The sequence below is a fragment of the Emys orbicularis genome, chromosome 20 (genome assembly GCF_028017835.1).
Source record: "Emys orbicularis isolate rEmyOrb1 chromosome 20, rEmyOrb1.hap1, whole genome shotgun sequence".
NCBI lineage: Eukaryota > Metazoa > Chordata > Testudines > Emydidae > Emys > Emys orbicularis.
Genome location: NC_088702.1, coordinates 654101 through 706519, shown reverse-complemented (window position 1 = coordinate 706519; position 52419 = coordinate 654101). Strand labels below are relative to the sequence as shown.

The following is a 52419-nucleotide window of genomic DNA, read 5'->3' as shown; positions in this document are numbered from 1 at the left end:
TGCACAAAGGGGCCATTCATGCCCCCGCGCTCAGCGCCGGGCGCCTGGGGCTGGCTGGCAGCGGGAGGTGACTGAGCCGCCCGGTACCTGCTCTGCTCCTTGGGGGGTGGGAAGGTGCCTGCTCCAGCTCCCTGCCCCCCTTGGCTCCTGCCTGGTGCGGGGGGCTGGGGGTGTCTCCAGTGGGGGCTGCCTTGGACTCCTGTGGGCCGGGGCTGGGCTGGCTCAGGGGGAGAGTGGGGTTGGGGCAGGGCATTTACAACCAAGCACCCAGGGTCTCCTGTCACCAGGGACCTGGCGATTCCTGGCCCAGAGCCCAGCACGGGAGCACCAGCCTCAGGTAACGCTGGGGGGCAGGGAAGGTGGGGCTGGCCCCCCAGGTAAAGGGGCAAGGGGGGAGTGAGGTAGGGAGGTGCAGCCCCCTGGGGGAGGCATAGGGCGTGGGTGGGGGCTGGGAAGGTGACCCGTGGCACCTCCATTGGGTCCTTGCTCCATCCTCATTGCCCCAGACCCTGACGCGCAGCAGGGGTGCTGGCTGGTCCCAGGGTACAGCAGCCTCTGACACCCAGTCCCCAGGGGCAGCGCTCCCTTGACCGCTGTGGCCGGTGCCAGGCTGGGTGCCATGCGGGTGTGGGTGGGGCTGGCTGATAACGGCAGAGTCGGGGGCGCTGGGGCCAAGGCAAACCAGGCCCTTTGAGTCCAGCAGGGCCCCGCCTGGGGGGCGTGCTGCCCCCCCCCCCCCAGCCTGGCGAGCTGGCAGGAGGAGAAGAGCAGAGCCAGCCTGGGACCTGCCCCCCTGCAGGGGGAGGGGGCAGCGGAGTCCCATGGCAAACCCTGGTTAGCCTCTGGGTACGGAGGGGCTGGAACCGGGGGGCTGCATCCCTGGCTTGAAGTGGTTCCCAGCGTATCCAGGGTTGGTTTGGTTCAGTGGGTCTCAGCATCCCTGCCTGGGTGTGTCCGTGCGTATGGCCACTCGTCTGTCTCTGCGCATGAGCATATATGTTGTCACGCAGATGAGCATGCGTGTGATTGCGTGTCCCTGCACAGGACCACTGCTCTCCCTCACCCAACCCCTCCAGTGACCCCCAGGCCTGGCACAGGTGGGAGATGTCCCCTCTGCATAAGAGCTGGCACCCGGGGGTGCTGGGTAAGTGGCTCCCCCAACCCAGAGGGGCTCGGCCCAGCTGGGCTTGAGGGAATGCACCAGGTGGCTCCTTGGGGCCCTGGTGCTGGCAGTGCCCATGGCAGAGGTGCCCAGGTGCTGACTCGCAGCTGTATGGCCGCTGTACCTGGCACCCCTGGCTGGGTCCCATGGGGAATCCCCAACTCCCCAGCCAGCCACCCCCGCGCTGAACCCACTCCGTCTGGGCGGGTCGGTCGGGCTCTGGGGGGATCCTGCTCCTCCCTGCCCTCTGGGCAGCAGCATCCCTTCAGGCCCCAGCTTTTCCCCACTTTCCTGCTAGCACAGGGCCCCCTGCTGCCCGGGGACCTAGGAGTAAGTCGCTCACCCTGGCCAGGGCTCCCTGCCCCCTGGGTGGGTGGGGGCAGGGACGGGAAGGCAGGGAGCGGATCTTTGCCCTGCCAGTGTGTGTGGGGCTGGCACAGGGCGGGAGGGGGGAGCTGTCACCACATCTCCCCTTCAGAGTGGCTTGGGCAGGAGGGGGACTGGGCCAGGCCCTACACACCTGGGCCCTGCTGTTGGCACCGGCTTGGTTCAACCTGTTTAAACTCCTCCCTTGAATGCAGATGAGGCCTGGAGGGGCCCTGGACCCCCAGTGCAGGCCCCCATTCCCACCTGCAGCTCTAGGGGCTCCCAGACAGCTGCCTTGGCCAGCCCCACAGCTCTGACACCCTCCCCTGTGCAGGGCCAGGGCATTCGAGGGACAGCAGCTCCTGGGGGTATGGGGGGGGGGGGGGAGGGAGGAAACAGATTCCCTAGTTTGCAAAGGCCTCTGTTGGGAAGCTCAATCCAACCCCAGCGTGTCAGCCCCCCCAGTGCTCCTGCCCTGCCCCCTACGGCACTCCCTGCTGGGAGAGGTGATGGCTGGGGGGGTCCTGTGGATAATGTGTCCCCTGACACTGTTCCCTAGTACAGTGTTTTTCAACCTTTTTTTGGGCAAAGGCACACTTGTTTCATGAAAAAAATCACGAGGCACACCACCATTAGAAAATGTTTAAAAATTTAACTCTGTGCCTATATTGACTATATATAAAGTAATTCTCTTGAATAGGAATCAAATAAACACAAAGAAAGTATTTTATAATTACTTTATTATGAAATAGTAAGTAAACAGAAATATGAAAAATTATAAAATACTTTATTCAGTGCGCAACCTGGGCCTGTTTGGCTGAACACAAAGCTGATATTCTGAGCTATTTATAGTCCTTAACATCAGTGGTGGGATTCAAAAATTTTAGTAACCAGTTCCGACATTCAAGCATGGTTTAATATTTTTTTCCCACGGCACACCAGGCAACATCTCGCGGCACACTAGTGTGCCGCGGAACAGTGGTTGAAAAACACTGCCCTAGTAACACCGTAGCCTTGTGTGAGGAATCTCACATGGCCCCGCTGGCTGACACAGACCTGGCAGGATGCTGGGCCCCCTGCAGCCCCCTCCACGGGCTGACAGACCCTGGTGGGATGTTGGGCCGGGGCTGAGAGCAGCAGCTGGGGGAAGAGGAATCCGGTCCCAGGATCCCAGCTCCAGCGGCTGGAAATTCACAATGTGAGACTACAAAGCCATTGCTACCTCCAACCAGCGCCTGCCAGGAGGGCAGGGCCTGGCTGGGTGTTGGGGCGGCGCTGGCCTGATCCTAGGGACAGCTGGTATCTTGGGCACAGGGGTGCCCATCTGCTGTCACGGTGCTGCCCCGTGGGAGGTGCTCTCTGGAGCCTGCCACCCCATAGCTCCCCACACACAGCAGCTGCCCCAGTGGGGCCGGCCCAGGCTTGTCTGGGGCGTGGGGAGGAGACGCAAACCTGCCAGACAGGTCCTGCGGGTGGATGCTCCAGCCAGCAGCGCTGCGTAGGGTGAATGGAGTTTATCTCTGGCTCAGCTGGGGAGCGTGGTGTTTACTCACGCCTGGCTACACGGCCACCCTGATGGCCCTGAGCCTCCTGGCCTGGCTCGGCAGCGCAGCCGGCACAGGCCCTGTGGCCTGTAAAAACCTGCACCCAGCCAGCCGGTGCTGCGTCAGGCCTGGCGCGTTTGCCAGCCCTAAAGTACAAGGCCTTTGTTGTCTGCGCCTTTACGTACTAGCCTAACCCAATTCCCCATTAGGGGTCTCTGCATCTCGGGGCTGGCCAGGCCTGGAACCTCACAAACTTCTTTTCCACCCCTGGCTCCTCCAGCGAGCAGGTGCTGAGCGCTGCTGGGGCCTAGGCGTGGGGGGCGCACCCCATAGCTGCTATTGGACTGGGGGTGCTGCTGCCCCTGTTGCTCCAGTGGGTATGGACCGGGCAGGCCCTTCATCCCTGCCCAGAAGCGCCCGCCTCCCCACAGGCGGGATAACCCTGCTGCTCCCTGCCCCGTGTCGGGGGGAGCCCTGCCACTGGGAGCTCAGTTATAGTGGGGGCTGCCCAGTGCCCAGCGGGGGAGCAGCCTGTTGAGGGGCGGGAAGAGCCGTTTTCCCCCGGGAGCGGAGTCAAAGGAGCAGGTTCCACAAAGCCAGGCTGGGCATGCAGCCCTCTGTCCGTCCACGGGCCAGACTGCGAGCTGCTGACGTAACCAGGGGGGTCATTTCACAAAGGAGAGGCAAGCGCTCTTCTCCCTGCTGCTGGCCCCTCGGCCTCCGCCATTCTCTGCTTCCCGCCCGTCCCACTCTCCTCCTGGCTGGCATGGGGCTCCCCTTCCCTATCCCCACCTGGCCCGCGGTGGAGAGGCCTCCCAGGGGGAAAAGCCTGCGATTTGCAGTTTGTGTGTGTGTGTGGGGGGGATTGCCTTGGTGCTGGGGAGTGGGGGGAGCTGAGTTACAGGCCCTGGGGGGAGTAGCAGCTCCACTTGCAAAATCCCTTTTGCAACATGCCTGGAACTTGGCTCCTTTCCCCAGCCTGGCCTGGCCCAGGGCCCCCCAGCCCTGGGGCAGCCCCACGCGCGCTGCAGGACTCGGGACGCCAGAGCAGGTTGCAGCCGTAGGGCCCTGCTGGGCTCCGTGGCCCCCAGGAATTCAGTGGCACAGCACCCCCTGTATGGGTGTGAGCTGGGTATGGACCGGGCAGGCCCTTCCAGACCAGGGGCTGCCCAGGGATGCCAACGAGTCACTTCCCTGAATGGTGCGCGCCCTGGGAGTGGCCCGGGGGGGCCCTGAGGAGCTCGGAGCCCCCATGTCACCATGCACACGTGCCCTAACCTCGCTCTCATGGGGAGGGGCAGCCCCTGTCTGGAACCCGCCTTACCCAGAGAGCTTGAGGGAAGAGCTGGGGGGTGGGGGGCCTTGGGAAGCTGGTCCCAGGTTCCTCTCTGGTTGGGAGGGGGAGGGGAAGGAGCCACAGACCCACCCGGGCTGGGACCCTGCTGCCCTGTAACCCTGGGTGGGGGATGAGGAATGTTTTGCACAAGGGCCCTGCTGGTACCAGGCTGGCAGCAAGGCCTGTAGGGCAGCTCGGGCACCAAGCCACCAGTCAGCCAGTTACATCTCTGGCACGTCAAGGAGACTGCCCCCCCGCCCCGGGCCCGCCCCATGCCTCCCGGGGCCCGCCCCCTGCGCAGGCTCCCGTGTAGTGCCAGCCCCGGATCTCATCTACCTGCCTGGCTGCACGGAGCACGCAGCAGCCATGGCCTTTGCTCCCTAATTAGGTGCTGGGACAGCCCCCGCGCCACGCCCCCCTATGTCCCCCAGACCCAGTTACCTCACCGCTGGCAGTGGCCAGCTCACACCTGGGCACTCTGCTCTACCTGATAAGCTATAAATAGCCTGCAAAGCGCAGGCCCGGGCCCCTTGGCCACCGCCCACTGTGTGCGCCACACGTCGTGTTTATGTCTCGCACTATTTACACCTTGCATGCTCACCTTTGTCCTGCACACGTCGCCTAGCGTGTGAAGGGAGAGTCATGTGAAGAGAGCGTCATGCCCGAGCGGGCATTGCCCTGCCCTGGCACTGACCTCACCCTCACCCCCACCCAGCCGGGCTGGGCCCCCCAGCGCAGCAGTGACCCCAAACCAGCCCTGTCCCGCTCATGTGCTTTGCCCAGCGCTGCTTCTGCCCTGGCAGCACCGGGGAGGGGCACCTCCCCCCTGCCAGCACCCAGACTGCTGGCCTCTGGATTTGTGGGGGGGAGCTCACCGCGCACCCCAAACCTCTCCTGTATTGGAAAGCCAGGGGCTGCCCATATCATCACCCCCTTGATCCGCCTGCTATGGGGCACGAGCCTCGCCATGAGGCCCTGAGCCCCCACCCCATATGGCCATCCCCACTTCACTTGGGGCTTTGTCCCCCCCACCCCCAGCCCTGAATCCTACCCCCCCTACCCCCACAGAGCAAATGACGAGGCCCATGGATCCCCAGCTCCCCCCGCCCCCCCCAGCAAGCGTGCATGGCGTGATGTCCTTGGAGTGAAATCACAGCCATAAATCCTAGTTATCACCAGGCTACTGCTGGCCATGGGGGAAGGTCGCCCCAGCGCAATCGGGGGAGGGGCTGCTGGGAACCTGCCGGGCTCTGCCTGGCCTCAGCTCACCCGTTGTTTGTGCCAGCGCTGGCCGTGCTGGGGGGGCCTGGCTGTGCCTCGTCCCAGGCATGAGGTGTCCAGGTGCATTCAGGCGGGAAGGGGCCCATCCTGGCTTGGTGTGTCTGGCTCTTTCCCGGGGCAGAGGCCCAGGGAGCTGGGCAAAGGCTGGTGTGACGGGGTCGTCTCACAACTCCCTTTGCCCACCGCTTCGATTCCTGCCGGTCTCACCACCAGGACATCAGGGCTCTGTCAGTGGTTCAGGGGAGGGGGGCACCTGGGCGTCAGGACTCCTGGGTTCTATGCCTTATTGTGACCCTGACTCTCTGTGTGATCCTGGCCCCACTTTGTGCCTCAGTTTCCCCTGTTAGCTGTACAGTGGGGCTAACCCCTCCGTTGCCCTGGGGGGGTGTAGGGTTAAAGCACTTTGCGCTCCATGCGGGCCACCCCGAAGGTCATTATTGGGAGATTACAAATGCATGCAAGCAGGGGCAGACCAAGTCAAGCCAGCACCAGCTTGGTGGGAGCTGGAGTCCTGCTAATGCAGTGATTAAAAGTTATGGTCTGACTTCAGGGCTGGCTGTGAATAGGGAAGATGAAAGAGGCCATGGTGAGGAAGGTGTGTCAGGACCCGCTGCCCTAGGGAGCCCGGTGACAGCCACAGTGCCAAGACTCAGAGGTGAAGTTGTCTTACCAGGAGCTTCCAGCGGCTCCAGGGACCAATCCCAGCATGGCTGCCGCCAGCTCCAGGCCGCCTGTGCCATGTGGGGCATGCAACATTACCCACAATCAATGGCTCATTATGTAATAAACAAGGGGAAAGTTGTTTTGCAAACGTGGCTGAGTTATCAGCTCACAACACTCCGGCGAAGCATCGCTCGGCAAGGCTTAACAAGAATGGATCGGTGTTCGGGGCAGATGCAAGGCGATAGCGCGCAGCCATGCGCCTGTCAGGCAGCTACGGAGACATGGCTCTGGCCTGGATGCGGGAATGGCTCCCCCAAGGGCCCCAGCGCTGCAAAGCCCCAGCCCCAGGCCGAGCAATCTCCCTTTGGCAAAGGGATTCTACTGGGAAGGCATTGCACAATATCAAACAAATGGAGAGCAAATAGGAGGGGGGTGGGGGAGCTGGCATGTTTGTGGCTGGAGAGAATAGACATGGCTGATAAGGGGGGAAAGGAGGTGGGTGCCTGTTATCCAGCCGCCTGCCTATCAGAATCTCGGCTCTGTCCCCTGCACCTTATCAGCTGCTCCCCAAGCCCCATTTATCCAGATGTTTTTGATGTCCCCAAAACACATCAGATAAAGCAGGTTCTCTGGGAGGTGTGGAGGGACAGCAGGAAGGCAGGCATTGCCTGCAGGCCAACTGGCCGCTCCCCAGGATCCCTTCACCCACCACTGAAATGCAGCCGCCTCCGGGCCAGGGAGGGGTAGCAGTTCTAAGGCCACCCGCTTAGCCAAACCACTGGCAAAACTCCCACTGGCTTCAGTGGGGCCAGAGTTGGGCCTTAATCGGTGCCCAGCACCAGGCCAGGACTGTTTGGCCAGGAAGTGAGGAGCCCTGTATCCTTGCAGTGAAGAGCTGGGGCTCAGCTGGGAGCCTGGCGCTCACCCCTGACCGAGTGGCTGGCAGGCTGCCCGCAGTGCTGGGCTTGTGCTCGCTCGGGCACTGGGGAGCCGTGTGTGGGCACCCAGCGCAGGACACAAACCTACCCCCAGAGATCAGACCCAGCTCCCGCGGCCGTGTTCCCAGGTGCCTGGTTTGTGTTACTGTGTGAGCTGCTGTGTGTCAGGGTGTGTGTGGGTGTGTGTTGCCTTGTGCTGTACTGTGTGTTATCGTGGTATTGCTGTTTGTGTGTGTCACTCTCTGGGTTGTTTTGCCATAAGTGTCTCTGTGTGTTGTCCTTTTGCTATCTCCCTGTTGTCTAGTGTGGTGCTGTTCTTTAGGTGTGTGTGTGACTCGGTGCATTATCATTGTGTTGTGTGTTCTGTGGCTGTGTGTGTGTTGTTATGTTGCTCCATATTGTGACTGTATTGCTCCATGTGCTATTGTGTTACTCTGTGTTGATTTTGGTTTGCTCTGTATGGGTGTATTGCTCTGTGTTGCTGTTGTGCTGCTTTGTGTGTTGCTCTGAGTGTACTGCCCCATGTGGTGGTGGTGTGTTGCTATAAGTGTTCTCCTTCATGTGTTGGTGTGTGGTTCTGTGTGGTGGTGGTGTTGTCCTACTGCCCAGGGGTTGCTCTGTGGTGTTGTTGTGTTTCTTTGTGTAGCATTGTGCTGCTCTGACTACACACCCCATGTGTTGAACCGCCCCGTGTTGTTGTGTCTCTGCGCTGGGGGCGGGCCGGCTCCTCCCGCCCAGGGCGGTCCCGGTACATAAGGCGGAGCGCTGGGGCGCCCTGCCCGGCACACAACGAGCCACTGACCGGCCCCATGGCGCTGCGCTGGGCGCCCCTGGTCGGGCTGTGCTGCTGGCTGGCGGCCGCGGACCGGCACCCGGTCTTCTGGAACAGTTCCAACCCCAAGTGAGTGCGGGGGCTCCGCATCCCGCCGGCTCCGGGACCCCCGAGCCCCCCCACCAGCCCAGCCCCCCGGGCCCCCCTACCAGCCCGGGCCCCAGCGGCCGGCCCCGGGCCCCCCTACCAGCCCGGGCCCCAGCGGCCGGCCCCGGGCCCCCCTACCAGCCCGGGCCCCAGCGGCCGGCCCCGGGCCCCCCTACCAGCCCGGGCCCCAGCGGCCGGCCCCGGGCCCCCCTACCAGCCCGGGCCCCAGCGGCCGGGCCCCCCGAGCCCCCCCACCAGCCCAGCCCCCCGAGCCCCGTTACCAGCCCGGGCCCCAGCGGCCGGGCCCGGGCCCCCCTACCAGCCCGGGCCCCAGCGGCCGGCCCCGGGCCCCCTACCAGCCCGGGCCCCAGCGCGCCCAGACCCGGGGCGCTCGGGAAGGAGCCAAGCGAAACTGGCCTGGGAATCTGGGCTGGGAACAACCCGAGGGTGCCCGGCTACGCCCGAGCCGCGCTCCGGTCACGCGTGGGGGGATCTCGGCTCAGGCTCCGGCGGGTGCCGGGCTCTGGGACCGGCCGCGCTGCCTGGGGGCGGGTCCCCGGGGGTGGCGGGGTCTCCCCCGCGCCCCACGGCGGAGTTTGTAAACGCGCGGGGGGCGGCCCCCGCCCTGCCCCGCTGGGAGCCCCGAGGTGCCCGGGAGCCGCCGCTGCAGCCTGCGCCCCCGAGACAGGCTGGGAGGCGAACGGGGAGCCCGGGCGGGGAGGTCCGGCCTTTGTTCGCGGGCTCGCCAGCAGCGCCCGGTAACGAGCCTTCGCGGCTCCCTGGGGCTGATCGGGGGGAGCCGAGTAAAGCCCCCCCGGAGCGGCCAGCCCCGGCCCTGGCAAATGTTTAACCCGGGCCGGAGCCGCTGGCCGGGCTGAAGTTCACCCGCCGCGGGGTGTTTGTGCCAAGCGCTGGGGCTGGGGGGGGGCAGCTGGCCCTTCCTTTCCCAGGACCCAGCTCCCTGCTCGACACGGGCCTCTTCCTTCCCGGGGCTGGCGCGGGGCCAGGGGAAGGCGCCAGGGGCACGGGGAAGCGCGTGCACCGGCAGGAAGCCTGTTGACAAACACGTCGGTGGGGCAGCTGCAGGAGGCAGGATGTGGGGCTGGTCCTGGCCAGGCTGTGCGGAATCTGCCCCCTCAGTCCGCTCCAGGTGTGGGGCTGATGGGGGAGGCAGGTCCCAGCAGGTTTGGGACCCTCTGTCTGTGCCTTGGGGCAGGGCATAGGCAGGGTCACTACCCACACAGGCACATGATTGGGGGGTTCACCTGTCACATGCCCCCCATGTATCCCCCTGGAGGCCCCCCCCCCCCCCCCGTGGGAGCTGTCTTCTGTGCAAAGAAACAAAGACCTGGCTGCAACTGGGGTCCAACCACTGCAGGCTCTGTCCCCCAGGACCTACCCCCAGAGCTGGTACTGCTGCCTGGCCAGACCTCTGCCCCCCTCACCCCCCTTGGGCTGGCTCAGGGCACTGGGTGACTGGGCCACACTCCTGCATTCTTCGCCTTTCTGCCTGAGGTCCCCAATGCCCTCCCTGCCGTGCAGGGGGCTGAGCTTTCCAAGGGGCCTGGTGCCACGCACTTGCCCTCAGCCTGGGTCAGATGGTGCCCAGTGCTGGTGCCCCCCTCCCAATGCAGATGGGAGGGAAGCTCCTGGCTCTGATGGGCTGGTGAGCAGGGGAGGCCCAGACTCCGCCAGTGGAATTACCAGTTGGAGAAGCGCCTGGTGGATGCCATCTCCAAAACTCCCCGGCAGGGAGGGGCCGATGCCCCGTAATGCACCTGGCCCTCCCCCAGTGCCGGAGCTCTCCGCCTGGGCACTGGAGCCTTACACAGAGGGGCCTCCCCAGCTGTGTGGGGCAGGGGGGGCTCTTGGTCTTGAACCACTCAGCTGCCAGCCCCAGCTTGGCTCGGGGTGGGAGGTCGGCCGGCTCACTGGCCCCAGGAGTGGCTGGGGCAGAGAAGCTGCTACCCACCCCGCCCCAGCTGTTGTGCTGCTTGCTGCGGCCTGCCCCAGAGATGACTGCAATTCTGGGGGGGTCTGAGGTACCTGGACTGCAGGGGGCTGGAGCAGGGTCAGGGGCTAGCTGGTTTGGGAGGTGGGAGCTGCTGGGGGCCCCCTCCTCTGGTGGCCTCTCGGGGAGCAGAAGCCAGTTCCCCGGTGGTGTCTCCATGTCCAGGTGGCTGAGGTGCCTGCAGCGGGAGGGGGCAGCGCCTGTTTGCCCGGATGGGGAGAGGAGCCCTAATTAGGTGATGAGATGGGGGAGCGGCATGGAGCGGAGACTGGCCGTCTGCCCTGGCTAATGGGGCAGCTGTGACAGCTGCTCACACTCCTGGCTCCCAGGGGAAGAGCAACAGGACACCAAGGGGGGGCAGTTACTCCCCTCCCTCCCCCTGGGGTCTCTCCCTCCTCCACAACCCCCAGCCCCCCAGGCAGCCTCTCCACTGAGCAGAGACAGTGGGTCTGTGAGGTCATGGGGCAAGTCTGGGGTGGGCCCAGTGCCCACCTGGGGGAGAGATGGGCCTGCCTGGGGGACAGGGAGATCCCAGGGCAGCATTAGGCTCTTTCTGCTCTGAGGCTCCTGGCCTGGCACCATGGGGAGGAGTGGGGCTTGGGGGTCTCGGCCCCATGCTGGGCACTGGAGGTTTTAACAGGTTATCGAACCAGGGCAGATTATTTTCCCATCTGTTTCTCACCTTGTAAAATGCCCCAGATGGTGTTTAGGGGAAATAAGTGTGTGTGTGTGGGGGGGGGGGGGGGCGGGATATAGTGCTGGGAAATCAACCCCCAATCCAGTGGCTGCTCTGTTACCCCCACCCCCGCAATCTGCACTGGCCCCTCTGCGTCTGGGGCATCCGCCCCTTCCCTCCCCCCTCCCTGGACATCTGCCCCCCATGGTGCGGGCTGGCTGGGAGCAGAGGGCTGCATTCTCACCCTGCATGTGTCTGACCGCTCTGACCCCTGGGGGCTGACCACTGACCGCGCCTCCTCCTGGCCCCAGGTTCCTGGCGGACGACTACACCGTGGAGGTCCGGCTCAACGACTACCTGGACATCATCTGCCCGCACTACGAGGAGGGCAGCGTGACGCCCCGCGCCATGGAGCGCTACACCCTCTACCTGGTGGAGTATGAGGAGTACGTCGCCTGCAAACCCCACTCCAAGGAGCAGATCCGCTGGGAGTGCAACAAGCCGGCCGCCCTGCACGGCCCCGAGCGGTTCTCGGAGAAGTTCCAGCGCTTCACACCCTTCACCCTGGGGAAGGAGTTCAAGGAGGGACACAGCTACTACTACATCTGTGAGTGCCCAGGGTGTGGGGACTGGCTGGGGGGTTTGGGGCCTGGCTGGGGCTATGGGTGGGTGCGCTGGGGCTGGGGGGTCGGGTGGGGCCTGGTCGGGGCTATGGTGGGGCGCACAGGCGCTGGGGGGCCTGGCCAAGGCTGTGGTGGAGGATGGAGACCAAGTAGGAGGGGGAGTGCACAGGTTTGTGGGAGGCGGGTAATGACGTGGGGGTGACATGGTTGCTAAGGTGTTGCGTGCCCCCCGCCCCCACAAGGGTCTGCTCTCTGGCCCCTGCTCTGATTGGCCCGGGGGAGACCCTGACTCCATGGGCCTCTCCCGGCAGTGGGAGAAACAGCCCCTGTGGGTGTGGAGAGCGCAGCTCTGACCCACCTGTCTCTTGTTTCCAGCTAAGCCAATTCACCACCATGGCGACGGCTGCCTGAAGCTGAAGGTGACTGTGGCTGGCAAAGCCAGTGAGTATCTCTGGGGTCTTGGTCCCTCCCTGCTGGGCACGGAGCCCTCCCAGCAGCCCGGCTGCACCGCCATGTCCTGCCCGCCCTCCAGGTGTCCAGGGAAGGGCACTGACCCTGGCTCCCCACGGCTCTGGGGGAGGGGCAGAGCCCTGCGCGGGTACAAAACGTGTATCCGCATCCGATCTGCCAACCTGGTCCGTGGCTAGAGAGCGGCTCCCCGCGGATTTGCAGGGCTCTGCGGATAGCAGGGAATGGGATTGACTCAGGCTGCAGAGCAGAGAGGAGGTGAGGCCAGACCCGGGGTATGGGCTGGCTGCTGGGGCAGGCGGTCGGTAACTGACCTCGGCGCTGCCCTTCACCTGCTTGTCTCTGCGTTTGCTTTGCAGCTGGGACGCCGCCCGTCCACACCCCGATGCGGAAGGGGGGGATCCAGGCAGGTACGTGACTGGCTCTGACCAACAGACCCTAGTGGCCTGGTGTGGTCTCTGCCATATGAGGGGCTGTGGGGAGCAGCAGGGAGCTGGGCGAGGGCGTTCCCCATGGAGCTGTGGGTCTGGCCATCTCAGTCCAGATTCCTGAGATCCCCTCCCACTAGAGTACAGGCAAGAGCCTGCTCCAGGGCCTAGGTCTGAAATGCCAGGGCTGGGGGGCTGCAGCTGCAGGCCAGGCAGAAGGGATGTTGGCAGAGCCCTGCCCTGGAGCAATGTGGGATTGGGGCTCAGGACGAAGAGCAGCCACAAACTGTGGGAGGGAGGTGGCACAGCATGTGCCTGGCCAGGTTGCTGCGGCCATTGGCTTGCGGCTCACGCGTGACCCCAGCTGCTGGGTGTCAGCCACTGGCTGCGTCTCAGGCCCCGGACACCCATGTCCGAGAGCTCACGTGGCTCCTGCTTTCTCTCCTCTCGCAGACGACGCGGACGTGCAGGTCCTGAGGAGTGTGGGCCAGAACTCAGCACTGCGGAGCAGCAGCCCTGTCACCTTGCTCAGCCTCCTGCTGCCCCTGCTGGTGCCGCAAGGCCTGTGAGGTGGGAGCCTGGCTGAGCGGCACGGACTGAACCGCTGGATGGCTACTGCTGCTGGGAACAGACCCTGTGGCCCAAGAGGTGCAGGCCCCCGGCTGGGCTGTTGCAAACACTCACGTGAGCAGCTCTCGTGTGTGCAGCCCCAGCTGGGTCTCAGCCAGGCGTGCATTGGCAGCCTAAGGACTTATTATGGGTCGAATGGCCCAAGTGGTCAGTATTACGGGTCGAACGACCCAAAGCCACCACAGCCCTGCGGGAGCGGTCGCTTCTCCTTACTGCCAAAGAACAGACCACCAGCACTTTCAACCACTTGCTTTGAGAGCGGACGACAGTGGCTGCGGCCCTGGCTGGATGGGCAGTGGCACTGGACTAGGACGGGGTGGGGTGCTGGCACCTCTGGCTGGCTGAGCCAGCCCCCATGGAGTGCGCAGGATGGACAGGCCTTGCGGGCTGGTGGCGTGGAAGTGTCCTGCAGGCAGAGGCACCTGTGCTGCCCATGCAAACAGCTCATGGACGGGCTGTGTCAGTTGGGCTGAGTGCAACCCAGGGACTCTGGGTCTGCCAGGGCCATGGTACCACCTTGCTGGGGCAGGACCTCCTGGAACAATATTCCTTCTGGTGCAGGACCCTGGAGTCAGTGATGTGGGTGCCGGGATTTCATACGGTGACACTTAGAAAATAATGTGTAGACATGTCTGGAGCAGGTGCCCCCTCCCCAAATTCTGACCTCCCATGGCAATTCTGCTGATTGCACATTGGCCAGGGGCCTGGGACTGTCTGGCCTGAAGCAGGGAGCTGGGCTGCAGGTTGACCCAAAGGAGACAAACGTCCTCACAAGCGCCTGAGGATGGACTGAGCTGGCAGCCCCAAACCCGTGACATCCCGTTCCCTCTACCCACCCCAGCCTGGCCTCTCCAGAAACACCGAGAGCAAGAGTTCCTTTGGCACAAACTCCCAGCCCCATTCCTGTCTGCCTCGGCTCAGTGCCACAACCTCTCTTCCTCCTCTCCTGGCCCCACCCAGGACTCCCTGTCCTCTGTGTAAAGCAGCCACCTGTGCTGGAAACAGGGTGGGGCAGAGGCTGAGCGTAGCTGCTGCCTGGCTGGAGTTCCCACCACCGGCAGAGCTCTAGACGCGCTGTACGACCCTGTCTCCACAGCCTGTGTGCGCCTCAGTGCCTGGAGGGGGCAGGGGGCTCGTTCACCCACACACCTGCCGGGCCCTGCACGGAGGAGTGTATATAACATGTCTTGATTTGTAAAGCTTCCTTTTTACCACTGGAATTTTTATACAAATGGTCTTGAATAAATATGTTCGGATACAGCCAGACTGCTGCTGCTGCTGGGGGGTGGGGGGAAGGCGCCAACTGCACTCATCCAACAGCCCTGGCAGGGCAATACCGTAGCCCCTCTGGGACTCCCCCAACCTAGGGACGAGGAAGGCTCCAGCATCTCCTCCTCCTCAGCTTCCAGCTCAGATCCAGCCCCTCCCCCTCCCCCAATGAAGGGGCAGTGCCCAGGCCCCAGCTCGATCCCCCTGGCTAGAGCCACAGAGAAGGTGATGGGCAGAGAGAGCTACCCCTGGTCCAACCTGCCCTGCCCAGGGCTGCCCTCTCCCATCAACCAGAGCCTCCTGTGGGTTCAAGACCCTGCCAGGGCAGCCTGTCCCCTTCCCAGCCTCTCCACTCCTGCGGAAATGGCTGGTCCTGCTGGCCACGTGCGTTGGGCCTCTGGGGGGAGGTGGGTTGAGCAGGGGTCTCTTGGCTACCAGGCTGTTGTAATTAGTTAATTAACTGGCTGGGGTTTGCGGAGGGCTTTGGAGTGGAAATGTGTGCCTGACGCTATCAGTTATTTGTATCTAGAGACACGTGCTCCCGAGCAGGGCGGCAGCGGGGGAAGAGGGGACGGGAGTGACTCTGAAGGGGTGGGCTGAGTTGGGCCATGAATGACCCTGATCACTCACTGCGCCCCCACTGAGCTGTGCTGCGTTTCCAGCCTCTGCGACAAACATCGCTGGCAGCGAGGAACGAAAATCAAACCAAGACTCATCCAGGGCCACGCAGCGTCTCTCTGATTCCCGTTCCCCGGAGCGGCCTGGCCGAAGGCAGCCGTGCTCGGCTCCTCTCCCCTTCCCCAGCCTTGGGCTGGGCTGGCGACTCCTGCCCTGCCTTCAAAACCCTGCTCCATGGGGCAGCTCTCAGGCCAACTCCACCGTTGTGTGCCAGTGCCAGGACTGTCCTGGGAGCAGAGCTGTGAGCACCTCAGCCATGAATGTATTTATCCCTCCCCCAGCTGTGCTGTTACCCCATTGCAGAGATGGGAACGGAGAGCGCCTGTGGCAGAGCAGGGACTGAACTCGGGTATCTGATACCCTAAGCGCTGGGCTATCTGTCCCCTCCAGGGTCCCTCCTAGCCAGGCGCTTGGATGGGTCCCACCTGACGCTGCACCATTATGCAATCAACTGCTCCATATGGAGACCCAGAGTCTGCAGCAGAGCCAATACCGAGCCCATCTACCTGGCTGTCGACACAAAACCATCCCTTCACACTCTCAGGCAGCAAACCCCTCGCCCCACTCAGCTGGGGAACTCCAGGAACCCTGGTTCCAAACCAAGCCATCTGTTGATGGCCTGTGGCTGGCTGCTGGTCCGACCGGTGCAGGCTGCAGTGAGTCAGGTGAGAGACTGGCACATCCGGAGCCTAATTACCACCCGCTGGAGACAGGCAGAGATGCAACATCCGGGCAGATGTGCAGGCATCACCCCAAGCCCAGCTGATGCCCAGAGCTGGAGCTGACGCACAGCCGCTCACCCTGCCCAAGTCACAGGATGCTCACCAGTGTCCCGGGCAAGGAGGGACACAGTCCGCAAGCACCTGCACCGTCCAGGCACGGCAGCCCAGCTCCTCTCTGCCCACCTAGGATTGGGAAGGGAACCCTCCAGCGGCCTAGGCCGGAGTCTGAGCAGCCTTCGCGAGCCCCTGGGCTGGCCTCCTGCAGCAACTAGCCCCCTTCCCGCCGAGGCAGCCCCAGGAGGTGGAGTTAGGCTGGAACAGCCTCAACCGAGCCCTGGGGGCTGGGCACAGAGCGAGCAGGAAATGCTTTGGAATTCCCTGCCCCCATCTCTGCCATCTGGTTAACGCGCTGGCCCTGCCACAGCCCTGCTGTTCCACTCCAACAACCAACTCCACCTCCTTGGGCAGGGGGAGACAACAAGCTACTGCCCCTGGTCATTCGGTGACGTCACCGCTCCATGCCGGGGAAGCCGCTGTGACGCCATCACGGAACGAATGGGGCACAGGGGGGCAGCCAGGCCCACGCAGAGCAGCAGCAGCCAGTGGGACTGGGAGACTGGGCAACAGCCGGGCAGGAGCCATTGATCAGCACCCCTGGCAGCGGGGGCCAGGGAATGTGCAGTAGTGACACCAGGCTCCCAACTTCCATGCAGGGAACCCATCTAGCTACGTTTGTGGCTCTGGGTCTAGCCGCTTTGCAGACAGGGCTGCGGCTCCCAGCCCGGGAGGAAGGTGAGTCAGGCTCCACCTCCCCCACTTTACAGACCGGCTGGGAAACTTGGGAAAGGGGCAGTGAGTCACCCAAGGCTGCACAGGGAGCCGCAGATAGGAACTGAACCCAGGAGTCCTGGCTCTCTGGCAGCAATTAAACATGGCCTGAGCCATCGGTGCCCCCTGTCCTAGGGACATCATCCTCTCTCTGGGCCAGCCTGCACCTGGGGTCATGGGGGATGATTTCCCCGCATCCCAAAGCTCGGGGCCACAGGGTTCCCCGCTGCTCCCCTCTGCCCCATGGGGACGGATCTGAGGGTGATGGGGGGGGGGATGGCAATACCTGGGGGCACCCAGGGAGGGCTGTTATGGGTGGCAATGATTTTGGGGGGTAGGCAAGGATTGGGGGAATATCTGGGAGTGTCAGGGGATGGAAGTACAGGGGGTATAAGTGGGGGGCACTGGGGTGGTAGTGTCCTGGGGGAGCAACTGGAGATGGTGCTGCTGGGCGTGACAGCAGGGAGGGGGGTTGGTGGGTGTGTGAGAGATAGCATGGGTGTTTGTGGGCAATGGGGGGCGGTGGAGGAGTGATGGGGGCTGGGTGTGTGACAGGGGGCCGAGGGGGGATTGTTGGCGGGCGTTATACTGTGATACTGAGTGGGGCTGGGGGGTGCTGGGGGTGGCACTGTATTGGGGGTGACATAGATTCATAGATTCTAGGACTGGAAGGGACCTCGAGAGGTCATCGAGTCCAGTCCCCTGCCCGCATGGCAGGACCAAATACTGTCTAGACCATCCCTGATAGACATTTATCTAACCTACTCTTAAATATCTCCAGAGATGGAGATTCCACAACCTCCCTAAGCAATTTATTCCAGTGTTTAACCACCCTGACAGTTAGGAACTTTTTCCTAATGTCCAACCTAGACCTCCCTTGCTGCAGTTTAAGCCCATTGCTTCTTGCTCTATCCTCAGAGGCTAAGGTGAACAAGTTTTCTCCCTCCTCCTTATGACACCCTTTTAGATACCTGAAAACTGCTATCATGTCTCCTCTGTCTTCTCTTTTCCAAACTAAACAAACCCAATTCTTTCAGCCTTCCTTCATAGGTCATGTTCTCAAGACCTTTAATCATTCTTGTTGCTCTTCTCTGGACCCTTTCCAATTTCTCCACATCTTTCTTGAAATGCAGTGCCCAGAACTGGACACAATACTCCAGCTGAGGCCTAACCAGAGCAGAGTAGAGCGGAAGAATGACTTCTCGTGTCTTGCTCACAACACACCTGTTAATACATCCCAGAATCACGTTTGCTTTTTTTGCAACAGCATCACACTGTTGACTCATATTTAGCTTGTGGTCCACTATAACCCCTAGATCCCTTTCTGCCGTACTCCTTCCTAGACAGTCTCTTCCCATTCTGTATGTGTGAAACTGATTTTTTCTTCCTAAGTGGAGCACTTTGCATTTGTCTTTGTTAAACTTCATCCTGTTTAACTCAGACCATTTCTCCAATTTGTCCAGATCATTTTGAATTATGACCCTGTCCTCCAAAGCAGTTGCAATCCCTCCCAGTTTGGTATCATCCGCAAACTTAATAAGCGTACTTTCTATGCCAATATCTAAGTCGTTAATGAAGATATTGAACAGAGCCGGTCCCAAAACAGACCCCTGCGGAACCCCACTCGTTATGCCTTTCCAGCAGGATTGGGAACCATTAATAACAACTCTCTGAGTACGGTTATCCAGCCAGTTATGCACCCACCTTATAGTAGCCCCATCTAAATTGTATTTGCCTAGTTTGTCGATAAGAATATCATGCGAGACTGTATCAAATGCCTTACATGGAGGTGTTCAGAGGGGCTGGGGTGCTATGGTGTCATACCGAGGTGAGCTGGGGGTGCTGTGGGGTGACATAGGGGGCTGTGGGGTGACAGAGGGGTGCGGGGATACCAAGGGGGCGCTGGGGGTGACATGGGGGCTGTTGGGGAGCTGGAGGGCCGTGGGGTGACATGGGGGTGCGGGGACACCGAGGGGAGGGCTGGGGGGGGGCTGGGGGTGACACGGGGGCTGTTGGGGGCCTGTGGGGTGACACGGGGGCGTGGGGACACCGAGGGGGGCGCTGGGGGGGGCTGGGGGCTGACACGGGGGCATGGGGACACCGAGGGGAGCGCTGGGGGGGGCGACACAGGGGCTGTTGGGGGCCTGTGGGGTGACACGGGGGCGTGGGGACACCGAGGGGGGTGCTGGGGGCTGACACGGGGGCATGGGGACACCGAGGGGGGCCATGGGGTGACACAGGGGCACGGGGACACCGAGGGGGGGGCTGGGGGTGACACGGGGGCTGTTGGGGGCCTGGGGGGTGACACGGGGGCGCGGGGACACCGAGGGGGGAGCTGGGGGTGACACGGGGCTGTTGGGGGCCTGGGCGGGGGCGCGGGGACACCGAGGGGGGAGCTGGGGGTGACACGGGGCTGTTGGGGGCCTGTGGGGTGACACGGGGGCGCGGGGACACCGAGGGGGGCGCTGGGGGTGACACGGGGCTGTTGGGGGCCTGTGGGGTGACACGGGGGCGTGGGGACACCGAGGGGGGAGCTGGGGGTGACACGGGGCTGTTGGGGGCCTGTGGGGTGACACGGGGGTGTGGGGACACCGAGGGGGGCGCTGGGGGTGACACGGGGCTGTTGGGGGCCTGTGGGGTGACACGGGGGCGTGGGGACACCGAGGGGGGCGCTGGGGGTGACACGGGGCTGTTGGGGGCCTGTGGGGTGACACGGGGGCGTGGGGACACCGAGAGGGGCGCGGGGGTGGCTGGGGGGTGACACGGGGGCTGTTGGGGGGCCGTGGGGTGACACGGGGGTGCGGGGACACCGAGGGGGGGGCTGGGGGTGACACGGGGGCTGTTGGGGGCCTGGGGGGTGACACGGGGGTGTGGGGACACCGAGGGGGGCGCTGGGGGTGACACGGGACTGTTGGGGGCCTGTGGGGTGACACGGGGGCGTGGGGACACCGAGAGGGGCGCTGGGGGTGACACGGGGCTGTTGGGGGCCTGTGGGGTGACACGGGGCTGTTGGGGGCCTGTGGGGTGACACGGGGGCGTGGGGACACCGAGGGGGGCGCTGGGGGTGACACGGGGCTGTTGTGGGCCTGTGGGGTGACACGGGGGCGTGGGGACACCGAGAGGGGCGCGGGGGTGGCTGGGGGGTGACACGGGGGCTGTTGGGGGGCCGTGGGGTGACACGGGGGCGCGGGGACACCGAGGGGGGCGCTGGGGGGGCGGGGGCCCGGCGGTCCCGCTCCCTGGGGTGTCCGGGCCGGGGAGGTGCCGGGGGCGGGTCCCGGCTGGGCCCGGCCTGGGCGGCCCCAGTCTCGGCTCCCGCCGGCCGCAGCCCAGGATGGAGCCGCCGCTGCCGCTGCTCTCGGGGGCCTGCATCGCCTGCACCCTCGGCATGTTCGCCACGGGCCTGTGAGTGCGGCCGGGCCGGGCCGGGCCGGGCCCGCTCCGCGTCCGCTTCCGGGTCCGCGTCCGGGTCCGGGACAGGCGGGGCGGGGCGGGGCGGCGGGGGCTATGGGGGGCTGGGGGGGTTGTGGGTTGCTGGGGGCTGGGCTGGGAAGAGCTATGGGTTACTAGGGCCTGGGGGGCTGGGGGCTGGGCTGCTATTGGTTACTAGGGCCTGGGGGGGCAGGGCTGGGAAGAGCTATGGGTTACTAGGGGCTGGGGGCTGGGCTGGGAAGAGCTATGGGTTACTAGGGGCTGGGGGCTGGGCTGGGAAGAGCTATGGGTTACTAGGGACTGGGAGGGCTGGGCTGGGGTGCTATGGATTACTAGGGACTGGGGGCTGGGCTGGGAAGAGCTATGGGTTACTAGGGCCTGGGGGGGCTGGGCTGGGAAGAGCTATGGGTTACTAGGGCCTGGGGGGGCTGGGCTGGGAAGAGCTATGGGTTACTAGGGACTGGGGGGCTGGGGGCTGGGCTGGGAAGAGCTATGGGTTACTAGGGCCTGGGGGGGCTGGGCTGGGGTGCTATGGATTACTAGGGACTGGGGGCTGGGCTGGGAAGAGCTATGGGTTACAAGAGGCTGTGGATTACTAGGGCCTGGGGGGGCTGGGCATCGCTGTGGGTTGGCAGCACAGGTGTCGGCCCCTCTCAGCCCTATGGACACAGAAACTTACCCCTGGGGGCTCCCTCCTTTCCCACTGGTTACCCTGCCCCCAGCCCTGTGGGGTAGCCGTGACTCGCATGGGTAGCACCTGGCATGGCTGGGCCTCTGCAGTTTGACCAACACCGACCTGTCATCAATCACGAGGTTTTTTAAAAGAGCGACTTCGAGACCATTTCTTTGCTGCCCGGGGCTGGGGGGAGGCGGGTTCTGTTTGCCAGCATTTCTCTGCAGCCGTGAGGGCTGGGAATTTGCGCCTTGCCGGCGCTAGGAAGTTACCCCAGTTTATCCATCCCACTGCAGCTGGTTCACGCGGCCCCGAGTGCGGACACAGCAGTAGCGGGTGGAGGCGCTGCCAGTGCTGGAGGTATCCTGTCAGGGAGGGGTGAGCTGGCTGGGCAGGAGGCCCCGTCACTCCAGGGGGACTGGCCCATCCCTGGGGCTGCACCAGTCACTAGAGTGGTATAAAATCCTAATGCAGCTGGGCGCTGCCCCAGGGCAATGCTGGGTCCAGAGCAGGCCCCACCAGTCCTGTAACCATCTGACATCAAGGCTGAAAAACGGCAAACGGCAGCACTGCTTCTGGGTGGCACCCTGGTCACAGCCACTGCGGCTATGCCCTCTCAGACTCGGGGGGTTGGGCCAGGATGGGGGGTTGGGTCCCCTCAGACTTGGGGGGATGGGAGGCATTTCTCACGTGTCTTATCCCTAGGACTGACCTGCGCCAGATGTTTCAGACACAGAGCGTGGAGAATATCCAGTTCCTGCCCTTCCTTACCACTGATGTAAAGTATGTCCAGCCCCCGCTGACATGAGGGGACAGAGGGGGCGCAGGCCGGAGGGTCATGTGGTTGATGGAGTTGGGGCTCAAGTGGAGGGGGGCTTGAACAACAGCTTGGGCAGGGCACTTGCTCCAGCGGCTTGTACAGTGGGGGGGAGCACATGCTCTGGGAGGTTCACGTGCGGGGACGTGCTCCGGTGCTGGAGGGGCTCCCCACCCCACAGGCAGCCGCGCCGGTGACCACCCAGCCCGGTCTCCCCTTGCAGCAACTTGAGCTGGCTGAGCTACGGGTGCCTGAAGCAGGACTGGACGCTGATCACCGTGAACACCATCGGGGCGGCGCTGCAGACCCTTTACATCCTGGTGTACTTCTATTTCAGCCCCGAGAAGGTGGGTGGAGAGCAAGTCCCTCCCGCCTGCCAGGCTCGCCAGGGGAGGGCTCCCGGGGGCTGGCATGGGTGGGAGGTGCCGGGGGAACGGGCGGGCTCGGAGGGATGCCTGTGAAAGGGAAGAGTTGGCATGGGGGGGAGAGGTGCCGGGGGCAGGGTCCGGCAGTGGCATTTCTTGGGAGGGGGTTTCCTGTGCCTTCGTGTGATTGGCCCTGACTGCCCTCTTCCCTCCCGCAGCGCTGGGTTCTGCTGCAGAGCGTGGCCCTGCTGGGGGTGCTGATCCTCGGCTACTGTTACTTCAACCTCCTGATCCCCGACGTGGCCGTGCGCCTGGCCCGCCTGGGGCTCTTCTGCAGCGTCTTCACCATCAGCATGTACCTCTCGCCCCTGGCTGACCTGGTGCGTGCGGCTCCCTCGGGGGGAGCCTGCCTAGCTGGGGCGCTGGCCTGGGGCATGGGCTGCCTCACTGGGGGGGTGTTCTGCTGGTTCGGGGCAGAGTAGCACATGCTGGGGCCTTTGGGGTGGGGAGGCCTTGAGGTGGGGAGCCCAGAGGAGATCCCGGCGGGTCGCTCAGCTCTGGTTCGTCCTTGACCCCACGGCCTTGCAGGAGACAGCTGTTACTCCGGGAGGGGCCCTGGCTGGGGTCTGCAGGAAGCTCCCCAGTGCCTGAGCTTAGGCCCTTCTGTGTCCCCTGCAGGCCAAGATCGTCCGGACCAGGTCGACCCGGTGCCTGTCCTTCCCGCTGACTGTGGCCACCTTCCTGGCCTCAGCCAGCTGGACGCTGTACGGCTTCCAGCTCAGCGACCTCTACATCATGGTGAGTGCGGTGGGGCGGGAGGGCTGCCCTGGGAATCCTGGGGTGCGGGCCCAGACCCCCAGCGAGCACTGGGCGCTGTTCGCGAGCCGTCCCGCGGAGCCCCCTGCGCTGCCTCGTGACCCGCGCTCAGGGCGATGGATACTGATTGTCATTAATTGGCTGGCAGGCAGCCGATACAGCTTCCCCGTGACACGTGGCTGATGGAGCAGCTTGGGGGGAGGCGGGGGCATGGGGGACAGTAAAACTGCTGCAAGATTTATAGCTCTCCTCTCTCTGTGCCCCCCTCCCCCCCCCCCATTCCCCCCTCCCCCCCCCCCATTCCCTTCCCACTCAGGTCCCTAACATCCCCGGGATAGTCACCAGCATCCTGCGGTTCTGGTTATTCTGGCAGTTCCCTCCGGACCAGGACAAGCTCTACAAGCCCCTGCAGGCCTGAGACCTGGAACCTGCCGTCTCCGCCGTCCTGGGGCAGGAGGAGCCTCCCTGAGCCCTGGAGGTGGGGAGCCGGCGGCAGGTGCAGACCCAGCTCCTCGGCCCAAGGGCCAAATGATCCCCCCCCCACCCCGTATGTTCACTGACCAATGAAGGGAGGAGCCAATGCTCACACTGTGATTCTACCGTCCTTGCCCCTGCCAGCCGCCCCTTAGGCCTGCCTTAGCCAAAGAGCCTACACAGGTACTGCCCCCTGCCTGGGGCTCTGCTGCTCCTGGGGGGCTCTGAGGGGTCATGGCTGCCTTCCCAGCTGCCCCTTGCCGCAAGGGATGGCTCCCCCCCCCAGCTCTCCTCTACCTCCAGCCATTCTCATTTTTCATTAGTTTGCTTGACTGGGAATAGTGCCTTTGACACTGCAGCAGTGCCCCAGCCTCCCCCATGCCCCTGGCCAGCTCTGGGGTGGGGACTCTCTTCCTCCCTGCTGTGCTCAACCATTCCAGGGGGGCTGTGGTGGGAGCCAAGTGCGGTGCTGGGGGGCTGCCCTCTTCTCTGTTGGGTGCCTTGTTTTGTATTGCTGTTTTGTATGAGCATAAGTGCCTTTTAATAAATCAAAGCCAGAGTGTGGTGCCTGTTTCCTCAGCTCTGGGCACTCCCAGGCACGGAGAGCAGGACAGGGCTGTGGGGGGCCTGCACCCCCTGGTGCCCCCCAAAACTTGGTGGGTACACGTGAGGATACGACCAACAGCCCAGGTGCACTCAACCCCCCAGCTCTGGTGCTGTTACTGGGAACTGGGGGCCCCTCCCAGCTCGGTTTGAGGCAGAGGAGAAAGAGGGAGAGGGGGGCTACCCTATGGCCTGACCCTGCAAGCCCCCCCACCCCCCAAGTCAATGGGTGCCCTGTCCTGGGAAGCCCTGGAGGGTCACATGGGACATTGTGTCCAAACACATGGGCAACAGCCTGCTGCTACTTGGGGCTGAAGGGACAGCCATGTTGGGATCAACCCTCTCCAAAGAGCAGCTCCCCCTCCCCTCAGGCCTGCGCTGACGGGGCTGTTCTGATCCTGGCCGAGAGGATGGGGTGGCTGCTGGCAGATCTGACCTCCTGTTACCTGGCAACATGCAAGATGTGCAGGATCATCCTGGCGAGGGCAGCTCCTCTCTGCCCTGGGCTGGGGCTCGACAGGGTGGCCTGCTGCTGGGAGTCCCTATTGGGCTCCATCAAGCCCCCTCCCTCCATAGCCACCCTGCAGGGCCCCAGCCAGGGTCACACTGGGAGCTGAGGAGTGTCCCTCAGCTGAGCCAGCTGCTCAAGGCCGTGGCTAGGCACTGCCAGGCCACGACTAGCCACACACAGGCAAGACTGCAACGAATTGGCTGTCCCGCCTTCCTTGCTGCCACTGTTGCTCAGGAAGCAGCTAATTAGTCGCTCCTGCTAATTAGCCCCATTCCTGCCTTTGATATCAACTGCTCCTTTCGCAGAAGGATGTGCAGCCAATAATTAAGAACAAGAAAGTCCTTTGGCTGGTATGCAAGGAACCCAGGGAGTCTGCCAAGGAGGCAGCCCCACCCTTCTGGCTGCGGGGAGCCTCATGGGCCCTGCAGCAGGGCCTGTGCCAGCCAGGGAGACTGCCCATGGATGAGGCTGTTGGGCTGCTCAGGAGCAAGGGATCCCCTGAAGGAAGCAGCCTCCCCATTCGCCTTCTGGAGGGCAGGGGGCTGTACAAAACCCTGCTGAACTTGCTCATCATCGAAAGTCGCTGGGCCATGGAAGCAAGGTTCTTGCTAGCGTGGCCCGGCCCACCCCACCCTGGAAATGACAACTCCTCCCACTCCCACGTCCCCGGGCCAGCAGCGTCACCCAGCGCCCAGACAGCATGCTGGAGCCTGAGCTGGGGGGGCTGCAGCCTTGGCATTCGGTCTGATTGACAGCCCCCCACAGCCCTGATTTAATGCCCACTGACTGCTGAGAGACATGGAGGGGCTCTGGGTAGAGGGGAAGGTAGAGGAGTCTCTGCAGCTTCCCGCTCCGAGTAACCAGGGGAGTCGGTGTGCGGGGTGTAGGCAGCTTGGGCTCAGCCAGTCGCCTGGGGGTGGCTAGCCCGAGCAGTGCCACCCTCAGGGGACTGAAGGAGACAGTACAGGATTACCCACCTCCCTAGGACAGTGCTCAGGTCCTCACTTGCACCCTGCATCTGACACAGAGCAGCACAGGGCTCCCTGCCGCTGACTCAGAGGGAAGAGCACTCGTCAGTGAGTCACCCCCAGCAGCATGTGGGACTCTCATCCAACCCCTGGCCCTGTCTGCTCATGAGAGCAGCTAGGAACCGCACCGGGTGGCCTGGCTGCAGGAGTGAAGGGAGTCCCCAAGCAGCAAGCTGCTGCACTGACTGCCTCTAGTTACCATCACCCTCTCGTGCACCCAGCGCCATGTGCCACCTGCCCTGTTCTCCTGCCGCAGCAGGCACCCACCCAGAGCCCACCCTGCCATGGCCCTTCCCCAGGCTACCAGGCTCAGCTACACACACTGATTCTTTATTGTGCTAAGCCAAGCGAGGGGAGCGGCCCAGCTCCCTGGGGTGCAGCCTCCCCACCCCGCGGGTCAGAACTTCAGCCCTCGCCGGCTCAGGTCCGCTCGGGCCTCTCTGATCTGCTCCTGAAGTTCCTTCGCCGCAGCCTCACAGTCATTGAACGTAGCCAGACGGTAGCCAATGGTCGCCAGGGAGTAGCAGCCAAAAGCCACCAGCAGGTACACGGGGAAAGGCCAGAGCACCTGCCGGCAGGGCAGAGGGAGGTGGAGGCCCAGGGGCTCTAAGGCCAGGGTGGCCCAGGCAGTGCCCAGCAGGGCCAGTCCGCACAGCCACTGCGCCAGCTTGGTCATGGTGCACAGCCGGGTCTCTGGGCGCAGGACGGGCTGCAAGAGAAGCGCGGAGAGCAGGTGAGCAACAGAGAGCGTCGGGGCTGAGATCCCGATAGCCATCCCGATAGCCCCCCCCCGCCCCAATACCCCCCCACCCTGCTGGGCCCCGATACCCCCCCGCCCCTATACCCCCCACCCAGCCCCGATACCTCCCCCGCCCTGCTGGGCCCCAATACCCCCCAGCCCTGCTGGGCCCCGATACCCCCTCGCCCCAATACCCCCCACCCAGCCCCGATACCCCCCCCCCGCCCTGCTGGGCCCCTATACCCCCCAGCCCTGCTGGGCCCCAATACCCCCTCGCCCCTATACCCCCCACCCAGCCCCAATACCCCCCAGCCCTGCTGGGCCCCAATACCCCCTCGCCCCTATACCCCCCACCCAGCCCCGATACCCCCCTGCCCACCCCCCGATACCTCCCCCGCCCTGTTGGGCCCCAATACCCCCCCAGCCCTGCTGGGCCCCGATACCCCCTCGCCCCGATACCCCCCACCTAGCCCCCCAGCCCCCGATACCCCCTCGCCCCAATACCCCCCACCCAGCCCCTGATACTCCCCCCCCGCTGGGCCCCGATACCCCCCAAGTCCCCCCCGCTCCTCACCGGCCTCCCCGCTCAGCTGCCAGCAGTTTCTCCCGTCGCGGAGCTGACGTCATTCTCAGGCGCCGCGGCCCATAGGCGACGTGCTCGGCCCGCGGCCTTCTGGGAGTTGGAGTTCGGGAGCCTGGGCCGGCCTGAGCCACCGGGGATGGACTGCCCCGTACTGCTCCCCCACCCCCGAGAGTGGGAGCCCCCCTCGCCCCCCACCACTGGGAGCCCCCTGCCCTGCCTGGCTCCACCCCTTTGCACTAGGGGCCACCGCACTGGGCTCTGCAACCCTGGGACTGGGTGCCCCCCCCTTCTCCCCCCCCGGGACTGGGTGCCCCCGTCGGACCGGCCCCACCGGGCAGGGAAGACGACAAAGGGATGCCGTGTTCCCGGGAGCCCCACACTGGCATCTGCTTCTGAAACCTGGGCGATGCTGCCGGCTCCCAGCGGGGAAGTCAGCGTGTTCGGTCCGAGGGGCTCGCGGAGAGCAGCGGGCGCCTGCTGCGGGGTACACCGCGGACACTGGCGCTGCACAAGACTGGCCAGCAGACTGCAGAGACAATGATCTGAGAAAGGAGGCTGAAGTGGCTTGGGCATGTACAAAAAAAAAATAATGTATTTCTAGACAAGGCCTTGAATGGGTACCACTTGGGGGAGGACAGAAAAGAGGAGGACAACGGGTGACATATAAGAAAACCATGGAGAAAGATGTCGCTGTCATGGAAACAGACTACAAGAGAATTACAGAATTGGTCTGAAATCAACAAGCTGAAATTCAATAAAGCCAATGCCAAGTCCTTCACTTAGGAAGGGAAATTAAAATGCCCAGCTACAAAATGGGGACTAATTGGCTAGGAGGCCGTACTGCTGCAAAGGATCTGGGGGCTAGAGTGGGTCACAAATTGAAGGTGAGTCAACAATGTGAAGCAGTTGCAAAAAGGCTGCTACTATTCTGGGCTGCATTAACAGGAGGTAATTGTCCTGCTCTGCTCAGCACTGCCAAGGTCTCAGCTGGAGAACTGTGTCCAGTTCTGAGCACCACATTTCAGGAAAGATGGGGACAAATTGGAGAGAGTCCTGTGGGGAGCAACAAACCCGATCGAAGGTTTAAAAAACCGGACGTGGGACAGAGGAAAGGTTAAAAAACGGGTCATGTTCAGTCTTGGGGAAAGACGACTGAGGGGAGGGACCTGAGAAGAAGCCTTCATATATGTTAAGGCAGGAGTTCTCAAACTGGGGGTCATAACCCGCAAGGTGGTTAGATGGGGGTTGCCAGCTGTCAGCTCCGTGGGGCTGAGAGCCCCAAGCCCCCATTAAATTAAATTGCCCCTCCCCCCATTTTGAATTTATAAGGGGGGGTCACACTCAGAGTTTTGCTGTGTGAAAGGGGTCACCAATACAAAACGTTTGAAATCCACTGTGTTAAGGGCTGGGAGTGGGCGACGGGATGGATCGCTTGATGATTCCCTGTCTCTGGGGCACCTGGCATTGGCCACTGTTGGCAGACAGGACACTCAGGTAGATGGACCCTTGGTCTGACCCAATATGGCCGTTCTTATGTTCTTTTCAATTGTTCTCCACATCCACTGAAGGTAGGACAAGCAGTGATGGGCTTAATCCACAGCAAGGGAGATTTAGGTTTGCTAGGAAAATCTTCTGAACTCTCAGGGGAGTTAAGCTCTGGCACAGGCATCCGAGGGGGGGGTGTGGGGTGTGTGTGTGTGTGTGTGTGTGTGTGTGTGAGTGTGACAGACAAACCCCTGTCAGGGACGGTCTAGGTTAACTCGGTCCTGCCTCAGCGCATGGGACTGCACTTGATGACTTTGTCAGGTCCCTTCCAGCCCCACATTTCTGTGGGTCTATGAAAAGAGCAAGAAATGTGGAAGCACTGGGTTGTGTTGTGTCACAAGGCCCTGGACCATCTACTCTAATAATTCCCCCACCACTGGAACTGGGTGCCTAGCCTCCCCCCCCCCCCCCCAGGTATCCCTCCCTACCCCTCCACCCTGGAACTGGGTGGCCCGCCCACCCCTGGGATTGGGTGCCCCGCACTGGTCCCTCCTGCCTCACACTGCCCCCCAGGTCCCCAATGCAGTACTGGATGCCCTTGCAAGTGCCAGGTTTATAGCCTCAGCACCCCGAGCTCAGGGTCCCCCAGCCCCACATAGGGGCTGCCTGGCTCCTTGGCACTGCAGAGGGTGGTGGAGCTGCCTGGTGCTGGCTGTGTGTGGGGGTGCCTAGCGTCCTCCCTGCCCACCTCTCCCTGGGAAGCGAAGCCAGGCCCCGGTCACGGGGCACTGGGAACGGGTAGCTTGTGCGTTCTCACTGACACACAGGGCAGGGTGACGCACAGGAAGGTCTGGGAGCCAAGGGCAGCAGCCACCGCCATCCCAATAGCACGAACTGCAGGGAGAGCTGGTCACAGGGTGCAGAGCTCCACAGCTCCTGCCCCTGCACAGACCCCACGTGGGCAGCACGGCCCCCGCCAGAGACCCCGTCCTGAGACCCTTTGGTGGGGAGATTGGGGGGTTGCTGCAATGCCCTACACCTGAGCCCCCCCCCCCCCCCTTGCCCAGAGTGCTAGCGGTGCCCTGGGCCCACAAGATCCTGCCCTGGGTTGCAGTGGTGCCAGGGTTTGGGGGGGGGGGATGGGACAAAGGGGACCCTTAGCAGGACCTCTAGCTGCCTCTCCATCCTATGTTGCCTGTTTTGCCTGCTTGTTTCCTGGGGCTCCCAGCCAGCCCCAGAGGAAGCAGCCGGATTCCTTGTTTGTGGCGGCTGGGAGCGAAGAGGCAGCAGCAGCAGGAAACATCTGGTTTCCTCCTTGTCCGGTGAGAGCCAGGGATGGAGGGGACAGGGCCATAGGTGGGGGTGTGTGTGTGTGCACACCTGACCTGGGAGGGGGAGGGAGTCCTGGCAGGCAGAGATGGGAGTCCTGGCAGCCCCTCCCCCCTGTCTGCAACTCACAGGTACAGATGTGAAATGCCCTCGGGGTATGTGGGTGACACACATACACACACACACACACCCTGGTGCCTCCAGCCCTGCTGGCTCCAAGGGGTGTGTGCAACCCCCAGGCAGGGGGACTGAGTGGCTCAGGCATCATCCAGGGCAGCAATGGGGGGAGGAGGGGAGGGCTCCATCAGCTGCAGCCTGGCCCCTCACATGCCCCCAGGGCAGCTCCGCAGGAATGTGCAGCTAATTAGCAGGAGACTCCCCCAGGGAGCCTGAGTAGGACTGAGCCCAGCCTCCCAGGCCAAAGGCAATGTCTCCTCCTGCAGTCTGGGACCCTCCCCTCGCCCCTCTGGCAGGGAGCGCCCCCGCCAATTACCGTGTTCCCTTCTGAGCCCTCCAGCCGCAGCTCCCCTGCCTGCCTTGTGGGGCCCAGAGGAGGGGGATCTCCCAGCGCCAGGTAAAGGGACTGCCCCTCCCTGATGAGGTATTGCTGCAGCATTGAAGGCCCAGTCGGGGTCTGGCCCTGCTGCGCCAGGCGCTGCACACGCAGCGGGAGACAGTCCCTGCCCAGAGAGCTAAGGGTACAGCCTAAAGTCCTGCTGGCTCTTGGCCCTACTCCTCCACCCCCCCCAAGCTCCCTCCCTTTGAGCCACCAGCACCCGGAGCTGAGCCTGTGGGGCAGACCTCCCATGGGAGGCTGTATGTGAAGAGACTGGGGGGCTTGGATGGAACAACTCCCCCCAGCAGGACTGGGCCGCAGCTTGAGTGCCACCTGGCCATGCTGAGGGAAGGGACAGAGGCCTAGGAGGGAGCAGGGAGCCGGAGCCGGAGCCACAGCAGGGGCCTGCCCCCATTCTCTCTGTTGCCAGCTGATAGCTGGCTGGGACCTCTGCTACCCTGTCCAGCCCGCGTAGGGGGTCAGGTTGCTGATGTCACCATAACCTCCCTGTTCCAACAGCTCCCTCCAGGCCCGGACCTTGGCCCAGCCCAGGCTTCTGACAAACCAAACACGGGGGAGCGCGTCCCAGAGAGCAGGCCTAGGCAGCCTGGGGCCAGAGAACCTCTGCCCAGGCCTGGCTCTGCGGTCTCTACACCCCAGGCCTGGAAGTGACACAGGGCTGCCCCTCCCCTGGTCAGGGGGCTCTGCTGGTGGGCCCAATTCACCCCCGAGAGAGGAGAGCAGGGGCCTGCGTCAGTGACACCCCCCAGCGTTGCTCCTGCCCTGGGGCCTGCAGCACCCACTGGGCCTAGGCTGGAGTCCCTGCCCCCATCACTCAAGCCCCCTCTCCCAGGCAGGGAGAAGGAGCGTTGGATCTCTGCTCTCTTCCCCCTCCGCTTCGATGCCAAGCAAGAAGCCTCAGAGTAGGGGAAGTGAGCCAGTCCTCAGGGGAGCTGCATAGAGGCACAAGGCCCCTGGCTGAGCTGTATAGCTTTGGGGGGCGGGGAGGGTGTCATGGAGTGTGGGGGAGTCCGAGCCCACACCCCCCACTTCCTGCAATTCACCGTGACTCTCAGCCAGCCAGTAACACAGCAGGTTTATTAGACGACAAGAACAGAGTCCCAAGCAGGGCTTGTAGGTACAACCAGGACCCCTCAGCCAGGTCCCTCTGGGGGGCAAGGACCTTAGACCCCAGACTTGGGGGTTCCCTGCTTCTTCCCAGCCAGCCCCAAACTGAAACCAAAAACCCCTCCAGCAGGCTCTCCCCCTCCTTCTCTCCCCCTCTCCCTTTGTCCAGTTTCCCGGGCAAAGGTGTCGACTCGCCCCACCCCCTTCCCGGCTCAGGTACCGTCCCTCACCTAAAGTCACCCCCTGCTCTCCCATCCTCCATGCAGACAGTCCCAGTAAAACTAACCGACATTCCCAGGTCAATCTGCCCCGCTCCCGACTGTGTCACAGGGGGTCAGCTCCAGCCAGGCAGGGACACCCCTGTGACCTGGAGAGGCCAGGAACCAGGCGGGCTGGTCTCAGCCAAGTGTCTGACGGCAGCTTAGGGCCTGGCGTCTCCTGGACCCACCCTGCACAGGGAGAGGCTCCCCTCTGCCCCTGTGGGCCAGGGATATGGCAGGGCTGGGGAATGTGCTGGGAGGAAGGGGATGGGAAGGTGCCTTTGTTCTCCTGCCATCTGCTGGCACAGGAGCCTGAGTAAATGCTTTGCCTCTTGGAAGAAGCTGGCATAGCAGCATCTCGTGGGCCCAGCCCAGCAGCTGGAGCAAAGCGGGACCAGGGACAGTGAGCGACATGCTCCTGAACAGGGTGGGTGCCTGGCCAGGGCAGGGAGATGGGGGTCGGTCCCTCCTAGCCAATGGCCATGCCTCTGCCCTGCCAGAAAGGCTCTGGAGTCATTGTCCTGTGGCCTGGAGCGACCCCAGCTCCTGGGTCCAGCCGGGAGCTGCTGTCACCTGGATAAAGGCAGGGGGCAGAGGCTCTGGGGAGCGACAGCTCAGCCCTGAGGGAATGGGCTCTCCAGGCGACTGGGAGCGCTCGGCCCACCCTCTACCAGCTACAGCTGTGACCCACTTGGAGACGCTGCACATACGCACCAGCCTAAACCCCTGCTAGAGCCAGGGCCTGCACCTACCTGCCCGGCCCTGCTGGGCTCTTCCTCACCTTGCAGGTCTAGACAGACACCGTCAGCACATTCCCACTCCGTGTAGCTGGGCAAAGGGGGGCTGCCAGGCTCTGTCCCAACCCAGACAGCACTCAGAGGAGAGACCCGCTCCGCTCCCTGCACTGAGTCACAGCCTGTCTGGGCTGTCCCAGGCAGACAGACCCTTTGTTCAGCAGGCCTGGTTCAGTCAGACCCCCCCTCATCCCCTCTGACTCCACAGGGAGAGGCAGGTTTGGCTTTACGCTGCCCTTTGCAAAGAGCCTGACTTGCAGGAGGCCGCCCACTGGCTGCTCCCATCCCAGCCCCTCTGGAACAGACCGTTAATCCCGCCAGCCCCCCCACCCCCCGGGAGCAGGGTGAGCGCCTGTGATCACAACAGGTGGGGTAGCAGACACAGGTGCAGCCAAGGCCTGGGGCCACACACTGAGCCAGCAGCAGCCAGCAGGGCTCAGCTGTTTCCAGCTCCCTTCAGGCACAGTAAGTGTGATTTGGCTCCCGTCTGGGGAATGGTTTCAATGCAGTTTATGGTACACAGCGTCTCTGCTACACCCTTAGGATGACCATACATCCCATACTGGCTGGGACAGTCCCTTCTTTAAGTCTGTCTCAGCCATCCTGACTTTTCTGGCAAAAGTGGGCATTTGTCCCGTTTGCTCTTGCCAACTTGATCAGTTGTCAAGGGCAAACGGGACAAATGCCCACATTTGTCAAAAGAGTGGGGTGTGGCAGAACGTGTGTGTGTGGGGGGGGAAGCAAATCCAGCCCTGCCCGGGGAGGAGGCAGGGCTTGGGTGGGGGGCAGGCAGCGCTCAAGTGACTCCGCAGTGACGCCAGCCCCAGCCTCACACAGTAGGCAAGCAGGGCTCAGGCAATCGAGAGGCTCTCAGGCCAGTCTCACACGGCGACCAATTTCCCCTTTGGGAAATATGGTCGCCCTGTACACACTGCTTTGCAGAGGCTGGTAACAAGGAAGAGAGATGTCCCTAGAAGAGAACTGGAGGGGGGAGGGGGCTAGGACTGCCCGTGGGTTTGGCAGCAGTTGGCTCCGGCTCCTGATGGGATCCTAAACATCACAAGCCTGGAGCTAGAGACGGGGCAGCCCATCCTTGCTCCTGGGAAAGTCCCAGTCATAAGGAACTCCACTGCCCAGGGCCCCTGCCTGCCTCCCTCCCTCCCAGGTAGGAGTGCTAGGTCTGTTACAGAATAAACAGAGCAGGGACTGGATTCCCCCGGAATGCCATTAATTGCAGCCTAGAGGCAGTGACCTCCGCTGACCCCTCTCCTCCTGCGGAATGAGCTGTTCCCTGGGGGCTGGAGGATTCATGGGGGGCAGGCAGAGCAGCCTGGGGTTTGCAGGGCGACAGAGGGCAGCGCCACCCAGCGGCCGTGGCCGGTGCTGCCCACATGTTCAACCACCGTGTTTCCTGCCTCATCTCCTGGGCACGCAGAATCACTGCCAATACCACAGTGCCTCCTGCTGGACACTGCTGGGTATTGCACAGGATGAAGCAACCGCACTCTTAGCCATCTGTGTAGAGTGGTTCCTGCTGCTCGTAGGGCACAAAGACAGACCTCACCCTGTCACCCGCCTGCTGGCACTCCGCCCTGGCGTGAACATGCAGGGAGCTGGGCCCTGGGCAAGGGGAGCTGGCGTGCCCACAGCCCCCGAGGCCAAGGAACCCACAGGAGCTGCTGACCAGAGGTTACAAAGAGAGCGTTTTATTGGGTGCCCCAGAGTCCTGGACAGGCTGGATGGGAGGGGTCCTGGGGGCATCAATTCCTCTTCTTGCCTTTGCCAATGGCCTTGGCGGGCGCTGCCGTGGGCGCTGCAGACTGGTAGAGCGTGGAGGAAATCTTATTGATGTAGTAGAGGCCAATCATGGAAAAGATGAAGCTGGGAGGAGAGAGAAGGGCAGGCCAGTCAGCACCATCCCTTGCCCATACCTGCTCCCCACATTAGCTCTTTTTGGGCCTGGAGCCAAGCTCCAGCTATTAGAAACCAGGCTGGGGGCAGCTTACCCCTCCCCCAGCTACTGCAGGGTACTGCCCCCTTCCTCTGAAACACTGGCCTGGTGGAGACAGAATCCTGGGCAAGATGGACCAGGAGTCGGAACCAGACATGCAATTCTTATGTGCTTTGTTACCAGCCGGGGAACGACCCTGCCATCCCTGTGACCCCTCTCCTGGCACAGTGGCAGCCCCGCCAGCCCCATGCCCAGCCGGGGAGCAACCCTGCTGGCCCCGCAACCCCTTGCCCGGTACAGGGGCAGCACCTCCAGCTGGGGAAAGGAGCTCTGTAAGGCCCAGCAGGTCTCTTCAGCCCTGACAGCAGCTTCTTAGAGCTCCCCAGGGCGATGTCCTCCCCCCACTCTGAGGCCTGGGGGGCCTGTTCCCTGCTACTGCCCCGGGATGGGCTTTTACGTACCAGGTGGTCACACACACTCTGTGGATGAGGCCTGATGCAAAGAGAGCGAGTAAGAGACAGACGAGGACTGGAGAAGAGAGAAGGGGAGAAATGTGAGTGGCAGTGAGTGTCTGCCCTGGGCATGCTGCACTGGCAAGCCAGCTTCCCCCAAGGGGGAAGCAGCGAGTGGGAACCCTCCCCCCAGAGCAGGGCTAGGGTCCCGCTGGAAGTGCGGGGGGGGGGAGGGGGGAGGATTTCCCCAGGGCAGGGCTGGGGTCCCAAAGGGGGGGGGGCGCGTGTGCTCACTGCAGCGCTGGACTCTCAGCAGGGCAGCTCTCTGCAGATCCAGGGTCTCAGGAATAATCAGACGCCCGCCCGCCCCCCCCAATCCCCCTGGGTCTTGCTGTTTCTTTTAATTACCCGGAGCCAGAAATGTGATTCCCCCCCATCCCCCTGGGCACTTACTCTCCGGGAATATTTTGGCTTGGAACCCTTTGCCGAAGACCAAACTCTCCAGGTTGTTGAAGGCCTGGAGCCAGAGTTAAGGAAAGGAAGGAAGGGAGAGGCAGCTGCCACTGAGGAGCCAGCGCAGGGTCTGGCCCAGCTCAGTCTCCCCCCCACCCCCCCCCCTACGCCCCAAAGGATACGGTGAGGGAGAAGATGAAGAGGGCGGATCCCAGCAGCCCGCCCTGGATGGTCAGCCACTCGGTGGAGGCCAGCTGCTTGCTGTACATCTGCATCCCGGTGAAGAGCAGCAGGGAGAGAAGCGAGGAGAGCGCCAGGGACGTGCCCGTGCCCACGGCTGGGGACAGAGCAAGAACCACGCAATGAGGCGCTGGGCCACTGCCAGGCCGACCCCAGCAACCCGCGGTCACCCCTGCGGGGCTGCTGCAGCCCCGGGCCGGCTTGCGCTGCTGTGTGATGGGCCACGCGGCGTCCAGGCGCCAGGGTGATGGGCGCCACACCAACTGTGTGCTGTGCAGCAGCCAGCCCTACACCTAGTGCCCGGGGACCCAGGTGCCAGCAGCCCCATGTGAGTGCAGGGGGGCACCATGGGCACAAAGCCTCGGGGCGGTCCCTGCACACCTCCCCTGGCGGGCACCTCCCCGGTGGGCACCCCCAGCCCCCCCCCCACTTGGGGCACTTCCCCCCCAGGGCAACTCCCCTGGCGGGCACCTCCCCCCCAGGGCAACTCCCCTGGCGGGCACCTCCCCCCCAGGGCACCTCCCCGGTGGGCACCCCCAGTCCCCCCAACCTGGGGCACCTCCCCTGACGGGTACCCCCAGCCCCCCCCACTTGGGGCACTTCCCCCCCCAGGGCAACTCCCCTGGCGGGTACCCCAGCCCCCCCCACTTGGGGCACTTCCCCCCCCGGGCAACTCCCCTGGTGGGCACCCCCAGCCCCCCCCACTTGGGGCACTTCCCCCCCCAGGGCAACTCCCCTGGCAGGCACCTCCCCCCTACCCCTCCAGGGCACCTCGCCCCGCCAGGGCACCCCCAGCCCCTCCCCCACCTGGGGCACCTCCCCGTTGGATCCCCCCAGCCAGGGCACCACGTGCCCCTGGGGCACCGCGCCCCCACCCCCGTTACCCATGACGCCCCGCGAGGTGCCGCCGCCGACCCGTCCGCTCTGAGACCCAGACACGCCGACCCCGCTTCCTGCGCACGCGCGGCCAACCCGGCGCGGAGAGCCGCACAGCGCAGGCGCCAGGCCCAGGCTACTCGGGAAGGGACGCGGCAGTGAGCGAGTGGTGAGTCCTTCGCGCATGCGCAGCCTCCACGGGGTTCGGGCGATCGCCGAGTCCGCCTGACGGCCGAGAGGCAACGCTGGAACCTGCTTTGTGCGCTTCCGTGCGCATGCGCACAACCTTGCAATGCAGCGCCCCCTGGAGGTTGGGCGTAGACATTGCAGTTATCCTATAGCGCCCCCATTCTCGTAGCCTGGTAGGAGCTCCCTCCCCTCTGGCCCTTATGGGCATAGGTGCTGGAACTGGGGGGCTGCCGCACCCCCCCATGGATTGAAGTGGTTCCATCGTATCCACGGTTTACAGTTTGGTTCAATAGCTCTCAGCATCTCCACTGTACAAATTGTTCCAGCCCCCTGCTCTTAGGGGGTGGGGAGGTCTGGGGCTGTGGGGCCCTGTGCACTGGGGTGGGACCTGTCTGTGCCCACCGAGGCGCAGTATGGACAGACATAGACCAAGGGGTGGACAGACGGGTGGACACAGATACCTGTCTGCACTAGCCACGGTGGTGGAGGGGGGCACAGCAGTGGGGCTGGGGGCAGAGGGCCTAGGAGCGGCAGATCACATTCCTAGTGCCTCCCATGCTGTGGCCGATGCCCTCGGCACCAAAATGGTTTTCACCGACTCCCCATCCTCTCCCCTGTCCCTGTTTCTCTCCTTGGGCCCTTTCTCAGGGTCTGGGCATTAGCTGCTGCACTAAGAGGCCCATTAGGGCTCTTTGTTGACTCAGCCCTCACTGCTCTAGCAGGACCCCTGGGTGCTGGCATCTTCCAGCCCAGATAACTCGGCTGTAACATGGAGCTCGTGCTGTGATGTCTGGACCCCGGAGCGCGCCTCAATGTTTCAATCCTCTCCTTGCCAGGCCTGGGCTGCCAGTCACAGGCCTTTCCCCTTCTGCTCTGGCTCTGCCCAGCCCGGGGCTGGAGAGACACACAACCCAGGAGCTGCTGGCTGCTTGGCAGCCTCTAGGCCATGCCCAGATTGGCAAACTGTGTGTTTAGCTCGTGTCACATTCACAGTGCGGAGGAGCGAGATAAAGCCCAGGGCTAGCACCAGGGGTTAAAACACCCTTTTCCCTGGGAAGACAAGGCTTGTGGAATCAAGAGAGACGAGGTGGGGGAGGGAATATATTTTACTGGACCAGAGTCTGTGGGTGAGAGACAAGCTTCCCAGCTCCACAGAGCTCTTCTGCAGGTCTGGGGAACACATCAGACGGGCTCCCAGCAAGAGTCCCCGTTGCACCCAACCCCCATGACAGCGGCACTAACCAGCGGCCGCGCTGGCAGCCTAACTCCCCTCTCCATTGAGATCCCCAGCAGAGCCGGGCGGATGAGGGAGCCTGGCTCCCAGGCCAGCGCTCAGATCATACGCCTCGGCAGCGGAGTCTCGGAACATCCAGTGGCAGGGGTGTGGACCGTGGCAGGGAGGGGATTTCACGGGGCCCCAGAGCCTCAAAGGGACTGTGGGGCCAACAGCTCTACGTCTGGGAACCGCCCTGAGCTGTGGGGGGTGGGTGTCCTGGCGTCGGGGTGTCTGCAGGCGATGGGCCAGTCCCCGTGAGGCTCGGCTAGTAACCCAGCCAGGCTGCCTCTGCCCCGCTCTCCCCTCCCTGACACTGGCTGCTGCCCCCTGGTACACGAGGGCAGCCCTGTGAGGAGTGGGGCAGCGCTGCCCCGAGGGTGCCAGCCCCTCTCCTCTGTCTGCAGGCGCAGGGGGGCAACCCTGCCCCCCCGGTGCCAGCCCCTCGCTCCCCCCCCGTGCCAGCCCCTCTCCTCTGTCTGCAGGTGCAGGGGGGCAACCTTGGGTGCCAGTCCTTCGCTCCCCCCCCCGTGCCAGCCCTTTGCTCCCCCCGTGCCAGCCCCTCGCTCCCCCCCCCGTGCCAGCCCCTCGCTCCCCCCCCGTGCCAGCCCCTCTCCTCTGTCTGCAGGTGCAGGGGGGCAACCTTGGGTGCCAGCCCCTCACTCCCCCCCAGTGCCAGCCCCTCTCCTCTGTCTGCAGGTGCAGGGAGGCAACCTTGGGTGCCAGCCCCTCGTCTCCCCCCCCCCCGGTGCCAGCCCCTCGCCCCCACCCCCACCGCCACCGCGCTCCCCCCAGGCCGGAGCTGGACCCGGGAGCATGCGCACCGTTCCCTGCCTCAGCTCGGCTCCTCCGTGCGCCCTCCCCGCCGCAGACTGGGGTGTTTGCCGCCGCGCTGCCGTCGGGACCGGAGCCCGGCCGGGGGCGGCCCGGAGACATGGCGGATGGCGAGGAGCTGCAGACCTTCACCTCCATCATGGATGCGCTCGTCCGGATCAGTGTGAGTGGCTGGGGGCTGCCTGGGGGAGGAGAGCGGCTCCTCGGACGGGGGGAGGCACGCCTCGTGATGGGGGGGATGGGGTGTGCAATGCACGGGGGTGATCGGTGTGCATTGCACGGGGGTGATCGGTGTGCATTGCACTGGGGGGTGGGGGGTGCAATGCACGGGGGTGACTGGTGTGCATTGCACGGGGGGTGGGGGGTGCAGGGGCCAGGAGGATGATTGTGCGGTGCAAAGGATAATTGGGTGTGCAATGCACGGGGATGACTGGGTGTGTAGTGTATGGGGGATGGGTGTGCAATGCACAGGGGGGGTTGAGAGATGGTGGTGATGGAGGGAGTGATGATGGTGGCATGGGAGGGGGGGTGAGCAGGAACCAGACCAGCTGCTTCTGGGGGTGAGATGCTTGAATCCAGCAGCCTAGGCACTGCCCTGCCCCCCCCCTCCCCCGCTCCCTCGTGCCCAGCCTGGGCACTGCTGCCCCCTCTCCTCAGTCGCCTCTGTCCCTGCCCTGGACCCTCCTTCCCCAGAGGCTGAGAAGGATCCCGAGCATCCATGCAGATCTCAGTCTCCATGGCAACCCTATGCAGGAGCTCCCAGGGCTGGATGCCAGGCAGCAGCAGCAGCAGCAGGGCCCAGTCCAGCTTCTGTCTCTGCCCTGCCCCCTTCTCCCCCTGCCCCTCCCTTCACCATCTCCCCTCCTCCTCCCCCCCTCGCTTTGTGTCATCTGCGCCCCTTCTCCGAAGGCAGAGATGGCATCCAAGAGATGCAGCAAGGTGAGTGCGGGCCCTGGCCAGCTGACAGCTCCCCCCTCCCCCTGCCGCGGGGGTCTGGGAGCTGGGGGACTGTCTGGGCTTTGTAATCTGCCCCTCCGTGGCCAGGAGATGGATGGCCCTGGCAGGCTGCAGGCTCCTCGCTGGCTGCCTCAATCCCCCGTTGTATTGTGCAGCAGCGGGGTGTGTGTGTGTGTCTGCAGCGCGCACCGAACTCGGCAGATGCACCTGGGACGTGTCAGCCACACAAGGGGTAGCAGCAGGGGCAGCCGAGTCAGGAACGGAGGGTCCTTGAATGGGGCTTCGGGGCAGAGGGAGCCATGTGTTTTGGGCGGGGGGGGGGGAGCTCTTTGCCCAGCTGGGGGAGTTGGCAGCTTGTGGGCTCCTCAGGACACAGCATCTGTTTCCTAGAGAGCCCGGTCAGGCGGAGCTGGGACTCAGGGCCTGCCCTGGGACTGGCTCCAGGGCCCGCACCAGGCCCTTCACTTGGTCGCTTTGGGCCATAAGCAGAGCTGGGATTTCGCTTGTTGCAGGTTGGAACTGGACGGGTTTGGGGGCTGGGTGGGCGATTGCAGAGCAAACCAGCAGTGAACAGGCCCGGTGTGTGCAATGGGGAGGGGTAGTGGGGAGAACCAAGGGCCAAACCCAGCTCCAGCTCAGCGAACCCACGGGGAACTGGGCGAAGCAGCGTGTCCCAGACCCTCTAACGAAGCAGCAAATTCTGCCACCGTTCCGAATGCAAAGCGCAGTGTGGAAACCACTCGACCCCAGTGGGCCCAGCCAGCCAGGTGCCCCGACTCCTTGCAAGCCTGGGTCAGACCAAAGCCCCGTCCAGCTGTGTATCCCCCCTCCTGCTGCCCCACCTTGGACCAGTCCAGCCCGGCATCCCCCAGAGGAAGCTGTTCTCCCCCCCCCATAATGCATCTCTGCAGCAGGGGGCAGGTGCTCAGGTGAGCAGATGCAGTTCCCGGGGTCCTTCTGAGCTCTGCTCCGAGGGCCGGGGAATGGAGACGGAGCAGCCTGGGGAGCTGGGGTCAGAGCCCACCGGAGTGCGTGGCAGGCTGGCCAGACTCTGGACCATGCGCCCAGCTGGGGGCTGGCTGGGCAGGTTCTGGAGCCAACTGGGCACCTGCAGGGAACGTGGCACCTCTTGTTACCTGCCGAAAGCGGCCAGTGAGCAGCTGTTTCTGGAATGAGCGGCTGTGAGACTGGGGGGATGGGCAGGGGACCCCCCTGGGGAGTGGCTGTAATACCTGCCCAGCAAAGGCTCCCCCATACGGCTGCCAGCATGGAGCTCCCGGGTCAGGACTGAGCCCCAGCGCCCCCTCTGGTGGGGGAAGGGAAAGGCAGTTCCTAGGTGGGCAGTTGTGGCCCTGCTGCTGGCTGCTCCCCCGGGGGGCTGACCGTTCTCCTTGGCCCCTCTCCAGACCAGCATGAAGAACATGGAGCGGGAGCTGATCTGCCCTGTCTGCAAGGAGATGTACAAGCAGCCGCTGGCCCTGCCCTGCATGCACAACGTCTGCCACGTCTGTGCCAGTGAGATCCTCGTGCAGCATGGCTACATCTGCTGCGATCCCAGTTCGGAGCCCACCTCGCCTGCCTCCACGCCGGCCACCCGCAGCCCCCGCATGGGCCGCAGGGTCATCCCCAAACCCGACCGCCTGGATCGGCTCCTCAAGTCAGGTGGGGAGAACGGCACATCCTGGGATCCCCAGCCCTGCCACAGGGTCTGGGGGATGCAGCTTCCACGTCCCCTGTCCCCCAGAGTGCACTGGGAGCAGAAGGCTCCCGATCCCCCTTGGCAGAGTGGGAGGGGTCTGTGCAGTTTGGTGCGGGGATTCACTGGGGAAGCTCACTCAGGGGCCAGGAGGAGGAGGAGGTGGCAGGGCCTGGGAGGTAACCAGGCCTGTGCAAGGGGCAGAGGATGCAGGCACCCTGTGGCAGGGGTGTGGGCCATGGTGGGGGGTAGCAGCCATGGCAGAGGGGTGGTGGCGGGGGGTGGCGGCCGTGGCAGGAGTGGCGGGGGGTGGCGGCCATGGCAGGGGGGTGGTGGCCATGGCGGGGGGGGTTGATGGCTGTGGCAGGAGGTCGGCCGCAGCAGGGCTGAATGTCACGTGACAGGCTTCTGGGTTCCCCCAGGGTTTGGCACCTACCCGGGCCGGAAGCGGGGGGCAGTGCACCCCCAGACCGTCAGCTTCCCGTGCCCGGCCTGCCAGCGGGACGTGGACCTGGGTGAGCGGGGCCTGGGCAACCTGTTCCGGAACCTGACGCTGGAGCGGATCGTGGAGCGGTACCGCCAGACCATCAACATCAGCACCGCCATCATGTGCCAGTTCTGCAAACCCCCCCAGCTGGAGGCCACCAAGGGCTGCACCGAGTGCAAGTCGAGCTTCTGCAATGAATGCTTCAAACTCTACCACCCCTGGGGCACCCAGAAGGCCCAGCACGAGCCCACGCCGCCCACCCTCACCTTCCGGCCCAAGGTAGGGGCTGCCCGGGGCTGCCCAGGGCGTCCCGGGCCAGGCTCCAGCTAGGGCTGGGTGTGAGCGGTCCCCTGGCTGGGTCCCTGGGGCATAGCTGGGGAGAGGTTTGGGCACTGGGACTCTGCGGGGGAGGGGATGGTGTATCTGGGCCCAGCATCACCCGCCTCGTGCCCAGCGCAGGGGCCAGCGGGCACCTGAACATGGCTCCGAGGTGAAAGGGCCTCTGGTCCCTGCTGCACGGGCGGCAGGGGGGAGACAGGGCAGGGCGGGTTCCGTGCATCTTGTCCGTCTGGAGGCGCTCAGGGTGGTGCGAGCCCCGGTGTCGCACCCATGTGGTGTCTGCCAGGGACATTGGGTGGGGGCGCCGAGATTGGAGGGGCACGAGGATGGAAGGGGGATGCTGAGGCAGCTGGGAGGGGAGGTGATCACTGAATGGGGAGGCACCTGGGGCACTGGGTGGGGAAGGGGGCCAAGGGGTGCAGGCCTGGGAGGGGGATGCTGACACACCCTGGCTGGGTGGGGGGTGTTGGCTGGAAAGGGGAGCGCTGACCGCTATTGCTGAATGTGGGTCTTGCTGCACAGGGTCTGATGTGTCCGGAGCACAAGGAGGAGGTGACTCACTACTGCAAGACCTGCCAGCGGCTGGTGTGCCAGCTGTGCCGCGTACGCCGCGCTCACGCCAGCCACAAGGTCACGCCTGTGCTCAGCGCCTACCAGGCACTGCGGGTAAGGGATGCACCGGGGCTTCCCAGGCCAGAACTGGGGGGTGCAGATGGAGCATGGACGGTGGGGATCTTTGTGCTGGCACTTGGGGCATGGACAAGGTGGGGCGTGGGTCTCCATGGCAGAGATGGGCAGGTGCAGATGGGGGATTGGCAGGAAGGGAGGTTTGTCTCTCTGCCAGAGCTGGGGGACACAGGTGGGATGTACCCCGAGGGGGGAATCCCATCCCAGAGCTGGGGGGTGCAGACCAACAGGGCATGCACAGGGTGGGTGTCCAGTACCAACGGTGGAGGGCGCAGACAGGGCATTCAGTGAGCGAGGTGCATGTAGTGCCGGATGCAGTGAGCGGGGTGCATGCAGTGAACGGGGTGCATGCTGTGGGGGGATGCAGTGAGTGGGGGGTGCAGTGAATGGGGGGGTGCATGCAGTGGGGGAAGCAGTGAGCGAGGTGCATGTAGTGCCGGATGCAGTGAGCGGGGTGCATGCTGTGGGGGGAAGCAGTAAGTGAGGTGCATGCAGTGGGGGGATGCAGTGAGTGGGGTGCATGCAATGGGTGGGATGCAGTGAATGGGGTGATTGCAGTGGGCGGGATGCAGTGAGCAGAGTGCATGCTGTGGGGGGGATGCAGTGAGTGGGGTGCATGCAGTGGGGGGATGCAGTGAGCAGGGTGCATGCAGTGGGGGGGCTGCAGTGAGCGGGGTGCATGTAGTGGGGGGGATGCAGTGAACGGGGTTCATGCAGTGGGGGGATGCAGTGAGCGGGGTGTATGCAGTGAATGGGGTGCATGCAGTGGGGGGGATCAGGTCCCTTTGTAAACCCGCCACTGTCCTCGTGGACCGTGCACGTTGGCCCAGGCATGGGGCCCGACTTGTGCAATGTGCACACCCAGGTGGCTGGGTTCAGAGCCCCTCCCCCCCGTGCACTGGACTGTGCGAGGCGAGCGGCCCGTGTGTCTCATTTGCCTGCGCTGCCCGTGTAGGAGAAGCTGACGAAGAGCCTCGCCTACATCCTGAGCAGCCAGGACACGGTGCAGTTGCAGATCGCGGAGCTGGAGGAGACGGTGAAGCACACCGAGGTGAGCGGGGGGCGCCAGCAAGTGGCACTGCCAGGGCTGGGGGAGGGGACGCTGCTTCACCCCTCTGGGGCGAGGGCAGGAGGTGTCCGGGCACAGCGCCGCCATCCCCAGGGCACCTCCAGCTCCCCCAGGCCGGGTGCCAAAGCCCCGGGGCAGCAGGGCCCCCGTGTGGAGGGAGGCCCCATGGTGACTCTGCTCTGGTTGGGCAGGTGAATGGGTCCCAGGCCAAGGAGGAGGTTTCCCAGCTGATACGGGGCCTGTGCACGGTGCTGGAGGAGAAGCAGACGGCCCTGCTGCAGGCCATCCAGGAGTCCCAGCAGGAGCGGCTGGCCAGCCTGCACCACCAGATCCAGGAGCACCGGGCCATGCTGGAGAACTCGGGCATGGTGGGCTACGCCCAGGAGGTGCTGAAGGAGACTGACCACCCCTGCTTTGTCCAGGCAGCCAAGCAGCTACACAGCAGGTACCGTTCCGTCCGGGGGGCCGCAGGGGGTCTCCCGGGGCCGGGGATCTGGCTGATGCACTGTCCCCATCTCCCAGTGCAGTGGGACACTTGCAGGAGGAGCCTTGCACCTCTGTGGGCTAACGGGAGGGACCCCGGTGTGCGAGTAGCACGGACTTGGGGCACTGGTGGCACCGGGAGCCCCTTACCGGGGCCTGTTGCACCAACTCCTGAACCTCCTGTCGCGGCAGGATCGTCAGGGCCACAGACTCGCTGCAGACCTTCCGGCCCGCCACCACTTCGTCCTTCAGCCGCTTCCAGCTGGACCTCAGCAGAGAGATGAAGCTGCTCACGGACCTGTCCTTTATCAAAGGTAAACGTGAGGGCTGGAGCCGTGCTGCAGAACCACCAGTGGCCAGCCATAGGGGCGGAGCTCTGGGCTGAGGGGGAGGAGCTTCCTCTGTGGTTTCTGGTAGGGGGAGGTGTCCGGTGCTGTGTGGGAGGAGTTTTGGACTGAGGGGCGGGGCTTCCTGTAGTGGGAGGGGCTCTAAGCTGAGGGAGAGGAGCATTCTCTCTGGCTTCCTGGAGGGGGGAGGAGCTCTGTGCTGATGGGGAGGAGCTCCCTGCCTCATAGCTAGAGGGGGAGGAGCTCTGTCTGGAGGGGGAGGAGCTCGCTGTCTGGCAGCCTGACCCCCACACCTCCCTTCTGTGTGGCGCTGGGTCAGGGGCTGGCAGCTGCCAGAGAGAGACCTCTGGGGGAAGTGGCCTTATGGGCTCCCCCAAAGCCTCCCACAGTTCGAGTCCTGCCCCCAGATACCGCGTTGTCCTGCCCTACCCAGAGTGCCCCTCCTGGCAGGAAGCTGCTCGCTCTGGGGGTAGGCAGGGCATGTGAAATACCCAGGGAGGCTCGGGGCTCCCTGTAGAGTCAGGAGATGGGTCCCCTGGCCCAGCAGTCCCCAGAGTCACCTGCAAACGGCCCCAGAGTCCAAGGGGCTCGGCCAGCATCAGTCCCCACTCTGTGCTCCAGGCTCCCTGCAGGCAGGGCAGGGGCAGAGGGTAGGATGGTGGGGGCCAGGGGCCTGCGCGGTGGGAGCAGACAGGACCTGGACCCTGCGGCAGATGCAGAAGGGTGAGTAGCCAGCCGGGCCAGGCTGGGCCAGGACTCCCTGCGGGGGAGCGTTCCCGTGGGCAGGCCGGGTGTCCTCCCCCACTGACAGGCGCCCACCCCGGGCCCTGCACTGCACCGGCTGGGGACTCTTTTCAGACTCGCTTCTACCTCTGTTTGTTTATAGGCTATGGCCGCTGCTGAGTCGTCACTGAAGTACCCGAGGCAAGTCACGCTCCCGCCCCTAGAGCTGCCCCTGCTCTCCCTGTGCCCAGCCCTCTGTCCTCATCCCCCATCTGCCAGCCCATCCCCCATCCCCCCATCCGCCACCCCCCATCGCTCTGTGCCCATCCCCCATCCACCAGCCCATCCCCCATCCGCCAGCCCCCATCGCTCTGTGCCCATGCCCCATCTGCCAGCCCATTCCCCATCCCCCGCTTCTGTGCCCACCCCCCATCTGCCAGCCCATCCCCCATCCCTCACTTCTGTGCCCATCCCCCCATCCGCCATCCCATCCCCCATCCCTCACTTCTGTGCCCATCCCCCCATCTACCAGCCCATCCCCCATCGCCTGCTTCTGTGCCCATCCCCCCACCCCTCGCTCTGTGCCCATCCCACCATCCGCCACCCCCCATCGCTCTGTGCCCATCCCCCCATCCACCAGGCCATCCCTCCACCCCTCGCTCGGTGCCCATCCCACCATCTGCCACCCCCCATCGCTCTGTGACCATCCGCCAGCCCATCCCTCCATCCTCCGCTTCTGTGCCCATCCCCCCATCTGCTACCCCCCATCGCTCTGTGCCCATCCCCCGCTTCTGTGCCCATCCCCCCATCCGCTAGCTCCCATCGCTCTGTGCCCATCCCCCGCTTCTGTGCCCATCCCCCCATCCGCCAGCCCATCCCCCATCCCCCCATCCGCTACCCCCCATCGCTCTGTGCCCATCCCCCATCTGCCAGCCCATCCCTCCATCCTCCGCTTCTGTGCCCATCCCCCCATCCGCTACCTCCCATCGCTCTGTGCCCATCCCCCGCTTCTGTGCCCATCCCCCCATCCGCCAGCCCATCCCCCGTCCCCCCATCCGCTACCCCCCATCGCTCTGTGCCCATCCCCCATCTGCCAGCCCATCCCTTCATCCCCCACTTCTGTGCCCATCCCCCCATTCCTCCACCCCTCGCTCTGTGCCCATCCCCCCATCCACCAGCCCATCCCTCCACCCCTCGCTTCTGTGCCCACCCCCCCATCCACCAGCCCCCATTGCTCTGTGCCCATCCCTCACTTCCCACCCACCCCTGTCCCTATTCCTCCCTCCCTGTGTCTCCATCTCCCACTATCCTCTTCCCATCCGTCCGTCCTTCTCTCTCTCCTCTGTCCCTGCTCTCCACCCCTCACTGCCCAGTCCCCGCCTCCATCCTCCATCACACTGTGCCCGGTTCCATCCCCAGCTCCATCCTTCAGTTCCCTGCTCCCTCTCATCCTCTCCTGTGTCTCCAGCCTCTGCTCCCTCCCCCCACTTGCACACAGCCCGTCTGGTCCCTGGAGCCTCTCAGCAGCTCGCCCCCCCGTCTCCCTGACTCTCTCCCCTGGTGCCCACACAAGCTCTCGGCAGTCAGATTCCCCTAGCCTCCTGCTGGTTGTGCCTCCGTCCGTCCGTCCGTCCGGAATGCCCCCTCCCTGCGTCTGGCCGCTCGCCTGCCCCAGTGTGGGGCCTGCTCCCTCATGCCTGTGTCTCTCCCTGCAGCCCCCGAGGCGCCGGTGATCGACACGCAGCGCACCTACGCCTACGACCAGATCTTCCTGTGCTGGCGCCTGCCCCAGCACTCGCCGCCCGCTTGGCACTTCACCGTGGAGTACCGCAAGAGCGACACCAAGGCCAAGGCGCTCAAGCTGTGGCAGCGGCGCGAGGAGGTGCGGGGCACCAGCGCCCTGGTGGAGTACCTGGACACGGACAGCGTCTACGTGCTGAGAGTCAAGGGCTGCAACAAGGCCGGCTTCGGGGAGTACAGCGAAGATATCTACCTGCACACGCCGCCCGCACCAGGTGAGGGGGGACCTACCCGCACATGCCAGGTATGGGGGGAATCTACCTGCACACGCCGCCCACACCAGGTATGGGGGGATCTACCTGCACACGCCACCCACACCAGGTGAGGGGGGACCTACCTGCACACACCGCCCACACCAGGTGAGGGGGGATCTACCTGCACACGCCGCCCACACCAGGTGAGGGGGGATCTACCTGCACACGCCGCCCACACCAGGTGAGGGGGGATCTACCTGCACACGCCGCCCACACCAGGTGAGGGGGGACCTACCCACACACGCCGCCCACACCAGGTGAGGGGGGACCTAACAGCACACGCCGCCCGCACCAGGTGAGGGGGGACCTAACTGCACACACCGCCCGCACCAGGTGAGGGGATATATATATGAGGAGAGATTAATAAGACTTTGAATTTACAGCTTGGAAAAAAAATGTCTAAGCAGGGACATGCTAGAGGTCTATAAAATCATGACTGGTGTGGAGAAAGTAAATAAGGAAGTGTTATTTACTCCTCATAACACAAGAACTAGGGGTCACCAAATGAAATTACTAGGCAGCAGGTTTAAAACAAACAAAAGGAAGTATTTCTTCACACAATGCACAGTCAACCTGTGGAACTCCTTACCAGAGGATGTTGGGAAGGCCAAGGCTATAACAGGGTTAAAAAAAGAACTTGTTAAGTTCATGGAGGATAGGTCCATCAATGGCTATTAGCCTGGGTGGGCAGGGATGTCCCTAGCCCCTGTTTGCCAGAAGCTGGGAATGGGCAGCAGGGGATGGGTCACTGGATGATTCCCTATTCTGTTCATTCCCTCTGGGGCACCTGGCACTGGCCACTGTCGGAAGACAGGACCCTGGGCTAGATGGACCTTTGGTCTGACCTAGTATGGCCGCTCTTATGAGATTATAGGAATTTCCTGTTTTCACAATATTTTTCTGACATTTTTTAAATCAATCTTTCGTTCACTATATACTCTCTCCCGTCCCTCCAGCTGCTTTAATTCAAAACCTGAGTTTTTTCTAAGTGAAATAATGCAAATAAATTTTTTTGCAAAAGACTTTGATATACATTTAAACATCTGATGCGTCACGCCCCAGAGATGGCTGCATTTCAGCACTGGGTTGCTATCTGGCTATCAACCAGCTGCTGCACCCAACCCCAGAGGCACCTATATTTCAGTCCTTGGCAAGCAATCCCTGGGCAATGTTGCTGCATGGCTGTTACCAGATGCCCCAACCCATGCACTGGGGCTGTGATACACCACAGGGATTAGGAAAGATGAGGACTCAGAAGCAGGCCTAAAACCTCAGTATCTAGATGCTATGGGAACTGATGATCTTTAACCCACCTTCCCTCCCTTCTGTTTGCCAGAGGCTGGGCAGGGGCAACAGGGAATGGATGATTCCCCATTCTGTTCATGCCCTCTGGGGCACCTGGCATTGGCCACTGTGGGAAGACAGGACCCTGGGCTAGATGGACCTTTGGTCTGACCCAGTCTGGCCGTTCTTATTATACCCCCCCGCGCCGCCCGTGCCAGGTGTGGGAGACCTACCTGCCCACACCTCCCACTGTACACATCTCTGCCCTGCAGATGGAGGGCTCTAGGCCAGCCCTGGGGATCTCCATGGGGCTGCACCTTGGGAGTCGCCCAGCCCCAGAGCCGCTGCCCGGGGAAGTGCAGTGAGCGTTCAGTGTCTGCGACTCATGTGCACTCGACCCAGGGTTGTGGGACTCCCAGCTAGGGGGAAGCCCAGGCTGCTGCGCCTCTGAGGAGTCACACGTGCCCCCTGCGTCCCCCCAGGAGAGGAGACTGCAGAGGTGTGGGGCCGCCCCTTGTCTCTCAGCCCCTCCCCACTCTCTGTTCTCTCCCCCTTCTCAGTCCTGAACTTCTTCCTCGACAACCGCTGGGGCTTCAACCGGGAGCGCCTGGCCATCAGCAAGGACCAGCGGGCCGTGCGCAGTGTGCCCGGCCTGCCCATGCTTTTCGCTGCCGAGCGCCTCATGACCAGCTGCCACCTCTCCATCGACCTGCTCATCGGCGACGTGGCCGTCACACAGGGCCGGAGTTACTGGGCCTGCTGCGTGGACCCCAGCTCCTACCTGGTCAAGGTGGGCGTGGGGCTGGAGAGCAAGCTGCAGGAGTGGTTCCAGGTGCCACAGGACGTGGTGAGCCCCAGGTGAGTGCAGGAGCTGGGCCACCCATGCTGGGTGGAGGGGCAGGGCCCGGCGACACCCCCTGGTCCGTGGGCCTCGGGCTGGAGCTCCCATGTTACTGCCGGGCCCTTGGGCAGGTTCTCTGGAGCTCCCAGCATCCCCTTGGGTCCCTCCCTCCGCCGCAGGGGTCCCGGGTTCCTCGTTGCAGCCCACACCCGGCTCAGCTCTTGGCCTGCTTTCCTGCTCCCCGAGGGAGGGGCCTGGACGCTAACCAGGCAGAGATTGGGGGGGGTTCAGCCCACTCTGTCTGAGGCTGTCATGCCCCAGGGGATGGGATCTTCTGGGGTGGATCCGTCCGTGTGTCCGTCTGCACCATGCGCTCACGCTCCCCCTCCCGCCGGGCAGGTACGACCCAGACAGCGGGCACGACAGTGGGGCGGAGGACGCCACCGTGGACGTGCCCCCCCCATACGCCTTCCTGACCATCGGCATGGGCAAGATCCTGTTGTCCCACGGCTCGGCCCTCACCTCCCGTGACCCCAGTGGCTGCACCATCCCCCTGCCCCCCCGCATCGGCATCTGCCTGGACTATGAGCGGGGCAAGGTGAGCTTCTACGACGCCGTCTCCTTCCGCGGCCTGTGGGAGTGCGGCGTGGACTGCTCGGGCCCCGTCTGCCCGGCCTTCTGCTTCATCGGGGGCGGGGCCCTGCAGCTGCAGGAGCTGGTGGCCAGCAAGCAGGAGCGCAAAGTGACCATCGGGGGCCTCTCCAAGCTGGACTGAGCCGGCCCCTGGCACACACCGCCCACCAGTGGGATAGCGTGCTGCGGACACGCAGCCGGGGGGAGCCGCCTGAGCCCTGCCCTCCGACCGGCGAGGGACTTTGGCTCTTGAGAGCGCTGAGCTCCGGCCTGCGGGGTTAACGAGGGGGGCCACAGAGCTGATGGGGAGGAGAGCGAGGCTCTGACATGGGGCTGGTTTAGGGCCTCAGCCCCCGGGCCCGGAGCGCAGGCTGCAGAAGGGCGGCGTAGGGCAGACCCCTGCCAGCGTGGGACCCAGCCCTGAGCTGAGGCCTCAGGACCCAGGAGAACCCGGCTCTGCTCCCCCGCGTCTCCGTGCTGGGCTTGTGAATCCTTCCTGTTCTGTTGGATTGTGGGGGGAGGGTTTGGGCCACACTGCTCCCCTTCGCTCCCCCCAAAAAAACTCTCCCCTTCCCCCCCAGCTCCTCCCCACGGCCTGCCAACGTTTAACCTGGGAGTCTGAGCTGTGGGTTCTGAGGGCACCAGGCAGAGACTGGCAGTGCCCCAGAACCAGCCCCCATCCTGCCAGGGCCTGGGCAGGTGTCACGTTCCTGAGATCCTCCCTCCACATGGACCAGGGAGCAGCAGCCAGCGGCTGTGCCTGGGCCTGAGGGGAGAGCTGGGTGGGGTCGAGCTGGGGAGCTGGGTGGGGGAGGTTGGGCTGGGTGGGGCAGAGGGTGTTTTAAAGGCTAATCGTTGACCCAGCCAGTCCAGCTGCTGCCCAGAGCCAGGGCTCATCCTGCCGCTCCCTCAGCGCGGCTCTGCAGGGGTAGTGGGGATGGGAGATGGCAGAGGGGTGCGGAGAGCCCCTCTCGCTGGGGGGCACCAGGCTGCAGAATGAAGCTCCCTTCCCAGGCTGGGGCCTGCTGGAAACATCCCGTCGGGTGTGCGGGAGGATGGGAGAGCACGGAGGGGTCTCGCTCCGACCCCCAGGCTGCCATGCAGGGAGCTCCCCATGTGGGCCAAGCCCTGCCCTGCTGCACCTGTCCCGCGATGTCCCTATGGCACTGGCATGGAGTGCGCCCGCCGCCTCCCTGCCTGCTGTGCCAGCACCCTGCACACACCTCCTTCCCGGGGGGTGGCTAGTGCAGCTTCACCTCCACAAACAGCAAAGCGCCAAGGAGCAAATCCACCGACTTGGATCCTTCCCCAGCCTGTGCCATGGGCAGGGGGCAGGCGTTGGGCTGGCTGGGCATGCCAGGGCCGAGGCCTCTCAGGGCCTGGGCTCCGGCACTGGGAGCTCCCAGAGTCTCTGTGGGGTCTCATGGGGTCTGCACTGGGCAATCGCTGTATTTTCATGGTTTCCTACAATAAACTGCAATGCCAGAGACTCCACGAGCAGCGATTCTCACTGGGCTGTGCCACCCCCACTGCTGGACCCAGCCCTGGAGGGAGCACCCAGGCACGCTCGGGCTGGATGTACGCATCTGGGCCCCTCTCCCTCGTACAAATCTTTGGCCTTTGTGTAGCACCTTCCAGCAGCTGCCCCCAGAGACCTTGGACATCCCAACCACCCTAGGGAGCAGCCCGTGGGAGTTAAGAAATTTGCCCACGTCAATCAGTGGCAGAGGGGGGAACAGAACCCACCATGCCTCACCCTGCTCTCACCACTAGGCCATGGTGCCTGTATAGGAATTGCTGGCAGCTGCTGGGGGTAGTGTCCAGAGCCTGGCCTGGGTTCTGCTACACTGGCCTCTCCCCCCGTTAGCAGGGGGCCCTGGCCCTGGGGGGTGAAGGTGGCTTCCCTGGGGTCACAGCTGCTGCTCCCTGGTCTGTGCAGTCAGGAGTCCACCCGAACAGGCCTGTGCGTAGCAGACACTGTGCTGCACCGCTACGGCTGGCCGGCAGAGGGCAATGTCAGCCCAGGAATGGACACCGGGAGCCAGGGGAGGGGCTGCCGTACAGACAGCTCCATGCACTGCGGTGCCAACCCTGCACTCTGGCTGTGTGTCCCCATGCCCTGGGCAGCAGGGGGCAGCCTCACGCCCGGGCACGGTGTGGGGCTGGGGCCCAGGGGCGTGCAGGGCTGTGGACACGTAGCTGGGAGTGCGCTGCCTGCTCGCCCGGCCCTCGGACGGCCCCAGAGACGGGCTCTGCAGGCAGCGGCTGGGTGGGACGTCTGGGTCACCACTTCGTCGTCCCTGCCCAGCCTTCCCGTGGCAGTGGGGGAGCTGAGAGCCTTGAACCAACCTGTAACCCTGTATGATGGAGCCACTTCAAGCCAGGGGGTGCGGCGCCCCCCAGCCCTCCTAGTTCC

At 64.0% G+C, this 52419-nt stretch overlaps 5 protein-coding genes across 7 annotated transcripts; 3 read left to right on the top strand and 2 right to left on the bottom strand.

Moving 5' to 3' along the window:
• Positions 1 to 8080: 8080 nt before the first annotated feature.
• EFNA1 (ephrin A1) lies at positions 8081 to 14304 on the top strand. The gene is made up of 5 exons (XM_065420162.1): positions 8081 to 8191; positions 11208 to 11503; positions 11895 to 11960; positions 12347 to 12397; positions 12869 to 14304. The coding sequence occupies exons 1-5, from the start codon at positions 8100 to 8102 to the stop codon at positions 12982 to 12984; spliced, it is 621 nt and encodes a 206-aa protein (XP_065276234.1). The 5' UTR covers positions 8081 to 8099; the 3' UTR covers positions 12985 to 14304.
• A 5548-nt stretch (positions 14305 to 19852) lies between these two features.
• Positions 19853 to 23676, top strand: SLC50A1 (solute carrier family 50 member 1). Its single transcript, XM_065420214.1, has 6 exons — positions 19853 to 19947; positions 21353 to 21430; positions 21688 to 21811; positions 22048 to 22209; positions 22508 to 22627; positions 22962 to 23676. The coding sequence occupies exons 1-6, from the start codon at positions 19877 to 19879 to the stop codon at positions 23061 to 23063; spliced, it is 657 nt and encodes a 218-aa protein (XP_065276286.1). The 5' UTR covers positions 19853 to 19876; the 3' UTR covers positions 23064 to 23676.
• Positions 23677 to 25577: 1901 nt separating this feature from the next.
• Positions 25578 to 26627, bottom strand: DPM3 (dolichyl-phosphate mannosyltransferase subunit 3, regulatory). The gene is given in 3 exon segments (XM_065420279.1): positions 25578 to 25955; positions 25958 to 25970; positions 26575 to 26627. Coding segments are annotated over 3 exon segments (363 nt in total). The 3' UTR covers positions 25578 to 25658.
• Positions 26628 to 33821: 7194 nt separating this feature from the next.
• On the bottom strand, positions 33822 to 36293 carry KRTCAP2 (keratinocyte associated protein 2). Its single transcript, XM_065420006.1, has 5 exons — positions 36116 to 36293; positions 35174 to 35328; positions 34992 to 35055; positions 34548 to 34614; positions 33822 to 34016 (listed from the first exon to the last, which is right to left on the bottom strand). Exons 1-5 carry the CDS (start codon positions 36291 to 36293, stop codon positions 33896 to 33898), a joined length of 585 nt encoding a protein of 194 aa, XP_065276078.1. The 3' UTR covers positions 33822 to 33895.
• A 2210-nt stretch (positions 36294 to 38503) lies between these two features.
• TRIM46 (tripartite motif containing 46) lies at positions 38504 to 50145 on the top strand. Of its 3 annotated transcripts, XM_065420003.1 has the most exons (12): positions 38504 to 38601; positions 39995 to 40030; positions 40323 to 40342; positions 40750 to 41022; positions 41479 to 41822; positions 42405 to 42548; positions 43525 to 43620; positions 43830 to 44083; positions 44314 to 44435; positions 46907 to 47206; positions 49090 to 49387; positions 49770 to 50145. In XM_065420003.1, the coding sequence occupies exons 1-12, from the start codon at positions 38504 to 38506 to the stop codon at positions 50143 to 50145; spliced, it is 2361 nt and encodes a 786-aa protein (XP_065276075.1). The 3 variants fall into 3 exon arrangements, with proteins under 3 accessions (XP_065276075.1, XP_065276076.1, XP_065276077.1); XM_065420004.1 differs by lacking the exons at positions 39995 to 40030; positions 40323 to 40342 and having other exon boundaries at positions 38504 to 38566; positions 40767 to 41022; XM_065420005.1 differs by lacking the exons at positions 38504 to 38601; positions 39995 to 40030; positions 40323 to 40342 and adding an exon at positions 39319 to 39342 and having other exon boundaries at positions 40767 to 41022.
• The last annotated feature ends 2274 nt before the right edge of the window (positions 50146 to 52419 follow it).

Coding starts and splice junctions, on each gene's coding strand:
- KRTCAP2 (XM_065420006.1), bottom strand. CDS start 36,293: ATGCGCGAAGGACTCACCACTCGCTCACTGCCGCGTCCCTTCCCGAGT. Junction 35,329..36,115: donor CACCTCGCGGGGCGTCATGG/GTAACGGGGGTG, acceptor CTCTGTCCCCAG/CCGTGGGCACGGGCACGTCC. Junction 34,017..34,547: donor AGAGTGTGTGTGACCACCTG/GTACGTAAAAGC, acceptor CTCTCCTCCCAG/CTTCATCTTTTCCATGATTG.
- SLC50A1 (XM_065420214.1), top strand. CDS start 19,877: ATGGAGCCGCCGCTGCCGCTGCTCTCGGGGGCCTGCATCGCCTGCACC. Junction 21,431..21,687: donor TTCCTTACCACTGATGTAAA/GTATGTCCAGCC, acceptor CTCCCCTTGCAG/CAACTTGAGCTGGCTGAGCT. Junction 22,210..22,507: donor TCTCGCCCCTGGCTGACCTG/GTGCGTGCGGCT, acceptor TGTCCCCTGCAG/GCCAAGATCGTCCGGACCAG.
- TRIM46 (XM_065420003.1), top strand. CDS start 38,504: ATGGCGGATGGCGAGGAGCTGCAGACCTTCACCTCCATCATGGATGCG. Junction 42,549..43,524: donor GCGCCTACCAGGCACTGCGG/GTAAGGGATGCA, acceptor CTGCCCGTGTAG/GAGAAGCTGACGAAGAGCCT. Junction 47,207..49,089: donor GCACACGCCGCCCGCACCAG/GTGAGGGGGGAC, acceptor CCCCCTTCTCAG/TCCTGAACTTCTTCCTCGAC.
- EFNA1 (XM_065420162.1), top strand. CDS start 8,100: ATGGCGCTGCGCTGGGCGCCCCTGGTCGGGCTGTGCTGCTGGCTGGCG. Junction 8,192..11,207: donor TGGAACAGTTCCAACCCCAA/GTGAGTGCGGGG, acceptor TCCTGGCCCCAG/GTTCCTGGCGGACGACTACA. Junction 11,504..11,894: donor ACACAGCTACTACTACATCT/GTGAGTGCCCAG, acceptor TCTTGTTTCCAG/CTAAGCCAATTCACCACCAT.